General features: G+C 37.6%; 5 protein-coding genes and 1 pseudogene across 8 annotated transcripts in view; 5 read left to right on the top strand and 1 right to left on the bottom strand.

Moving 5' to 3' along the window:
* The window catches only part of LOC114472567 (rac GTPase-activating protein 1 pseudogene), a 1,260-nt pseudogene extending 1,086 nt beyond the window's left edge, over positions 1–174 (top strand).
* Positions 175–9,725: 9,551 nt separating this feature from the next.
* On the top strand, positions 9,726–18,238 carry flot1a (flotillin 1a). The gene is made up of 13 exons (XM_028461113.1): positions 9,726–9,877; positions 10,823–10,883; positions 10,998–11,073; positions 11,135–11,225; positions 11,357–11,500; positions 12,119–12,238; positions 12,314–12,409; positions 13,264–13,416; positions 13,485–13,666; positions 14,459–14,504; positions 14,596–14,733; positions 16,174–16,338; positions 17,132–18,238. Exons 2-13 carry the CDS (start codon positions 10,841–10,843, stop codon positions 17,150–17,152), a joined length of 1,275 nt encoding a protein of 424 aa, XP_028316914.1. The 5' UTR covers positions 9,726–9,877; positions 10,823–10,840; the 3' UTR covers positions 17,153–18,238.
* Positions 18,239–20,160: 1,922 nt separating this feature from the next.
* LOC114472469 (zinc finger protein 384-like) lies at positions 20,161–37,256 on the top strand. 3 transcript variants are annotated; one of them, XM_028461725.1, is made up of 11 exons: positions 20,161–20,294; positions 23,475–23,542; positions 25,077–25,386; positions 27,304–27,426; positions 28,388–28,551; positions 29,537–29,613; positions 29,700–29,924; positions 30,973–31,140; positions 32,546–32,624; positions 32,697–32,855; positions 33,801–37,256. In XM_028461725.1, the coding sequence occupies exons 2-11, from the start codon at positions 23,480–23,482 to the stop codon at positions 34,194–34,196; spliced, it is 1,764 nt and encodes a 587-aa protein (XP_028317526.1). In that variant the 5' UTR covers positions 20,161–20,294; positions 23,475–23,479; the 3' UTR covers positions 34,197–37,256. The 3 variants fall into 3 exon arrangements, with proteins under 3 accessions (XP_028317526.1, XP_028317528.1, XP_028317527.1); XM_028461726.1 differs by having other exon boundaries at positions 20,173–20,266; XM_028461727.1 differs by lacking the exon at positions 30,973–31,140.
* Positions 37,257–38,440: 1,184 nt separating this feature from the next.
* Positions 38,441–45,950, top strand: kifc1 (kinesin family member C1). The gene is made up of 17 exons (XM_028461356.1): positions 38,441–38,540; positions 39,676–39,768; positions 39,957–40,056; positions 40,168–40,221; positions 40,334–40,417; positions 40,529–40,718; positions 40,797–40,962; positions 41,777–41,944; positions 42,014–42,127; positions 42,228–42,314; positions 42,390–42,587; positions 43,252–43,416; positions 43,541–43,679; positions 44,426–44,565; positions 44,654–44,727; positions 44,839–44,914; positions 45,777–45,950. Exons 2-17 carry the CDS (start codon positions 39,679–39,681, stop codon positions 45,819–45,821), a joined length of 1,890 nt encoding a protein of 629 aa, XP_028317157.1. The 5' UTR covers positions 38,441–38,540; positions 39,676–39,678; the 3' UTR covers positions 45,822–45,950.
* Positions 45,951–46,865: 915 nt separating this feature from the next.
* On the top strand, positions 46,866–55,231 carry LOC114472150 (zinc finger and BTB domain-containing protein 22-like). 2 transcript variants are annotated; one of them, XM_028461277.1, is made up of 5 exons: positions 46,866–47,046; positions 50,998–51,210; positions 52,608–53,315; positions 53,612–53,875; positions 54,229–55,231. In XM_028461277.1, the coding sequence occupies exons 2-5, from the start codon at positions 50,998–51,000 to the stop codon at positions 54,922–54,924; spliced, it is 1,881 nt and encodes a 626-aa protein (XP_028317078.1). In that variant the 5' UTR covers positions 46,866–47,046; the 3' UTR covers positions 54,925–55,231. The 2 variants fall into 2 exon arrangements, with proteins under 2 accessions (XP_028317078.1, XP_028317079.1); XM_028461278.1 differs by having other exon boundaries at positions 53,621–53,875.
* A 5,443-nt stretch (positions 55,232–60,674) lies between these two features.
* Positions 60,675–70,653, bottom strand: part of LOC114472624 (death domain-associated protein 6-like) — a 12,923-nt gene continuing 2,944 nt past the window's right edge. The window contains exons 3-11 of the mRNA XM_028461938.1: positions 68,678–69,112; positions 67,740–67,871; positions 67,543–67,659; positions 66,478–66,709; positions 64,970–65,139; positions 64,044–64,173; positions 63,433–63,970; positions 62,103–62,220; positions 60,675–61,007 (exon numbers count right to left, since the gene is read on the bottom strand). Coding sequence (XP_028317739.1) covers positions 60,948–61,007; positions 62,103–62,220; positions 63,433–63,970; positions 64,044–64,173; positions 64,970–65,139; positions 66,478–66,709; positions 67,543–67,659; positions 67,740–67,871; positions 68,678–69,112 — 1,932 coding nt within the window. The 3' untranslated portion in view covers positions 60,675–60,947. The remainder of the gene's footprint in view (positions 61,008–62,102; positions 62,221–63,432; positions 63,971–64,043; positions 64,174–64,969; positions 65,140–66,477; positions 66,710–67,542; positions 67,660–67,739; positions 67,872–68,677; positions 69,113–70,653) is intronic.

A 70,653-nucleotide genomic window follows, 5' to 3' on the forward strand; every position in this document is an offset into this window, starting at 1 on the left:
TTGTTTTTGGTCCGACAATCGTGGGGCCACGCCGTCCCCAACCCAGACCTCATTACCATCATGTGGGACACCAACCGTCAGATCAAGGTGATGGAGCGCCTGCTGACCATGCCCAGTAATTACTGGGACCCAGTTTGTGACGGAGCAGCCGTGACAAAGTACCCCAGACTGTAGTCCGAAATATTTTAATTAATTTTGTTGAAAGGCTTAATTCTTATATGTACATATATAGTTGTTTATAACATATTATATTATAGTTGTTTTATTTTGAAAAACCCCAGCTGTTTGTATCTCCTTGCTTTTTTTTCTATATTGGTTGTGCTTTTATTGTGATGTTCATCAGCTCATGTGTTACTCAGTAGTTGAAGAACAAGAACTTTTGACTATTTTCCTTAATGTTTTGTGCTTTTATTAAATGTTTTGAACGCCCACCACGTGGGACAACTTTGAAATCCTTGTCTGTCTTTAATTGTCATAATTGACGTGTTTTGTACTTTGAGAAGTGTGTGTATTTATAAATATATATTGTTTAAATATGATGAGCACAATTACACTGCAGTGAAAATACAGTAAGGCATGAAAAACATCCACATTTTGAGGTGGAAGGCATACAAATTCAATTATTGATAATCATGAAACCCTTAAAACGAGTTTAAATATGATGAGCACACTTAAACTGGGGTTAAAATGCAGTAAGGCATGAAAAATTAGAAAAAATGTGACAAACTCCGAAAATTTCAAAGAGGCATAAAAATTGTTTGAATTTTTTTTCTAAAATAAGGCTATCATAAGACCTTAAAAAATAATAATAATAATGATAGTAGACTTAAACTGGGGTGAAAATCCAGTAAAGCATGATAAATGTGATAAACTCACATTTCAGAGGTGAGGCTATAGTAACAAAAGAAAATTCAAAAATGTTGGATTTTTTTATTCTGAGATAAGGTAATCATACGTGTCAAGCTTATTTTCTACAATGCTTGTTGTCCAGCTTAAAAGGACATGGATGGAACACAAGTAAGGACATGAGGTCAACTCAGCTTTTAAAAGTTTATTCAGTTTGTTGCAGGTTTTGTAGCAGCTTGAAACCCTTAAGAAAAGGGTGAAAAAGAAGAATGAGCTCTATTCAAAATTTTTTAAACAAATTAACCACCCTGAACTTTTGCCATTTTAAACAATTTATTCATTATATTCATTAATTTTTTGCTATTCAGTGTTTTTTAAGCCAACCTACAATGTTTGACTATTCTATTTGTAAAATTAAATCATGTGATTCGGTGTATGAATTTCACCGTTTTTAATCAAAGTCTAAGTTTTTAACAATGTATTTTACCCATAAACTTATTTATTAATTTTAGTATTTACGTAACTTATTTATCAGAAACTCTACACCAATATTTATTACTCTTAACATGTTAGTGATTTTATTCTTCATTCTTTTAACCTAAATTACACTATGAAATCACAATATATATATATATCAATTGGATCAAATAGTAACTTAATGTATTTTGACTAAAATGTCTCAAGGCAAACAAATTGAAAAGGCCAAACACTTTGGCTGTAGAGTTAACTTAAATTTGGGCTAAAAGTCATAAAAACATGGAATCAGCCTGTGTACTTAACATGACCTACATTCCAACTTAAATACTTGCTTTTAGGAGCTTTTAACTTTAAAATAAACCATAATAAATCTGAAGTCACTCACCAACAACTACCACTGTATTGTCTGAGTGTCCAACACACAGTTGTGATGGATGTTCAAATCAGAGCTTAGACCAATACTTATGTTGGGGCTCCATCTAGTGTCTAATGGTTGAACTACACCTATACCTGACCTAAGGTGTACTGGACAGAACAGGTGAGAAGTGAGAGAAGGTTTGAGTGTGTTGGCAGAGGTGTTTTCTTCGGGAGTATTGGAAGCGTTTGGAGTGCCATTTGTTCTTTTCTTCATTTTGGAAAACCATAAGACCCTTAAAACTAGTTTAAATATGATGAGCACACTTAAACAGGGGTGAAAATCCAGTAAGGCATGAAAAAATGAGTAAAACATTTTTCTGAGATAAGGCTATCATAAGATCCTTAAAACAAGTTACCAACTATGAAAAAAATAAAATAAGAAAAAAAAATTTGTAAGAAATATAAAACCCATTTATTCAAACTCAGACATTTTTAAGATACCAGACATACACATTATAACATTTAAATTGACTCCACAACCATGCACAAATAACAAGTAGGTACGTTCTTGTTCTTCTTTTCACGTTAAAAGTTTCATTGAGTTTTCTTATTCCAAAGAAAATAAACATACACACAAAAAATCTAATTTCACTTCTTACTACAGCTTACTGAACTACAGACATGGGCAACTTGGGTCCCAAATGTAAATGCACAAAATAACCCCAAAAATACATGGAATGGCAGAAAAATATTCAAGAGATTTGAATAAAAAGAAAACAGCAAAAATAAATAAAATTACTGTAATACTAGATTACAAATATATATATATATATATATATATATATATATATATACACATACATAAAATGACTAAACACAGATGACTACAATAAATAACGTAAAAAATATTTAGAAAAAAAAAAAACACAGAAAATACTAAAAAATGACACCAAAACCCCACAAAACAACAAAAAACACACAAAATGATTCATGTAAAACAAAACAACTAAATATACAGGATCACAGAAAAATATTATAAAAAAAAGACAACATGGAATGGCAAACACATACACAAAATATGACAAAAGTATGAAAAGAAAATTGCTTAAATACACAGAAAAAAACAAAAATAAACAAAATGACACCAAAAATACATAAAATTACTCTGAAACCCACAAAATTACTACAATAAATAACTGAAAAAATAAACAAAACTACACTAAATAGGTTAAAAAAAAAAAAAAGACCCCAAAATGACAAACAAAAACACACAAAATGACTCCTAAAACACAAAACAACAAAATTCAGAATGATAAAAATATACAAAATGATAACGAAAACACACAAAATTACTCCAAAAACACACAAAATTACTCCAAAAACACTCAGAAAACAACAACAAAACATCACATTTTTTACACAAAATAAATGTACAAGGAGCTTCCAGCACATGGTGGATGTTTCCTCCATCCAGTGAAAGTTCTCCACTGTACAGAAAGCCCACCACAGCCTTCAGACCAGTGATGGAGACACCGATTAACTCCACCTGCAGACAAACAGCAACAAGTCCGGATGAATTCCCAAAGCCTTTTTAAATCCATGATGATGAAAAACTAAATTTACACTGAGAATAAAAGGAGAACACACCAACATGTCCAGGTCAGAAAAAGTCAGAACATTACGTCAGATTAGGGCTGCACGATTATGGCCAAAATAATTATCACAATTATTTATCATTTCAGGGAAAACGACTATTTTTAACAAACAATATGTGAACAGTTTAGAGTCCAAAAAAAAAGCTTTAAACAAGAATATTGATAAATACTAAAATGTACCCAAGAATTTGCCAAAATGAACTATTGCCTAACTATAATTATACTGTTAGAGTGCAACTCCTTCAAAAACAATCACAGCGTATAAAGAGAAAGTTAAGAACATTAAGCTTAAGCTACAGGTTTTTAGCCAGAAACACTAGCGTGTCAACATTTTCTGGCTTGAGTGTCCGCTGGATTAAAGAATGAATTAATAATACTAATTAATTAGGTACTTATGTCAATCAACTCATGGGGGCGTGTCCACACGTTCAACACGAGCGCCCCACCTAAAAAAAAAAAATCCCTAAAACTAGTTTTATATCCATCCGAGGTCGCATTTTAACCATAAAAATTGCAGACAAACAGGTGAATTTAATCGTGGAGACCAAAATCATAATCATGATTAAAATTTGATTAATTGTGCAGCCTTATGTCAGAAACTGTTATGTTTTTACCACACAGATTTTTTATTTCTGAACATGTCGTCCACCTGCATCTACGACTGAAAACTACTTTTGTTCAGACACAGAATCCTCCTCTCCTGACTACAGACTTCTGTAATAAAAGCGTCTCTTTCTTTTTTCAAACTATTAATGAAGCTACTCATCGTTTAAATCATACTCTTGATCTTGTTCTAACATATGGCCTTGATATTAATGAACTAAAAGTCTACCCTGAAAATCCTCTGCTATCAGATCACTTTTTAATATCTTTTAACATTATCCTAGAGGATCTCGCACTGTGCAATAAAATAGTTAGGAGTAGAAATCTGTCCAATAGTGCTGTGGCTAAATTTAAAGAGGCCATTCCTGCTGCCTTACACTCAGTGCACCATCCAATAAATAACTATGATATTAATTATAACCCCTCTCAACTGGATCTGCTTGTCGATAGCTCTGCTAGTCTACTAAAATCCACCTTGGACTCAATTGCCCCATTGAGGGAAAAAACTATTAAACGTCAGAGGAAAGCTCCGTGGTTTAGCTCTGAAACTCACACACTCAAACAAACAACCCGTAAATTAGAGAGAATGTGGCGCTCCAATAAAACAGAGGAGTCACGAATACTCTGGCAAGAAAGCCATAGTAAATACATGACAGCCTTACGACATAGTCGATCTACATACTATTCCTCACTAATTGAAGAAAATAAAAATAATCCGAGGTACCTTTTCAGCACTGTAGCCAGGCTAACACAAAGTCAGAGCTCTATTGAGCCCATGATTCCTCTAGCCCTCAGCTGTGAGGACATTATGACATTTTTTAACCATAAAATTTATAAGATGAGACATAAAATTAGCCACTCCCTGCCTTCACCTGGGCCTGCTGTACCATTAAATGTAAATAGGCCTAACCTAAACTGTTTCACACATATAGGACTTCAGGAACTAACTCTATTATTTCATCCTCCAAAACCATCGACCTGCCTTTCAGATCCGATCCCAACTAAGCTGTTTAAAGAAGTTGTTCCCCTGGTCTGCCCATCTTTGTTGGAGACAATAAATATATCCCTATCAATAGGCTACGTGCCACAGTCCTTTAAAGTAGCTGTAATCAAACCCCTTCTCAAAAAACCTACTCTTGATTCCAGCACTTTAGCAAACCTCCTGTACTCCTTCTGGCTTTTGTCTTGCAGGTCCGTGGGATCCTCAGTGTGGAGTCTACAGAGTCTCAACAACTCTATCTCCACCCTTTTCCTCTGCACACACCCAACACAGCATAACGTGGATGGCTGTTCATCATAGGAATGGGATCCACACAAGGTTCCTGCTGCTTAACAGAAGGTTTTCCTTGCCACCATGATGAATTCATGTTGGGTGTGGGATACATATGTATGTATGTGTATATACGTATATATGCATATGTGTGTATCCATAAAATGAAGAGTCCGTCCTTAAGACTGCTCTACTGTAAAGTGTCTTGAGATACCATTGGTTATGATTTGGCGCTATACAAATAAAGATTGATTGATGATTGATTGATGTTGTCTGGTCATCTAAGCTCAGGAATTAATGGAACCTTCTCTGGATTAAACAGTCACTGGTGCTGTCAGACACACTAAAGCTCACGCTGAGTATCAACGTGCTAGTGTTTAATGTCTGGAACAAAAGAAAACCTAAAACTATCCAAGAAAACAGGACGACAGATTTAATAGGAAAGAGGACAGAGTTGATCATTCTTTGCTGGTTTTCCTGCTGCTTGAGATACTTTACGAGCTAAATCTGAGTGGGTGTTAGTGGGAGTAAAACGTCCTCTGAGGAGTTGCTCCCTCGCCCTCATTTGTAGCGTCTGAGACTGAAACTGGGTGAGCGAGCGCTGTTTGACCAGCTCAGCCTATTGACCCTAATCTGTGCTGCTGCCTGGAGGGAATAAAGACACTGACACAGGTCACCGGTTCATCACACACACTCACATCTACTTATACAGTTTGCTTTAGTCTTTTCCTATCAGATAAGACTCCCTTTTATTCTTGAAATTGTGAGAAAAACCCATTTTCTAAAAGTAAACATATCCATTTCCAGTGTTTCTGTGAGTACAACACAATAAAACTCATCTGTTATTCCTTCTTTCTTCCAGGTACGCCAACGTATTCATCACTATGAGTTTTTTTTAATACTTTATTATCGCAATATTTAAGAGAAGATTAAGTGAAACAGACAACTGACATGGAAAATACACTATAAAATATTATTTAAATAAGTCAAGGAACAAAAACTAAACACCATCTGCATACTAAGGAAATGCATGATGGGAAATGAGGGATGAATAAAGACGATAAGAGCCTTTTTGTCACACATTGCCACTGATTATTATAGTTAATCAGTTTTTTTCTATTCTGTTTAGTATTTGTTTATGAATTTCTAGAAGTCCAAACTAGCGATGTCCCAATACAACTTTTTCATTTCCGATACGATACCGATATTGCAGCCTTGCGTATCGGCCAATACCGATATTGATATTTTTTTACTCTCTCTTTTCTTTAATAAAAAAATAATAATTAATTATTTTGTAGTGTGAATTGTAAGAAAAGTCTTGATCAAGTGATGTCACTCAAACAGAGAACAATAGTCAACAACAGTAGGTATGAGAAAAACTATTTATTATTAACCAATTGGTTAAATACATTTTAACCTTCAACATAAGATCTACAGTATTCTACAATTGAATTAAACAAATAAATAATGAATTGAAAAATAATGATAAAAATCAGAAAATCCGGAAATTTGAATCCAATGTCTGATATTCGTTTTCAGGCTAATATCGGACCGATATCCAATATCGATATCGGATCAGGACACCCCTAGTCCAAACAGACGGAAGGAATGTGGGGAAAATTATTAAACGAAGAAATGGATGTGGGATTAAATATGTCTGTCTTCTTCCCACTCTTTTTTAGTAATATGTGTACGTGGACCATATATAAATAGTTTGAACATCTTTGATTGTTTTCTCTGTTGGAGTTTCCTTATATACCAAGAGTTTTTTTTGTTTTTCTTCCTTGTCCCTGCTCGAAAGAATAACATAAATGAAATGAAAATAAACGTTTTTGATGCATTATTTTAAGGTAGAGAAAAATGTCACACGACATTAATATATAAATATTTTCACCCACACACAAAGATATACGCATAAAATCACTTTCGTCCCACATTTGGGAAACTTAGCCATTGAAATTTAGTTGAAATTTGAATCTTTTTCATATGGAGATCAGATTTGGAGCCACTGTTTGGTATTTAAAATCCTGCAGAAACATGCTGATAAATACGTTAATGCACGTATAAAGATGAACATGAGAGCGACTGCTGCTTTAGTTCAACATGTGACACTCGGTAAAGAAGCAGCAACACTGAAACACTTGTTATCATCGTCCCTTCCTCCCAAATATCTACTTTCTGTCTTTTCTTTCAGACTTTTCTTGTGTTTCTGCCACAGTAACAAAACCTCCAGACGGTAACTGCTTCCACTCCAGTCTCACCAACTTTATTAATCGCGTCTCAATATTGTGAATCACTGCCCGGCTCCAACTAATGTGTCACCAAACACGTAGCCAGAATAACTAGGCCAGGAGGCCAAAAGGCCACGCCAGAAATAAACTGCACTATATGTGTTAAGCTATCACTATTCAACCTTTATTTAGACTTTACCTACCCACTGAGATCAAACACTCATTCATTCACTCTCGTTCAAAGTTTCAATATTGGTTTAAAAGTGAGAAAACAATTAGTTTAAACTAGCAAATAATGGGCATGGCAAATCATGAATGTGGTTAAATTGGTAAAAAAAAATAAGCATGAAATATGGTTAAAAAGGGTTAAAAGTGACAATAATGGCTCAACACGTGCGACTTTAGATGGAAAAAGTGGTGGAAAGGGTTTATAAGTGCCGAAAATGTATTTAAATTGGAAAAATGTGCAGAAAAGGCAATGAAATTTGATGGAGAAGTGGCAAAAATGGGAGTGATGTAGCAAAAAATGCATTAAAAAGGGCAAAAATATGGCAAGAAAACGTGAAAATAGGTTAAAAAATGGCAAGTTTGGTGTAGTTGCCGAAAAAGGGTAAAAATAAGCAAAAATGAGCTCAAAATGTTCAAAAAATATTCTTAGTGTCTTGAAGGTATCTGGCTACCCTCTCCAAGTGTCTCATGACTTCCAAATGGGGTCCCGACCCCAAGGTTGAGAACAACTGCATTAAGGAGACCTGGGCCAGATGTCAGCTGTACTCACCACAAAAAAAAAAAGATCTGATAAAAAATAATAATTCTGTTACCAAAAATAGTACACGTGAACTGTGCAGTAAAAGAAAAGAAATATAAACTTTAAAAAGGATATTAAAATGAAATTTGATATATTTTTAGTTTACTTGCTGGTATAGAAATAGAATATAGACATTAACCCTGAGAATAAATAAAGAGTGAAAACAAAATCACAAAACACTACATAATAATAATAATAATAATAATAATAATAATAATAGAAACTTTAAAAAGAAGGGGATCATTCATAAATTAGTGACACATACATACACATTATTGTACATAAATAAATGTATAATTTATGTGAATTCATTCAAATCTTTTAAGGAATAAACTTCATATAATATTTGACAGTGATGGGCTTCTTCTTTTGCTTTTATTGGATTGCAAAACTTGAAATAAGTCTAAATGAATGAAAACATGTCTAATAAATGTATTTGAAAAAAATAAAATAAAATAAAAATGTCCAACATAATAAGGCTGAACTTTTAGTAGGTCATAATATCATAATAAAGCTGTCAGGGCGTTTTGAGGACTGAGGAATTACTTGAATTACTTTATAATGTTGTTTTATAACAGAAATGTATCATTTAGGTCTATATTAACAAATGTTTTGAAATCCTGGAAATTAAAAAAATTGTAAAATCTTCCTTTACTTCTTCTTACCTTGGCACCAATCTGGTTTCCGCACTGGCCGGTCTGCATGTGAACTATTTCTCTCATGGTGTCGGAGGTTGGAGCTGACAGCGGGGGACGGTGGATCCACTGACCGAAGACAGAGCCTCTCTGTCGGCTACACCGAGGACAGAGCACCGCTTAGCACCGAGGGGAATAAGACACATGACGTCACTACAATCAGCGCTCATTATTGGCTACTGTGTCAGCTGTTCCCGCCGCTGATTGGTTGAAAAGTAGAAGGTTTTCCAGGACTGGCGGAAGTGTAGTATTCTATCAACAGTGCCTCGTTGGAAGATAATGTTTTTAAATAAATCAAAATAATCTTGCTAAATTATTCTTTGCCTAGAATTTTTTTAATCCATAAAAATATGAAAGTTTAACATAAATATTTTTTTTTCTTCATCACAATAAATAAATTAAAAAAATAAAATTCTCTTTTGTAATGTGTTTTTATTTTTTCTAGTCATTCGGATTTGTTTCTCAGATTAAAAGTTGGTATAATGTAATGCAACGCAACAAATATTCTGCAATTTTTTTTGTGTATAGCAGCTATAGCAGAATATAATATATTGTCAAATGTATCAATGTTTTGAAGTTTGTATTTATTTTTTTAATCTTCAATTAACATTTTGTTCAACATTTTCATTTGTCTTTTGCTATTAATTTTGTGTACTTTATTTAAATATTAGTTTTCCTCATATATCAAATTTTAATTTTCTCTTTTATTCTGGTACTTTTCTTTGTATTATTGCACTTCCTCTCTGAACCACTGGGTGGCAGGCGCATGCTCAGATAGAGTGGGCGTGGCTTAACGGATCCACTGAGCTGCAGTGGATCAGCTGGTTTCTAACGGGAACGAGCGTGACCTGGGATCAATTAATAAATAATAATAGTAATAACCATTTTTCATCTTTTTATTCGCCTGTTTTCATCACATTGGACAGTAATAGGAGGTAAGTGTGAGGTCACGTTGCATTTACACCTGCATTTACGTCTGTTTATCGTCGTAAACAACGTTTACGTTACACAGACCGAGTGATGCAAAGGGAGCTTTAATAAAGGCGTGTCACGGTGTGATGGAAAACGTTTATAAAACACGTTCTGTCGTTGTTCCGGTGTGTTTTACTGCGCAATGTTTGCTTAAATTAGATTGTTTTCCAGCTCCTCCCTTATTCTTCATCTCCCATCATCACCATCCTCCTTTTCTTACAGTAACTGTGACCAAAAATACTAAATAATATAAGTGTGAGATGAGATGAAAACTCGGTGTAAAATCAGTATCATTTATGTAATGTAATATCAGGTATATTACTGGTATAATTTCATGAAAATGTAATATTTTCTTGTGAAAGCAGCCCTAATTTGTGGATTGGTTCATCAATTTCATCCCACTGATACCACAGACTGATACTGGGAAAACTGTGATAAATGGATTATTGATTAATCGATCTTCTTACTGGGCTGTCAAACTCAGTTTATCTATTTTTTCCCCCAAAAAAGACTGATTTCTTGGAGGAAAAAAAAAGTTATTTTTTAAATATCAAAATTCTACTTTAATTAACGGAAACGTATCGCATTCATTTGAATAAAAACAATATAATTTTTATGATTAATTTATTTATTTGGTTGGTTTTTTTGGGCTATGTTTTTCCGTTTTCATGCATCTTTTTTTGTAATTCTGAGTAATTTTTTCCTATTTTTCAGAGTATGTTTTTTTTTCTAATTTCCTTGCATATTTTCGTTCTGAAAAACTCCATAAAAAATGATTTGGCATTTTATTTTTACGAGAAAAGTAAATATCACACATTTCACAAATATTGCTGTAAATCTGGTTTAAGTAACATTCATTCATCCATGTTTTCTAAGATAAATGTGATTTTTTTTTTTTTTTTTTGCAGTTTAAGGGATCGGCAGCCATGTTCTACACCTGTGGACCCAACGAGGCGATGGTGGTGTCAGGTACAACATTTCTACTGGAAATATTCAACACTTGACTCTTTAATCACAGTGTAAATCACTCTGGTGGATCAGTCCTGGATCTGACGCACTGATTGACCTTTGACCCTCTCTCAGGGTTTTGTCGCTCCCCTCCAGTGATGATCGCAGGAGGCCGAGTGTTTGTCATCCCGTGTGTTCAGCAGATACAGAGGTAAGGAAACATTATGAGTTACACCACAAGTGACAGATTATGTTATTCCTCTGCTGTGCAGGATCGCCCTCAACACTCTGACGCTGAATGTGAAGAGTGATAAAGTCTACACTCGCCGCGGCGTTCCCATCTCCGTCACTGGGATCGCTCAGGTCAGTGAGGAAAGGGCGGAGACCTGAGCCTGTAGAATAGCAGAGATTAGACTTCAGTGTCTTCTTCTCCTCCGGTGTAAATAAATACTGACTACCTCCCTATCTCTCACCCTTATGATTACCTCCCGCAGATGAAGATCCAGGGCCAGAACAAGCAGATGTTGGCCGCAGCCTGCCAGATGTTCATGGGGAAGTCTGAGGCGGAGATCGCTCAGATTGCTCTTGAGACACTGGAGGGCCATCAGAGGGCCATCATCGCTCACCTAACTGTGGAGGTGATGAGGAGTCAGGAAACGTCTTATTGCTGTAAAGTGTGATGATGATGATGAGGAAAACATCATTGAAGGAAGCTTCAAATAAATCAGCTTGTTTGTGGGAATTTATAGAGTTTTTTTTTTTTTTGTTTTTCTGTTTTTTTTTCCCTCCTTTTGTCATTTTTGTCCCCCTTTTTTCCTCTTTTTCCCTATTTATTTAATTTGTTTCCCCTTTTCTCTCTTTTTTCATCTTTTTTCTTTTTCACATTTTTTTCCTCTTTTTTTCATTTTTTCTCCTTTACTTTTGTCCTCATTTTCTCTCTTTTTTCTAATTGTTTCCTTTTTCTTATTTTTATTCTTTTTTTCCCTTTCCTCTATTTATCATTTTTTCTTCCTTTTTCTTTTTTGCTCTTTTTGTCCTTTTTTCCTTTTTTTACTTTCCCCCATTTTGTCCCCTTTTTTCTTCTCCTTTATTCCCCCCTTTTTCCTTTTCTTTTCTCTTGTTTTCCATTTTTTTTCCATTATAAAACTCTTTGATGTTCCTCCCTCCATCATTTGATCTGATCTTCTCTGGATGAAGCTCTCCTTCTGGGCCTTCAGCTCTAAGCCACTTTTGTGCTGTTTCATTTTCTCCTACAGGAAATCTACAAAGACCGCAAGAAGTTCTCCGAGCAGGTTTTTAAGGTGGCTTCCTCCGACCTGGTCAACATGGGAATCAGTGTGGTGAGCTACACCCTCAAAGACGTCCACGACGACCAGGTACTCCTAGACGTTGATTAATTGTAAAGTGTTTCTGAGCTCAGAGGGACTCGGCTCTTCTTCTTCTGTTTGAAGGATTATCTGCACTCGCTGGGAAAGGCTCGCACGGCTCAGGTTCAGAAAGACGCTCGCATTGGAGAAGCCCAGAACAAGAGAGATGCTGTCATCAGGGTAAGAAACCTATCTGCGCCATAGGCGGAGTTTGAGATTCTTGCTCGCGGGGGCAAAATTAAAAATAGAATTAAATATATAACCCGTTTTGAGATTTGTGTCAACCACAATGTGTGTAACATACAATAATGCAAAAATGATTTGTAACATAATTGATAATGTTGACAACAAAAATTTGTGTCAATGCGTCATTTAATTTTGTAAATTCATGATAAAAGCAGGTCGGCAGCCACTTTCTGCTTAATTTTTACTGCAGTACCATACATGAACTGCTGGGTGCAGTGTCGCTTTACATTGTGAAGAAGAATTGCGCAACAGAAGAACCAACCTAAAGTTTCAAAAGTTTGGGACCATTTCACTGAAAACTAATGCTACACACCTGAGGTAGAACTAACATCTGTGACATGAAACTAACAGTAATATGTTAGAATCAAAACAGTACATGTGTTGTATCAGAAGTGTAATTTTTGGAATTAATTTGGGAAAACTATAATGACCACTAGAGAGGGGCTATTCTGCAACCATTCCCGCATACTCCGCGTATGGTCTGTGGGTTCTTCCCCGCCGTCGTGTGCAGTGACAAATTGTGAATGTGGTTAAATTGGCCAAAATAAACAGGAAATATGGTGAAAAGAGATTAAAAGTGACAATAATGTGTCAACGTAAGTCAGAAAAGTGGTGGAAATGGTTTTTTAGTGCCAAAAATGTCTTGAAAGGGGGAAAAATGTGCAGAAAATGATTACGTGGAGAAGCGGCAGAAATGGGAGTAATGTAGCAACAATGCATTAAAAGGTGAAAAAATATGGCAAGTTTGGTGTGTGAGGTTTGTTCAATGGTCTGATGGATTTGTGCAGGAAGCCCACGCCATGCAGGAGAAGATATCTGCTCAATACAAGAATGAAATAGACATGGCCAAGGCTCAGAGAGACTACGAGCTGAAGAAAGCTGCCTACGACGTGGAGGTGAACACCAAGAAGGCGGAGTCAGAGATGGCCTATCAGCTGCAGGTACGGAGACGACCGATGCACTGATGGATCGTTGGGAATGACAGTTCCCCTAAAGGTTCCTCTTCCAGGTGGCAAAGACCAAGCAGCGCATCGAGGAGGAGAAGATGCAGGTCCAGGTGGTGGAGAGGACGCAGCAGATCATGCTGCAGGAGCAGGAGATCACACGCAGGGAGAAGGAACTGGAGGCCAAAGTGAAGAAGCCGGCGGACGCTGAACGCTACCGGCTGGAGAAGCTAGCAGAGGCTCAGCGGTGAGTGACGGGTTCTACATGAGCGAGAAGAATCTTCTGACAGGGATCGTCTGTGGCCAAAAACTGACAGAAAAAGTGGTAAAAATGGTTCAAAGTGTCAATATTGGAACAATTAGTTTAAACTGGTAAATAATGGGCATGACAAATCGTGAATGTGGTTAAATAAGCATGAAATATGGTGAAAAGAGGTTAAAAGTGACAACATTGGGTCAACATATGCAACATTAGATGAAAAAGTGTTGGAAAGGGTTTGTAAGTGCTGAAAATGTCTTGAAAGTGGAAAAAAAACTTGTGCAGAAATGGGAGTAATGTAGCAAAAATGCATTAAAATGAGCAAAAATAGGGCAACAAAAAGTGATGAAAATTGGTTAAAATATGGTGTTTGGTGAAGTTGCAGAAAAATTGTAAAAATAAGCAAAAATGGGTTTGAATTGTACAAAAAAAAATTGTTTCTTGAAGGCATCTGGCGACCCGCTCACAGTGTCTCGTGACACCAAATGGCGTTCTGACCCCAAGGTTGAGAACCCCTGCTCTAAGGAACAGCAGGTGTGAGTGAGCAGCGACTCGTAAAACAAGTATTTTTCATACAAAATAAGCTATTCAATTCATTTCAACTTTATTTATATAGCGCAAATTACAAAAAAAGTCATCTTGAAGCGCTATAAAATAAATAAAAATCTCAATATATTGCCCAGGCCTAGAAATGACTGTATATTTGTTATTTGAATCTGTATTGTGCATGTTTAATTATTTCTCATACATTTTGTGTCTGTGTTGATCATTTCCTTCCAGTCTGAAGCTGATCATGGAGGCGGAGGGTGAGGCCGAGTCCATCAGGGTGAGCCGTGGATCCTTCACTACGCCGTCTCCACGTAGGAAGCGTGAAGCCTTTTTGATGTTCCAGAAGGTTCCCCTTGTGTCTCCTGCAGGTCAAAGGTGAGGCGGAGGCATTTGCAGTGGAGGCCAAAGGTCGCGCCGAGGCCGAGCAGATGGCGAAGAAAGCCGAGGCTTTCCAGGAATACAAAGACGGAGCCATGCTGGACATGCTGCTGGAGAAGCTGCCTCTGGTGAGAGACGCTGGGAAATCCCAGCTGTTAGTGAATGCATCATCACTACTGCTACTGTCATACAGTACACTGATGATCTCCATTTGATATTATTGATTTTTAATTGTAGCAAAAATGCACATTTTAGCAATAGGAAGAAAAATAAGACATTAAACACAAATAAGTCAGTGTAATAAGGAATCACAGTAAACAACACATTATAAAACATTTTTTTGGGTTTATTTACATATAACATATAAAAATCTTCAGACAAAATAAATAGACCTGAATTCACATTTACAATAGACATAATGATTATTTAAAGTGAATTTTCAAGAATTTTGAATTATTTTATTGTAGTACTTCTGGTCAATTTGAATATTAGCTAAATATTTAGATTTAACATTTAGATTTAGATTCAATATTTAACATTTAGATGTCGATTTAACATTGAAGACTTACATTTATTGTTTAACAATGAAGATTTACATTAAACATTGAAGATTTACATTAAACATTGAAGATTTACATTTACCATTGAAGATTTACATTTTATTACACTTTATCACACTTTATCACACTCTCTCTGCTGCTATGAAATTTACAATAAACATTTGGATTTCACGTTTAGATTTAGATTCAGATTTAGCATTTAGATTTGACATTTAAGATTTAATTAAACATTTAGATTTAACATTTAGATTTAGATTCAAATTTAACATTTAGATTTTAACATTTAGATTTTAACATTTAGATTTTAACATTTAGATTTTAACATTTAGAGTTTAACATTTAGATTTTAACATTTAGCATTTAGATGTTAACATTTAGCATTTAGATTTAGATTTAACATTTAACATTTAGATTTAACATTGAGATTAATATTTTTAGATTCAAGTTTAACATTTAGATCTATTATTTAGATTTACCATTTAGCATTTAGATTTTAACATTTAGCATTTAGATTTTAACATTTAGATTTTAACATTTAGATTTTAACATTTAGATTTTAACATTTAGATTTTAACATTTAGATTTTAACATTTAGCATTTAGATTTTAACATTTAGCATTTAGATTTAGATTTAACATTTAACATTTAACATTTAGATTTAACATTGAGATTAATATTTTTACGATTTTTTTTTCACAAATATTGCTGTAAATCTGGTCAAAAGTAAAACAAATGCATAATAAATTCCCATATGTTTTTTAAACGTGGTCTGTTGCTAAATGTTGCAAAAAGTTGCTGTTTATTTAAGCATGCGCAACTTTCCAATCGGCGCCCTATAATCATATACATGTGATTTAAACTTTCAAAGAACATGCAAACAAAATTATTGACGACTTTTAAATCAAACTGTCAATTTCTGAAAGAAATATGGTGAAAGGTTTTTATTTTTTTTTATTTTTTAATTAATGATGAAACTAAAAGTTTCTTTCTATGTGTGCTGTTCACTAGATGGCAGAAGAGATCAGTAAGCCTCTGTGCAAAGCCAATAAAGTCACCATGGTGTCCAGTGGAGGAGGAGAGGTGGGAGCGGCCAAACTGTCTGGAGAGGTGCTGGACATCATGACCCGCCTCCCCGACGCCGTGGAGAAGCTGACTGGAGTCAGCATTTCACAGGTGACTCTCACTGAATGATTAGGGGTGTGGCCATTCGTTTTAGCGACGATTCGATTCAATGATAATATTGGTTGATTTAGAACGATTGGATCTAAATTGATTGAGTAACTTTTTGGTCAAAATAATAATTTATTTTCGGTGAGATTTCATAGATTCCTGATGTTTCTTTGTAAGGGAATTGTCTTTAAATTATTTATGGACATAAACTGACAAGTAAACAACATTTAATGGCAAATTTAGTCACATTTAATTTAATAAAATCCAACCAACACTTCAGTTCAAATTTACAGGATGTTAACTTTTCTGCTGTCATTTTCAATATTCAATACGTTTTCAATAAAAATACATATTAGGTTTACCTGACACTTTTGCTTGTTTTTTTTCCATAGGAAAAAAACATACAATAATAACATCAAATATGAAGTTCAACTAATATCTGTTCAGGTTTAATGAGCAGCGGTTGAACCTAATACTTTTACTTTTAACATGATGGTAATCATGAGGCTTCTGCAGAGCTAATGCTAACGAGCTAATGCTACATGTGCTGCTACTTGTTTTTAAACCACATCCATATAAAGTCTGCTGTGCTTAAATCTGTTCTTTCCTTGTATCGATACAATCAATTGATTACCTTTTAAAACAATTCAGATCGATTGGTGTCACCTGGAAGGCCAGCTTGTCGAGCACAGATTGATGTAGTTGCATTGTAGGGATAGAAATTGATTCATTGATCTAATTGATGAAGTGTTACCTCCTACATTATGATATAAAGTCTCTTCTTTCTGATTTAAAGGTGACTTCTCGAACAGGCTGAAGGATATCCGTCACGCCCTGCGTCCGGTCGCTCTCCTGCATCCCTGCCTCCATCCCTGAGTCTTTCAGCTGTGTGATGTGAAAATGGTACTCACTTCCTAGCCGTGTTTTATTTTGAAGTATAGAGACTTGCTATGAACCGGTGTGGATTTGAAATGCACTAAAGCGAGTGTGTCGTGTTATTCTGTGTTTTACCTTCTACGTCTGCTTGCTTACTGCCTGCGTGTGCTGCCAAACCTGAAGTGCATCTTAGCTTCATAAAGTATTATATTACTCACACATGCATCATTTGACACCTGCATCTACTAATGACGCTAATATAACGTAACCATCAACCAAAAACCTTGATTCTGCTGCTTTAGCTCAGCAGCTTTGTCCTCACATTCAGTCATCAAATGTTTCTAAGATTAAAGCGTGTGTAGTGTGTAATTTTGTTTACATATATATATATATACACATTTTTTAATTTACAGTATCTTGTTCCAGGAAGTGCTACTGTAGCTATGATTATTATGGGCACAACTTCCTTTGTTAGTGAGTGTTAATAATAAAACGTTAACATTTCTTTCTGATGTGATTTAGTTTGTGGTTAGGCTCGTTCTTAAAAACAATTGAAAGCTTTTGAATCATGTCTTAACAGTATAAAAGGGAATAAGAGCTCTTATTGTGAAAGGCTAGAAGTAGAAAGCCTTTATTTGATTTGTTAAATGGTCGTTTTTAAACATCTTTATTTACTTATTGATCAAACTGGACTTTGCACAGTGAGTCAGAAAGTTGCAGAGCCAGGAATAATAAGGAAGATACACATCATTATTATCTGTTAGATATAAAGCAGCTCACGACAGTTTGATGTTGTCCTCCATGTCCCACAGAGTAGCTTCACTCAGGTAATCACTTTCATCATAATGTTTTTTTAAATAAACTTCTCACGTCTCCAGTGCAACTGAAGAAGATGCTAGGAATGTTTTTAAAACAGTTTTAGCCCGTTTTTGCCTTTTTTGTTTTTTTTACAATTCATCTGCAACTACACAAAACGTCCCATATTTTAATCTATTTTTATTACTTTTTCTTGCTATATATTTGCTCCTTTTAATGCATTTTTTCTACATTACTCCCATTTCTGCCACTTCTCAATGCTTTTTATGCACATTTTTACACTTTCAATATATTTTCGGCACGTATAAACCCTTTCTACCACTTTTTCCACCTAATGTTGCATATATTGACTATTTATTGTCACTTTTAACCCTTTTCATGCTTATTTTTTGCCAATGTAACCACATTCATGGTTTGTCATGCCCATTTTCTGCCAGTTTAAACTAATTCTTCCTACTTTCAAAATTACATTACCTAATTTCAGCCACTTTTAAGCCAATATTGATACTTTGAACCCTTTTTTACCACTTTTTCTTTCCATTTTTGGCCACTCTAATTTGCAACATTTAACCAATTTCTGTGGTTTTCAATATCCAATTTCACTACCTTTCACTGTCCTTTTGAGTTGTTTGCCACGCCCAGAAATAACTTATTAGGAAACATCAAAGCGATCAGCTGACGCCTCTGAGAAAGACTGACAAAACATGTGAGGAGATCAAAGTAAATTTCAAAGTAAATTTCCTGAAAAAAATTGTCTGAATGAGTGCAACCTTAACATATTATGTGTCAAGAGTACGTTTATGAGAATATTGTCAATAATAATAATAATTGGTTGTACTAACAAGTGGGTAGACGTGCAATTTATTATCTCTTCTGTTGTATTTGATTATGTGCTTGTTTTGTTTTTTATTTTTTGGAATTGAACATTCATACAGACGCTCAGATGAAATCAAGTGAAATCTTTAACATTGATTCCAGTGAAGGTTTGGGATCTGATCTGATCTGGTGCTGGATCCTCTGTAACGACACTAATGCCTTATGATGTCATCACTCATTTATTTAGGATGGCTTTTAACACTCAGTAGCATTGTTTCACGCTCTGTATTTTTTTTATTGTAAGCACTTTGGTCACCTGCGGGCTGATTTTAAAGTGCTATCTATATGAATGGAATTTACATTTTACTACATTAACATGTTCACCCTCTACCTCTGCAGCCGAGTCATCATTACACTATCATCATTAGCATTAGTAAGTGCACCAAAAACTGCTGTTCACATTGACCGTTATCTTTATCATCTAAGAATAATTATCATCATCATCGTCACTGCTGCTGTTCTGCATGGACCATCTCACACTCTCTCTGCTGTAATCAAAGACAGATTATATATGTATTATATATCAAATAAAAATTGTGTTCTTTGTTTTGTGTTAATTTTTAGAGCAGTGATGGACATAGACGTACTTAGAGTAGATGTGATATTTATGGCCGTGTTGTTGTAGCGCTATAATCATTGTCACAGCAGCTTTAATAATCCATGCATAATAAAAATGTATTTATTCTGCACAATCAAAACCCTTTGGAGTTGTATTATTGTGGATGGATGTGTCTGTGTGTGTCTCCTTAACTGCTTTGTTAATATACTGAATAGGATGTTTATATATATATATATATATATATATATATATATATATATATATATATATATACATAGTTTGGATATATATACAAAAAAATTAAATATGTACTGCATATAAAAGTCTGAATATATGTAATAAGAAAATTTTATATAAAAATGAATATTTTCAATTGAAGAAAGTGTTGCAATTATTTGAGCCTCAAATAATTGCAATTGAACACTTTTTTCTTTGATCAAAAACGTTTTTTAGATTGAAGTAAACTTTTTTTGATTGATAATGTTTTCTTTTATTTTTATTTAAGTGATTTTTCTTTTGATTAAAACGTTTTATTTTTATATATATATATACATATATATAATAAAGACGCAAATCTAACCCCATAAAACACAGTTAAAAAAAACAATAAGTAAAATATATATATATATATATTACAGAATTCGGCTTTTATTTTGAAAGCTCCGCCCGTCAGGCGGTATGAAGAAGAGCTCGAGGAGAAAAAAAAAAAAGGAAAAAAAACGCATTGAAAAAAACGGCCCGTCCACGGCTTTGAGGGCGGATTTGGACAAAGTTTCTCAACTGTCCCGACCACAGGAGTCTCCGGTGGGTTAACGGGGAGTCCATTTCACCGGTAATGACCACAGCACTTAACAGTTTGCTCTTAATGTTCAGTTTTTTCCACTGTGTCTGAGAGCGCCGTCGTCCCAGCCGCCGGAAGTCCGCGAAGAGCTGCGGAGGCAGCGGCGTCGAGCGGGTTTTTTTTTTTTCTGTCCTCATGTTTTTTTTTTTTTTTTATCCTCGATTTTTTTCTGTTTTTTTATTTTTCTGTCGAGCAGGCGGTGAGGGATGGAGGCGTCCTTAGCGGGGGTGTTTGTGTTTACACGCCGGTTAGCCACACACATACCACGGGCCTCTGAGTAGCTAAAGCAGCACCGCGAACAAAAGGAGAGAGAATTAATGGTGGCGAGTTAGCTGCTTTTGTTAGCCATGTTTGTCTCCAGTTTCCCCTCATTGTTTTCACCAACAGTATGTCAGCTGAGGGATAACACATGTCTGAGCACTGCACGGCAGGTATTAGCCTGTTTCACACGATGCCTAAGGGTTTTAGCGTTTTTAGCATTAGCCCCTGAGCTAATAATGACAGAGTTATGTTGCCCCACTCGTTAAAAATGGCTATCGTTGCTTTAAAACGAGTGTCAAACTAGTTTTAGTTCAAGGTCCATATTTGGCTCTATTTTTTCATCTGTAAGCAAGCATTGAAAAATCCTATTAACAATATTTTAATCTACTATGCATTGTTGCAATAAACATAATTAAAGTCTACAATTAAAAATAATAAATTAAAAGAACCCCAACATTTTAAAACCTGAATTATAAATTCAATAAAAACAAAAATAATATTTTTAAAGTGCAAAATAACCACTAGTTTAACTTAACCATAGGATAATTTTATACTTAAATTAAATAAATAAAAATAATTTTAAAACCCTGAAAAATAACCTCAATAAAACAAAATTAAAATAATATATTTTAAAGTGCAAAATAGCCACCAGTTTATTTTAAACATAAGCATATTCTACAATTTAATAATGAATTAGAAGACCCTGAAAAATAACCTTCATAAATCCAGTAAAAATTGCGTATATTGGAGATTTTAGATAAGATGCATTCTTTTTTTTTCCTTTTTACTGATATCGTAACAATATTAGATATCAATACTGGATCAGGACACTGTTTATTGATTTTAAACAAGTCAATCTTAAAGATAGTTTTTAAACAAAACGTATTTACTGGTAACAACATGGAGTGCCTCTAGACTTATTTATGTTTTAAGTTTTTTGAAAACAAATAGCTTTTTTTCTTCAGTCTTTCTATTTATTCTTTAAAAAAATACTATGACCTTGTCTTTATTTAAAAAATGCATCAGAAAAAATCAGGTATGTTTGTAGACTTAATGCTCCGCGATAGCTCACTACTTCTTTAATGTTCTTGTCTTTTAAACATTATAATAAATGGAAGTTGAACTTTACTATCCTGTAAATACACAGAGGTTTTTCTTAAACATGAGCTTTATCATCATTTCTCTTGCATATGTTAACCCATTATTGTAACTTTTAACTTCTTTTCATCACATTTCATGCTTATTTTTGCCAATTTAACCACATTCCTGATTTTTCAGGCCTATTATTTGCCAGTTTAACCGAATTGTTCCTACTTTTTAAATAACATTATCCCAATTCCACCACTTTTAAGCCAATATTGACACTTTAAAGCTTTTTTTTTTTTTTTTTTTACAACTTTTTGTTTCCTTTTTTGTCTACTCTAATTTGCAACTTTTAACCATTTTTGGTATCTTTTAACCATTTTATTTCTGAGTATAACAAGGATTTACATTTGTAAGATGACTATACACACATTTCAATGCCTTTTCTGCACATTTTTTCCACTTTCAAGACATTTTCAGCACTTTCAGCACCACTTTTCCACCTAATGTCGCATATGTTGACACATTAATGTAGGGCTGGGCGATATGGCCTTTTATAAATACCGCGATATTTTTAGGCCATGTCACGATACACGATATATATCTCGATATTTTGCATTACCCTTGAATTAACACTTTGATGCACAAAATCACACCAGTATGATGATTCTATATGTCTACATTAAAACATTCTTGATCATACTGCATTAATATATGCCAATTTTAAACTTTCATGCAAAAAAGGGGATATCACAACTAAGTCAAAGTTGACATAACTGTATTTATTAAACAGTGAGTGGCTCAAACATAAAATTGTCAACAGAAAGTGCACGTTCTGTGCAAAATTGTCACAGAGACATTTCAAAACAAGACATTAGTGCAGGATGCAACTCACATGGCATTTCAAAACACAAAATTAAAGTGCACTTTTTGTACATAATGCCACTACAATATTTTAAAACAAATAGTGCCCTTTTGTGCATGTTGTCATTAAGATGACATTTCAAAAAAAAAAAAAAAGTTTAACGGTATGGTCATTTTCAACACCGCACAGACTACAAGCTGCGATATATCGAGTATATTCGATATATCGCCCAGCCCTACATTAATGTCACTGAACCTTTTTTGACCATATTTCATGCTTATTTTGGCCAATTTAACCACATTTTGATTAGTCATGCCCATTATTTGCCACTTTAAACTGATTGTTCCAATATTAACCCTTTGAACCATTTTTACCACTTTTTCTGTTTGTTTTTGGCCACTCTACAACTTTTAACCAATTTCTGTGGTTTTTTAAATCCATTAAAACAAGGATTTACATCTTTAAGATGACTATATACTATACTATATAAACTTCCTGGATAACAGTGGATAATGTTCAGATGAATAAATAAATGTGGTTATCACAGATTCAAAGAACTCTTTATTCCCCCTTATAGATGGCCCTGTCTCCACATGACTGTTCTAGAATGTTCATGTCTGCGTTCAAACACCTTCAGCTACAGTGGGGGTCTCTGGTCTCTGGGGCATTTATTTTAAGGGGTCACGGGCTAAAAAGGTTGAGAACCACTGCTTTAGAAGTTTATCTAACCATTGAAAGTATCTCTCTCACACACATAGAAGCAAATATGACTAGAACTGTGTGTTTTTTAATGGCTGCCTGCCAGTAGAGGAGACGATAAAGAGGAAGCAAACAAACTGAGATGAAGCCTTGCATGTTTTGTTTTTGCTTTTTTTCTTCACGTAACGGTGGTTGAAGCAGAGGTAGGAGGAGGAGGAGGAGGAGGACAGGTGTTGTCTAAGTGTGTTGCTTTTTAATTCCAGAAATAATGGACGATTCCCATTTCAACTCGTCATACTTTTGGTCTCCCGTCCCCACAGTACAAGGACAGGTAGAGACAAACCTTATTGTGTGAAAATGTCATGAAATACACATGTGGTATTATAAGATCTACCCCCGAAAGATGCAGATTACACTGAGAAAAAATAAAAACTCTAGATCTGTAACATTCAAACACCTGACAGTGATTGCATGCAGGGTTGGGGTCAATTACGATTTTTAATTACAGTTACGTCTTCAATTTTCTACGTTCATTACGCTTCTTATGATTGCAGTGACCAGCATCTTTTCCCATTTACAAATAAAATTACAATTATTATTCTTCCCCTGAAAGTCAATTACAATTACATTCTCAATTACTAAAATTCAGAACCTAAAATGTAACATCCCTCTTGTGTTTTCTTTCTGTTAGCATCAATTATGATTGCGGTGATTGGCATTTTTTCCAATTACAATTAAATTGCAATTATTATTTTTCACCTGAAAGTTAATTACACTTATATTCTCAATTATTGAAGTTCGAATCACAATTACTGAGCCTTTAATCAATAACCATATCAAGGTTAACATCCCTCTTGTGTTAGCTTTCTGTTAGCATCGCTTTTAAAAAATGGGGGTTTTGTCGTAAATCAGCTATAAAATACACTAAAAAATATTATGTATCATCTTAATTAGTTTCCCGTCTCTTGGTTACTTTGTTAGGCTTAGTAATCAATGCAAATATTAGTATTAATATTTGTGTGTGGACGTCAGAGCCTTTTGTTTACCTCAATTTACGATTACAACAGAAACAGTTGTAGTTAATTATAGGGATGTCCCGGTACAACTTTTCCACTTCCGATACGATACCGATATTGCAGCCTTGAGTATTGGCCGATATCAATCCGATACGATAACAGCTAAACAGAAATCATACGTACTTTTATTACTTATTTTGTTGTGTGGAAAAGTTAGAAAAGGCTTGATTATTAAAAAAAAAAACAAAAACAACCAGACCCATTTATTATAAACCAATGGATTACATATAATTAACTTTTTAGAAAAAGAATATTCTATGATTGAATAAAAGAAATAAATAAAATGGAAGATATTGAAGAAAAAAAACAATATATATTATATCGAAGATTTTAGATGCAGTCCAATAAAATCTGATATTCGTTTTCTGGCCGATATTGGACCGATATCAATATTGGATTGGGACACCCCTAATTAATTATCAGTTACACAATTATAATTATAATTGACCCCAACCCTGATTGCATGTGACGTTTTTTTCAGTGTGGTTGGTTTGATGAAGTCACATGATCACTCCTGTCCTTTTCCTCTCTGGTCTCTTCCAACTCTCTTTATTTTTTTTTTTTACTTCCTGCATCTGAACATGCGTTCGTTCTTTTTCTTTTTTCTTCCTCTCGCTTCTTCTCGCTATCGTTTTTGACACATTACTGACATTTCTTCATCTGACACCTTTTTTTCTATTTTCATGTCATTATCTTTCTTCTCTGCTGTCTGTTTCACTCTTTTTTTTTTTCTTTTTTTTTTTTTTTTCACTCATTCCTTCCGTCCATCCGTCACTAATTCCCACCCAGATCGAGAACGTCATGTTCCTGAACAAGATGAAGGAGCAGCTCGGCCCAGAGAAACCCGGCGCCCCCTCCTTCTCCCACTCTCCGGCGTCCTCCACCTCCTCCCCTCACTACCCGACGGCCGTGCTCGCCATCCCCGGTGCGTTGGACGCCGGGGCGGGGATGCGGGTGATTCCCAAACAGGAAGGAGGAGGAGGCAGTAACAACAATGGTGGAGTGTCGTTGGGTTCGGTTCCAGGCCATGTTCACCAGTCGCACACATCCCAGAATGTGACCGTTTTGCCTGTTCCCTCCACGGGAATCATGACTGCAGGTGAGGGAATATCTACATCCTCACTTCACTGCTGCTGTGCTACGACTACTACGGATATAATCAGTCATTTAATAATAATAATAATAATTTCTTTTGTTTAGGCCAGTGGTTCCCAACCTTTTTTTTTTTGTCGTGACCCCATTTTTATATCACAAGTTACTGGTGACCCCACAGACTTTTTTCTATAAAATCATGTTTGTTATTCTGTGTTACACAAATACAGAGAAGCCATTATTACAATATTAGAGCACAAAGTGACAATATACACCAGCTCAGATATTTCTATACGGCATTTTATTTTAACTACAATCATATAGGGCTGGGCGGTATGACCAAAAATTTATAGCACGGTATTTTTCAAAATTCTAACGGTTTCACTGTATATGACGATATTTTTTTCATGCATAATCAGGTGTTCACAGCATTTTCTACTGGTTGAGAGATGAATTACTGCAGTAGATTAACTTAGGATGGTCTATTTTACTGTCATGATCAGTGAATATTGTAGAATAATTTCACACTAGTAGTAATAAAAGTTTGCAACAGCAGTCCAATGGCTCTTCTGCGCGCTAGCTTAGCTTTAGCATTAGCTTGATTTCTAGCTTTAAATGCTGCATACTCAGTGGTGTGGTGGTTTGTTATGGTGAATAAGGTAGTGTTTTGTTTGCAGCTCCATCAGGACTTATTTCCGCATTATAAGAATTACAAATAGCGATCCTTTGCTCTTTTTTTTTTTTGTGTATTACTGCCGACATGCTAAGCTAACCGTGCATCCGTGTCCGTGATTGTTGTTCTCCTGTAGCAGAGGCATGCGCACGCAGGCACATGATCACATGCAGCTTCAGAGCTTTTAATTGTGTCTTTCTGACCCATTTACACGTATTATTTACACCATAACTAACACCAGATCGCTACTGTTTACCTTCCTATTTAGAAATGCAACGTTGAAAAAGGTCCAGTCTGAAATGCGGCGCAGCGTAGCGTTAGAGTGTTGTGTAATCAATTACACCGGTGTGGAGGTATATTATAAGTTCATATCATAACGACAATGTATACTGGTATTAGGTATGAACCAGGTATACCGCCCAGCCCTACATTCATATTTGAGAAAGTAAAAGTATAGAAATATGTTTGAGATTGTGTGTGGTGTTTTAATTTGAAAAATAATCATATTTAAGTGCTATCTATTTCTAATATTATCTATTGTTATTTTAATTGTGCAAAATAGATGAATAAAAAAAATCAAATAAACCAACTTTTTTTTATTATCAAAATAATATAATATTAATAGGTAAATTATTTTATTTTATTATTACTAGACATTTCAGGCAACCGCATTTTAATTTTATTCCCAGGCAACCCCACATGAGATCACGACCCCAAGGTTGAAAAACCCTGCTCTAAGGACTCTTCTTCTCATCTTTTTTTAAAATATACATTTAATGAGTAGTTTTTTACATTTTTATTTATTACTAAACATTTCAGGCGAACCCATTTTATTTCCAGGTTAAAAAACCCTGGTTTAGGCCATTCCAGGGTTTGTAATTTTACATTTAAAGGTGACTGCTAATCGCTTCAATGTGTCCTTATGATTTCTTTCTGGGCGTAGCCAAAAATTCACAAGGATACATCAAAGTGATCAGCAGACGCCTCTGAGGAAGACTGACAGTTGTTAGTCAAAAAATGTCAAGAGATCAAAGTAAATAAAGTTGTCTGAGTAAATCAAACCTGAACATATAATCTCATAAAGACGTCAAACTGAACTTGCTGGAATTATTAGGCGGCTGTTTCATGTCTGTAAATACATAGATTAATTCTAAATCTATTGCTGCTAAATTAGAACATAATAGATAAAGTGTAATCTACGAGTGATTAAAGGAACGTATGCTGCTCACAGTTTTCCCGTTCCTCCTGTAGCTGGGTTGGTGATTACCTCTCCTCAGGGAACTCTGGTTCCTACATCCTCCACTCAGTCATTCGTAGCCGGACCTCACAGCGCCACCACCATGATAGTGTCAGCGGTCCACGCCTCACATTCAGGTACCGGCAACACACACACACACACACGCACACACACACACACACACACACACACACACACCTTTGGGCTACAAATTCTGATGTGTTTGAATGAAGATAGTATCAAAGTTGGGGTCAATTATAATTACATCTTCAATTATCCATGTTCATTTACAACTCAATTACAATTACAATTATTTTTTTCCCCCTGAAATCACTTGCAAATACTTTCTGAATTACTAAATTTCAAATTGAATTTATCACAATTGCTGAGCCTTTAATAAATAAGCCCATCAAACATAACCTCCATTATGTGTTAGCTTTCTGTTAGCATCTCTTATGATAACGGGTCAGTTTTGACCTTAAATCAGCTGTAAAATACACTAAAACATAAATATTATCTATCATCTCATTTGTTTCTCATCTATTGGTTGCCTTGTTAGGCTTCATAATCAATGAAAAATATTGGTATTAATATTTTTGGTGTGGACGTCTGAGCCTTTTTTATGTCAGTATACGCCTCCATTTCAATTATTTGTAAATAGTAAAATGATTCTCAACAGAACTGACAGGAAAAGTTTGATATGAAACATATTTTAGTTATATTTACTACATACTCTATGTGTAGAACTGTACATAGAACTGTAACATGGTTCCTCATTTTTGCGTTTAATTAAATTGTAATTGACAGTTTTTATAAAATGTTCATGACAGCTACAATTATAAAGTCAATTATCTGCACTAAAATATAATTAAATTACGATTACAACAGCAATAGATTTTTTTCCAATTATAATTATGTCATAATTGATTGAATGTCCAATTACACGATTACAATTATAATTGATACCAACCCTAGAAGATACAGTGAAGACCTGTAGACGTCTGAATCTATTTCTCACACATTTGACCGTGTTTGATGAGAAATACTCGTCTTTCATTCGCAGACAGACCCGTCTAACTACAGACTATCTGTTTCCAGATAAGAAGGATGACGCTGCGCTCCCGTCTGCCGTCGTCATGCCAACGCCATCAAAGAGAGGCAGGAAGAGCAAACAGGCGATGGGCAGAGGGCCGTCACTGGGCGGCATCCTCCCTCCAGGAAGTGACGCGTTGATACTGGCGCACCTCGCCGCAGGTGGACCGGTGAGGTCAATTACAGTTGTAATCGTGTAATTGATAATTAATCACAACTCTGACGTAATTATAACTGTAATTGTAATTTAGAAAAAATCTGTTGCTGTTGTAATCGTAATTGAATTCAGATCATTGACTTTGTAATTATAATTCTATGAAATCTGTCAATTTAATTAAACGCAAAACTGGGGAACCATGTTACTGTTCTATGTACTACACATACGTAGTTAATAATAATTAAAATATTATTTTATGTTTCCCCACTACCTGTCGCTTCTCTTGAAGATCATTTTACCATTAAAAAAAAAATTATATATATATAAATCTAGGGCTATACTGACTAGGCTCAGACGCCCACCCCAAAAATATTAATACCAATATTTTCATTGAATAGGAAGCCTAACAAGGTAACCAAGAGATGAGAAACATATTAGATCAAGGATTCTCAACTGGTGGGTCGGGACCCAAAAAATGGGTTGCGGACAGCTGGTCAAAAATAAATAAATACATACACAATGTCTCTCACAGGAAAATATATAGATTTATGTTTTAAAAAAGATTACATGTGTTTTCAATAGACATTTTTGAAAAACTAGATTTGATTTGTTGAATTCTAAAAACCAAAATGTTGGTCACGATTTAATGACCGTGGCAAAATGTGGGTCCGAGGGTGAGAACCCCTGAATTAGATGATAGATAATATTTCTTAGTGTATTTTACAGTTGTTTTAACTTAAGACATGGTTAAAAAATTACCCGTTATCATAAGAGATGCTAACACAAGAGGAAGTTTACGTTTTATGGAATTATTTATTTGTTAAAGGCTTAGTAATTGTAATTGACTTTTAGGGTAAAAATAATAATTGTAATTTAATTGTAATTGGGAAAAAATGCCAGTCAGCGTAATCAGAATTGAGTTGTAATTAAACATGGATCATTGAAGACTTAATTCTAGTTGAAAAATGTAATTGACCCCAACCCTCTCCTGTTGCCAGCACCACAACGCAGACCCTTACGATTTATCCAACGATGAAGACGATCACAGCAACAAAGACGGCCCCAAATCCTACAGGTACAGGAAATTCATTATTCCCCTCCCACCACAGGAGGCGTGTCCAAACCTCCTCACGATCTCATCCACTCCCGTGTTTATTTCAGGTGTCGAATGTGCGCCGTGACCTTCTTCAGTAAGTCGGACATGCAGATCCACGCCAAGTCTCACACCGAGGCCAAGCCACACAAGTGTCCCCACTGCTCTAAGTCCTTCGCCAACTCCAGCTACCTGTCCCAGCACATCCGCATCCACAGCGGGGCCAAGCCCTACTCCTGCACCTACTGCCAGAAAACCTTCCGGCAGCTCAGCCACCTCCAGCAGCACACACGGTACTGGGAACACTGGGCTTCCTGTCGCTGTGACTGTGGGATTGTGTGCGTGTGTGTGTGTGTGTGTGATCCTGTAGCTTTTGACGCCTACAGGGAAGAAAAACTTTCTGATTTTCACAAATAGTTATAAAAACAAAGCGTTAAAATTCAGTAAACGTGCAACAATCGACTCCACAAATTCACATTTGTCCTGTTTGGGTGAGCACTACATTACATTTGGGAAAAATATTCTTCTACAATACAAATACAATACAAATCTGATGCGATTTGTTGGGGAAAATGCTTTGAAACACTTCGGCTGTCATTCATCACCCGTTCGTACAACGTGCGTTTGGCCATATTCAGACAAGCTTCGGTATTTTATCAATTGTGACGTAAGCGTAAGTCCCATTTTCTCCCCCCCTCCCGTTCATGGGATTGGCTGGTATTACTCTAAAGAACTTGTTTCTTTGTTTGTGTTCATTATTTTAAAATGTCTGAATGTAAACTAAAACACAAGCCTGTTATTAGAGATATTTCTGAAGTTAGAACTGCTTTTATTTTTCTGAATTTAGCACAGATTTGACTTCATTTTTTGATAATTTTTGTCTACTTTTGTTGTCATTTTCTATTTTTTTCTGTTTGCATTTAAAATAATTTTGTGAAATGATGCTGCCATTTTTTTTGTATTTTTTCTTTATTTGTGTAATTTTCATTTGCGAGTCATTTTGTGTGTTTACTTTGGGGGCAGAAAAAAAACTACACACACGTACAGAAAGCAGGGAATAAACAGGAGAGAGAGAGAGAGAGAGAGAGAGAGAGGCGTGACTGTGCTTGCTGTATGTTTTGTTCTGTGTTTTTATAACTCAGACGCAGCACAAAGCGCACACTGTCCAACCCGTTGACCCACGATCACGACTTTAGCGCAGCATTCACTTTGTCAGTTCATCGTGAAGTCTGGTCATGCTGTAGCTTAAAAACCTCTTTCTCTCTCTCTCTCTCTCTCTCTCTCTCACTCTCTCTCTCTCTCTCCAACCTCTCGACCCTCTCACCCGGCTTCCTGTGTTAGAAACCACACTGAGGCAAAGCCACACAAGTGTCCCCACTGCTCCAAGTCGTTCTCCAACTCCAGCTACCTGTCCCAGCACATCCGCATCCACACGGGGGCCAAGCCCTACACCTGCTCCTTCTGCCAGAAATCATTCAGGCAGCTCAGCCACCTCCAGCAGCACACACGGTACTGCTCCGGGGCTGGGCGGGGGTTTCACTCACACCACGTGTCTTAGTCTTAGCATGTGCTTGTGGCGGAGCAGGCGTGTGGAGAAATGACATCTAGTAAGAGTAACTAAACCTTCAAAAACAATGTATTTGGGTATTAAAGGGATCCTCCACTGTTTGCACCGTATACGTTTTTTAACTTTAAAAATTTTAGAGCTTGTGTTCCTCCATCTTGAAATCACGTGATTGATGATGTCACATGGCCCCACTGCCTGTAAATTTCCCATTGTTTTCTATTGGAGTGAAACGTTCAAACTGATTTTTAGATCATTTAGCAGCTTTTTTTTTAGTTAAAATGACAACATTTGTTGTTTTTGGTTGCTCTAAAACAGGGGTGCCCAAATTTTTTTCATTGAAGGGCCAAAAATGTTTTGCAGTGGAGGGCTGCGGGTGAAAATTAAACATTCATGTTGCAGTGCATGAAATTAAATATGCTAATAACATAACGTAGTTTAAAATTGAAGAACAATTTTCTTAATTGTGTTTCATGGCATAAAATTATGAAACATCTAAATGTCTTCAGAGACATTTAGTGCAATATAAATTCAACCAAATGGGACAAAACATGCCCCGCCTATATGATCAAAACACTACATTTTCCGAAAAATTATGTAATTGGACATCAGCTTTAGATTTTTTTACTTAAGAGAATAAAAACAGTTATGAGCCGAAAATAATCTGTGAACACGGGGCAGTTTTAACTCTGCGGTTTGATAGCAGAGAAGATGAGCTCTCCTAAGGGACCTTTACTCTTCCTTAAACATGGCACAGCTGATGCTCTGGTGGCTGAAGTTAGGGGATAAATCACGGGCTGTTGAAAGACTCCCAACCAAATGGACTTCTATCCTCAGGGTTTGTGTGTTTTCAACAGTCCGTGATTTCTCTAACTAGCGTGTCAGCGCACTGTTCATTGTTACTTTAGATACATTAAATATTTATCTAAAGTAAGTAGATAAATGCGAAGATGCAGAATCATTTGTAACTGTATCATTATCCATCCATTCAGCAACTTGTTTTCTTACCCTTACTTTTCAGTAGGTGGCAGTATTGAGCATCAAAAAGGCGAGAAAAGCTAAGGTTTACCAGAGATCAATAAAGGTTGGAGGAATAAAAAATGACGTGCAATTAAAACCCAAACAAGTTAAATAAAAATTCCTTTATTTAAAATGATGAATAATAAGTGAATTATTAAAAGTAGGAAAGTCAACCAAGATGTGTGCTTAATATATTTGAACAAATGTCTGACTGTTTCCTCTGGAGCACAGATGTAAACGATCAAATGTTTGTGGTTCTACTGAATAGATATTAAACTGAAATAGTCTGTGTATAAAAAGCATCAGCACTAACTGAGGGCCATCTTTCAGGATTCACACCGGAGACCGGCCGTACAAGTGTAGCCACCCTGGCTGTGACAAATCCTTCACCCAGCTGTCAAATCTACAGGTGAGCTAAAAAAAAAACCATGCGTGTGTGTGTGTGTGTGGTAATGCTTTTCCCATGTTTGTTCCCACTCAGTCACACCGTCGGCAGCACAACAAAGACAAACCCTTCAAGTGCCACAACTGTAACCGTGGTTACACCGACGCGGCCAGCCTGGAGGTCCACCTGTCCACACACACGGTCAAACACGCCAAACTCTTCTCCTGTGGCCTCTGCAACCGATCCTACACCTCGGTGAGCGTGAGCGCGTCCTCACACGTAGATTATGCTCTGATCACCAAAGATGGATGACGTAGGTGTAAATCTCACGGGGGCGCGCCCTCGTTTCACCACTGCGAATGGCATGCTAATCTCGGAATGCACTTCTAATGCATCATTGTATATTTATGGAATAGGCCATATCTGTCCAACTGATCCTGGAGAAATGTCTCTATGTCCCGCAAATCTTAATGGGCTTTCCTTCAAAACAACCGCAAAGACCTCAGGTGCCTGCGTAAAGTCTGTAGGCTAATTCTCATGCCATCAATATTATAGCTTAAAGATAAAACTATCTCCCAGTGTCTTAAACCAAGTTGAAAGTACATTTTTTATCAAATTAAACTAGCCAGCCATGTTTGCTCTCAATAAGGGAATAAATGCATCTGTAGTTTCAAATGTCTTCTAAACTCAGAAAAAGATAGTCCAAAAAACAGGAAAAAGAATTAACGCAAAAAACAAGAAAAAATTAGTTCATAAAACAGAAAAAAATTAGTCCAAAACACAGAACAAAAATGGTTTGTCCAAAAAACATGAAAAAAATGGAGAATGCAATACGCTTCCATCATTTTTTTCATGTTTTTTGGAGTCATTTTTTTTCTTCTGAGAGAGTTTAAGTGAACAGCCAGGGGTCGCCATGAGATGAATAATCTTGTAGGATTTCAGAGAAAAAATTAGCACAAAAAAATGAAAAAACGAAAAATTTGTCCATAAAACAGGGAAAAAAATTGTCAGGAAAACATAAAAAAATTTGACCCAAAAACTGAACAAAAAATTTCACTAAATTGCTTAAAAAAATGAATTATTCAGAAAAACTGATTTTTTTTTTTTTAAGTAAATGCAATTTGCTTCAGTAGATATTTGTGTGCAGGTTTTCTCAGTAGAAGTTCTGATTCTCTTCTCCCTCTTGTTTCTTGATGTCAGGAAACGTATCTGATGAAACACATGAGGAAACACAACCCTGATCCGCTAACCGTGGCGGCGTCGGTTGCTGCTCAGCAGGCGCGCGGCCTCGGGGGGGGCCGGGGCCGAGGCCGCGGTCGAGGTAGAGGCCGAGGAGGAGGACCCATGCCGAACCAAAACAACCCCAACGCCACGAGCCTGAACCCAAACTCCGCCCCCCCAGGCAGCTACCAGCCCTCCCAGCAGCAGACGGCGCCCGTGGTTTCTTGCCCGTTCGACTTGCACCAGTACAAGACGGTTGCAGCCGGTGAGATCCAGTACAAACCGGTCAGTGTGGCCGACCTGCCCGTCTCCCACAAAGACCTTTGTCTGACTGTGTCCACGTCAGCCATCCAGGTGGAGCACATGAACTCATAGACGGCGTCGAGCCATGAAAACAACCAGTTCACGCTCACGTTCATCCACAGTGGAGGAACTTCATAGATGATATCTGACGGCGTGCTCCTTCTTTCCTCAGCCTTTGAGCCACGTTTGGTTTCAGAAGTTTATTACTCAGCACTTTCTGTTTCATAAGGAATGATTTCTCGCTTTTTGGATCCAAAAAACGGAATTTCCCCCAAAAAGATTTCTTTGTTTAAAATGTTACATTCAGTTGATCCTGAACTGGCAATACTGCTGCGAGATGGCAGCAGCGAAGAAGAAGGAAATAGATGTAAAATATCTTAAAAAAAAAGGCCAAAAACACATGTTGGTTTGTAACAGAATGGATTTCTGAGAATCATGTGCATCATATTTTAGTTTTAACCAAAACAAGACAGACTAGAGATCAAACTGGCAATTGTTCAGCTGAGGTTTGACTGAGGAAGCAGCTGGGGCGTGAAGGGATGGATGGAGAACGGGTTGCAGCAGTGTTGTCCACCTCGAAGCTCCAAAGAAACAGAGATTTTGAGAACTGCAATGGAAACACGAGGAAAGAAAGCACTTGATGAAGCTCGTACTTCACGCCTATGTTTGTCATTGTCCCTTTTTTATATAAATATATATAATGTATATCATATGTATGTATTTTTCTACCTACAGAGTAACGTGAGGAAATCAAAATGAGTGCATGAATGTGACGGGAACTGAGAGGAAACTTTTGTTACTGTTAAAGGAAAGCGGTTTTCTTCCCTCTTGACGACTGTTTTGTCGAGGGAAACAGTGATTGTGTGACAGGTACTGTTAACCTTCTTCTTTTTATAGAAAAAAAAACAAATTTACATGATACTACTACCTTCATTATACCTGTATTGCAATTATTATCAATCGGAGGCATTATGGTGTTGCAGTATGCTGTACATATGATGATGATAATAATAATAGAGACGACTGTTAAAGGGAAATTACTTCCAGCAAGTTCATTTTGTCTTTTTTTTTTTTAAATATGTTAAGGTTTCATCTATTCAGTTAACTTTTTTCAGGAAATTTCCTTTGATCTCCTGCCATTTTCTCGACTGTCAACTGTCAAAGTCAATTTCCTGGAAAAAAGTCTGAATCAATGAAACTTTAAAACATTATTAAAAAAAGAAGACAAAGAAAACATCAACGTGATCAGCAGACGCCTCTGAAGAAGACTGGCAGTCGGGAGTCGAAACATGTCAAAAGATCAAAGTCAATTTCCTGGAAAAAAGTCTGAATCAAAGAAACTTTAAAACATTACTAAAAAAAGAAGACAAAGAAAACAACGTGATCAGCAGACGCCTCTGAAGAAGACTGGCAGTCGGGAGTCGAAACATGTCAAAAGATCAAAGTAAATTTCCTGGAAAAAAGTTGCCTGAATCAATGAAACCTTAACATATTATTCAAAAAGAATAATAACAATAATAAATTTTATTTGTATTGCACTTTACATAAAGAAATCTCAAAGTGCTACAAAGAAAGCACAAGACCTACAATGAACATAACTAGCAAAACAGTATAAAACCAATAACACTGAAGCATAAAAAAAGGCTACGGAAATGCTTTTGTTAAAAGGTGAGTCTTTAAGCTATGTTTAAAAGTATCCACAGTGTGTGAAGCTCTCAGATGAGCAGATGCAGTCGAGCAGAAGGCTCGATCACCCATGCTGTGCAGCTTGGTTCTGGGGAGATCTTGTATTCAATCCTTTGTTCCAGAGGGAGCCAGTGCAAGAATTTCAGGATGGGGTGATATGATCATATTTACACACCCCCATCAGAATCCTAGCAGCAAGACAATATGAACCTGCTGGAATTACTACACGGAAGTCGAACGCATCAAAATCATCAGCAGGCGAAACATGTTAGTAGATCAGAGTAAAATTCCATAAATAAAGCGGCCCCAGGTCGCCTTCAGACACGCCATCGTGCTCAGCCTCATCTCTAAAGGCATCACAGGAAAATATTTTTAAAGCTTTTACAGTAAAGAAATCCATGGTTTTTCTGTGTTCAACTCACATTTTGTCCCACACCCTCCTAAACTAATCTGAGTGTTCACTTGGAATTATAGGATTAACCCTCCTATTATCCTTGGGGTCAATTTGATTCAATGTTTATCTTTCATAAAATAATTGTTTTACTTAATATTTCATGACTTTTCCTAATTTAATGGGTACAAATGATTAAGCATAAGATTATGACGAGTTTTTTTTTTTCAATGTCCTGAACACATGCATGCATTGATGTTCCTCGAGGAGGTTTTGGAACAGCTCTTTCACAGTAAAAGTGACGTATAGGAGAATGTGTCTGAGACAGGATTTTATAGTGAATAACCCTAATAATGTTACAAAAAAACAAGTAAATATGTTTTCAACAAATAAACAAAGTGCCTGACACAAAAAACTTGTCAACAATGTTCCGGAGACAAATATCCCTGGGGTCAGATTGACCCCAAGAGTAAAATGTGTAATTTTTGAGGATAATAAGAGGGTTAAATAAACGTATTCCCTGAGTCCAGGTTTATTATCGTATGACGGAAAATATTATACATGCCTTTTATTTTTTAATGATATTGGTAATTTTTTGATGATTCTAGAAAAGTTGCACCTAAAACCAAGTCTGTGTTTTCCATTCTTACAACATTGGATCATATCTAATGATATTATTTACAATGTATACACTCTGTCCTGCAGCTGTATTTGTATCCAAAGATGCGCAACCTTTGAAAAAAAACTTTGTTAATGTTTTATTGGCCTGTTTTTTTCATTTTATTTAGATTTTTTTCCTGCATGTGGACTTTATAAGATGTTAAATGTCCTTTGGAGGCTATTTTTCTGAAACAGTTCATGGGATGAATGGTTCACACCTGAAGGAAACCAGGGACGCTCCACAATCCGCCTCTTTTCAAGTATACTCCTTCGTATATTTCATTGTGTCTTTTTAATGAAGAATAACCCATTGTCAATATTCTCTTGTCAATGTTATTATTGCCAATGCTCCTGATGATACAGTTAACAGCCTTCGTGATGCACAGTAGCTACGTGGCACCTCATGCTCTTCTGAACAGACTGTTTCTTCCCATTAGGAGAATAAAGTTTGAAAACTTTGATCTGTTTCATTAAAACTCTTTGGCCTGAAAATTGGGGAATTTTTAAAGTGATTTGAAAGAGGAAATAATTTGATTCTTAACTATGTTTTTACAGTATTTCCTGCACATGAATTAGAATGAGACTAAATAGTTTTTTTATTTGAATTTTTAAATCTTGTGGAGGGAAAATTGCATGTATTGGGTTTCAAATGGATTTTTCAGTTTTTGGCTAAATATAGAGGTTGACTTGTGTCTTTAATATTCAATAATTAAAAAAAAAAAAAAATCACTTCAATCAAGAATAAATATTTTCAATCAAAGAAAAAAAGTGATTAAACGCAAATAAATTATTTGAAACCCAAATAATTGCATTCGAACACTTTTTATGTTTTTTTTTTTTAATTTATTGAATAATAGACACATTTATTACCCATAATATGGCCCAAATACATAAAAGATGACCAATAAAAAAACAATGCTTTTCAATCAAAAAAGGTTTACTTCACTCAGAAATGAATATTTCCTATCAAAGAAAAAAAGTTTTCTAATGCAATTATTTGGGTGCCAAATATTTTTTTTGTATTGGAAACACTGTTTTTCTTTTAAAAAGTTTTCTTCTGATTGAAACATTACTTTTCTACAAGTATTTTATTATTATTTATTTCTGCACTATGCATATGAACAGAGCATTGGTGTATTTTGTTGTCATTTGCTATGTTTTTCTGTCACTTATGTATTTTTGTGTGGTTTTAGAGGAATTTTGTGTAATCTCCAATTTTATGTCTTTTTTTGAGTCATTTTGAGTTTTTATTGTTTTTTGTGCTGCTGGAGGCGTTTTTGTGTATTTTTAAATATAAAATTTTTATCAAGCGGGTGCTATAAAAACAATTAAAATATGCATATATTGGTTATCAAACTATAACTGCTGTTTTTTTAACCAGTTTATTTGAGAGTAATATATAATTTATAGTAAATACAAAACCTGTCGAATAGAATGAGTTTGTATATACAAGGCGACGCTTCTGTGGGCGGTAATGCACAAAATGTATCTTACCCGCCCAAGCGGAGCACTTTGTAGTACCAAACGAGCACACTTTGTAAGAGAGGCGGTACAAACATGATCCCAGCCAATCAGAGCTGCTCTTTGGAGGCGTGCACTGAAACATTGGGATTTGAAATTCAAACGGCTGCTGACGGTAAACCGAAGGACTTCTTCCTGCTGGCTCTGCTCTGTACCCGGTAAGTGTTTACTTTATTGAACACAATCAATAAAAAAATAATAAACAATTTCACACTTTAAACGACTGTAGTTCTACTTTTCACCTGCGTAGTTTTATTTGAAAAGCTCGAGCTAACACTAGAAGTTTAGCTGTGAAGCTGACGTGAGGTTTTCCGCTTATGTTGAACAATAAAACCCGGTTTTTGGACCTTTATTTCATACCTTGGCATAAAACTGGAAAAATAAGTGCTAATTTTAGAGAGAGTTAAGTTTAATACAGGCGTAAAGAAGTAAAGTTGTAAACAAATATCAGCACACAAGCAGGATGTGACGTAATCAGTTTAAAAATTCCTGTTTACTTTTTTAAATTCTTTTTTTTTTTGGTCATGAATAAAACATCTAAGGTACAACTATATATATATATTTATTTATTTTTCTGAATTGACGTTCTGTTTAATCTTTAATACTGCATGTGGAATATTTAATTGACTGCATTTTAAATTGGTATTAAAAATGAGTAGAAGTTTAGGATTATTCAAAAAAATAGTAGTTTTGACGTGTTAATAAATAAATTCAGTCACTCAGTAGGACATGATTTGTACACATATTTATCAGCCATAACATTATGAACACAGAAAGGTGAAAAGGCAACAATTTTCTTGCAATTATCAGATTTAATCCATTGTATTGAAGACATAATGTTGTCGTCTTTACATAAACTTTTAAGAAGAACTCTAGCTACGTAATTTCAATCATATGGTCTCAATTTAGTATTCCATGAGGGTTATTATTCATGTTTGTGTAAATACAGTTGCACATTCTGCTTTGTACACTTGCTATATATATATTTTTGAAACATGATTGTCCTTGTGTAATGATTTATGATTAATTTGGTTGAATCAGGATATTATATGTCCACCTAAAATAAATTACACGATTGTTTAATTACAAACATTTTGCCTTTGATTTATAGGAAAATCTTGATTTTAGAGTCTTCTAAAGGCACTTTTTGTATTTTGTAACTTATTTTGATATTTTATTCACTTTTCAGATGCATAATTAAATTAATAAGTGTCCACAAGGGAAATTAATTTATTGTTCTATTTTTCTCTTTGATTTGTCCGTCCTGACACTGAATCTCATCTTTGTCCACAGCGTATGATGTCCCGTTTGCCAGTTATGTCAAACAAAAGAGTTCTGACGAACAGCAGCAGCTCGGAGAACATCCAAGATGTTGGACCTGCTCAGGTATGTATTATGAACAAATAACGCTTTGTTTCATATTTTACATGACATTAAAAAAAGCAAACAGCCTCTGTTGCAGCTTTGTTGACGATACAAACACTAGACAGTTGGGTTGGTGCTGCTAAAACAATGTTTTGGTTTTTTTTTAACCCAAAGCCCTGATTTTGTAACTTTTCTTTGTGTGTGTGCAGAAGAAGAGTCGAAAGGAGCTGGTCCCAGTGAAACCACAGGCTGCAGCCACAGTCATTGGTGGTAGACGACCTCCAGCTGCGGCGCCCAGGCCACCTCTGTGTAAGTGATATGCACTAATGTTAAACATTTGTTTTTATTAAAAGTGTTTCATAGTGAGAGGCATTACCTCAGGTGTAATATCTTCTCGTGTATGGTTATTTTGTTTAAAAGCCAAAACAGTGCGAGCAGCGGGAGCGGCCACTGTGGCGGTCGGTCCCTCCAGAGGTAAGACGTTCTTATTCATTTATTCAGCTTCATAAAAGCATTTTAAACTTGCACGGATGACTTTTTAAAGCAGCATTTAATGGCTGTAAACACAACCCGCTACCTCCATCAGGTGTGGTGAAACCGCCCATAGCGTCGACAGCGGCAAAGGGAACCAGCATGAAGCAACCCGTGGCAACCAACGGCACAAAGCCAGGTTCAAACCTTTCTCATAGTTTTATTCATCACTGAATTACTAATGGATAATGCAATAAGATGCAACATTTGTGTGGAGCTCAACCATCATCTTTTTCCACTTGTGGGTCAGGAGGTTCCCGGCGGCTGCCCTGGGATCTGAAAGGCAAAGTCTCCGACATGGAGGACAGGGTTCGTAATTACCAGACTAGGGTCAAATCTGTCGGCCAAGAGAACGAAGACCTGAAGAGCGCGTTGGCCCAAAACCAGGTGAAAGTCGGGGAAATGGAAGATAAGCTGAACAAGCAGAAGATCCAGATCAGGTGAGAGGAAGAGGAGCAGCTCGTCTGGGGAAAAGCTCCCTACACCGAGTGTGGAGCGTTAACGTCCGCTCGTTTCAGCTCGTACGAGGTGGAGCTGAGGAAGCTGTCAGGAGTCAGAGAAGAACTAGACAAAGTGTCCAGCGACAGGAGCTTCCTGCAGAGAGAACTTACCAACCTGGAGAGCAAACACCGCGTCATGGAGACGCTGCGGGACAGTCAGGAGACGGAGCTGCAGATGCTCAAGGTACGTCATGTGACGCAGTTGTAACGGTTAGACGTGTGGGACGTAAGAATGTGCGATATATTATCAAAAACACTCCTGCTGGTAAGAATATATCATCCCATGATAGAAACTATAAATTCCCATTGATGACATGAGTAAGTAGGGCGCACGGTGGATTAGTGGTTAGCACGTCCGCCTCACAGCAAGAAGGTCCTGGGGTGGACACTTGGGTCCTTTCTGTGTGGAGTTTGCATGTTCTCCCCGTGCTGCGTGGGTTTCCTCCGGGTACTCCGGCTTCCTCCCACAATCCAAAAAACATGACTGTAAGGTTGGTTGGAGTCTCTAAATTGCCCATAGGAGTGAATGAGAGAGTGAGTGGTTGTCTGTGTCTCTGTTGCCCTGTGATGGACTGGCGCCCTGTCCAGGGTGTACCCCCGCCAAGCGCCCTATGAGAGCCGGAGATTGGCACCGGCAGACCCCCGCGACCCTGTTAAATGGGAATAAGCGGGTATGAAAATGGATGGATGGATGGACATGAGTAAATGCGCGACACACTCGAATGACGTAGTTACAGTAAGTGCACGCGGTGTCAGAAATTATCGAGGGCCACGGGCCATTTCGCCCCCAATTTAGCCAAGAATGCCCCCAAAGACCTTATTCCACGGGCCAGAATCACCCCCAATTTTTTTGTCACTTTATTGGGAATTGTTTTTATTTATTTATTTTATTACCGTGATAAATACCAGAAATTGTCGGGATGCATTTTTCTGCCTATGTCGCCCATCCCTAGTGAGACGTTAATCATAACTCTGCCTTCATTCATCACATCAAACAGATGAAGCTGTCGGTGCAGGAGTCGACTCTGGCTCGTCTACAGACGACCCTCAGAGACACGGAGGAGCAGGTTCGATACCTGAAGGTCACTGTCAGCGAGCAGAAGGACGAGCTTCACGCCGGAGAAATGGAACGCCGGCGCCTCCACAACAGCATCCAAGAGCTGAAGGTCAGTGTGTGTGTGTGTGATGGAGTCTCTGACTTTTTAAATTACTGAATGTTAACATCATGTCCACAGGGCAACATCAGGGTGTTCTGTAGAGTGCGCCCCCTGGTGGACGGAGGCAACCTTAAACACATCCAGCTGCCTGCCAACGATAATAAGACTATAACGTTGGCCAAAACCGAGGAGGTGAGAACGGAAAAACGCTTGTACGACCAATGATTGTGTCAAAATAAAAGCCCAAGGTGATCAGAAACACAAAACTAATAATAAGCGCTCTGCGTCTCAGTCGCACACAGGCAAAGCTGCGGACACCCACAAGAATTACAACTTCAGTTTCGACCGTGTGTTCAGCCCGAGCGCATCACAGCAGGAGGTGAATATAAACGCTGAGGGATAATAAAGGTTCCAGCTGTGCCGGAGGAAACTGATTTATTTTTCACGTCTTCAGGTTTTTGAGGAGATCTCTCTGCTGGTGCAGTCAGCTCTGGATGGATACAATGTGTGCTGCTTCGCCTACGGCCAGACCGGGAGCGGGAAGACATACACGATGGAGGGCGACGAGTTCGACCAGAGCAGAGGCGTCATTCCGAGAGCTGTGCAGCAGATATTTAAAGCCTCTGAGAAGCTGGGAGCACAGGGCTGGCAGGTGAGAGAAGACCCCATGTGGTCTTGCTTTAAGGTTTTACCTTCAACTCAATCATCACATGATAGCTTATTCAACAAGTCGCACGTTTACCCCCAAATTTACCCACTTAAACATCATGGGACCCATCCGTGGGTTGAAATATTATTTATTTCAAGCCAAAAATTACTGGAATCACTTTGAGTGACATGTTACAGTTGCACACGTGCCATATTTGGCCCAGTGGACTTCCCCATGAACTTTTTTTTTATTTTTTTTTTTTTTTTTTTTTTTTTTTTTTTTTTTACAAAAACGTGTATCTTTGGCCTGTTGTTCATTATTATCACCAAACTTGCTGCAGTTGGTGACCATACATTAGTCAATAATTCCTGGCTTTGTAGCCTTCCCTGCTGACAACTGGCTTCATATTTGATGAAAATCTCTACAGATTTATATTTAAAACATCATTTATTGTCACTCAGTATCATATATTTCCAAAATGTAACCAATTGTAACCACTAAGGGTCCTACTTCAATCTGAAAAAAAAAATTAGCCATATATAAGTCATGTAGAAACTTTGAAAAACTTCATTGTTATGGGTATGTGATTTTTCTGATTTACCTTCATGGTTTGTTAAAGTTGACATAAAATCTCATATTTCGCTTTTTTTTTCCTCCCTTGTTTCAGTTCACTTTCACTGCGAGCTTCGTTGAGATTTACAACGAGACTCTGCGTGACCTGCTGTACACGGGAAAAGCCAACAAGAGGCCCGAGCACGAGATCCGCAAGTCGACCGCCAACGAGGTGACGATTACCAACCTCACCTACAAGAGTGTGTCCAACGAGGACCAGGTAGGAGACCATCAACATCATTTATCAAACATAAAACGTACACAAAAACGACCAAAAACAGATTTTTTTTTTTTATTGCATAATGTGCTCTCATTGAATCATTATGGTCCTCACTTCCTGCAAGGTTCTTGGTCTGATTGAGTTGGCCAATCAGAATCGAGCCACAGCCCAGACGGCCCAGAACGATCGCTCGTCTCGCTCCCATTCAGTCTTCCAGCTGGACATCGAGGGGATGAATGCAGGCAGGGACATCAAGTGCAAGTGTGAGTCAATGCTGTGCGATATAAAGACGTCTGCCGTACGATATAACCATGTATCGTTTAGGTGTGTTTGAACATGAGCGTTAAGTGTTTAGTTTAACGATGCAGAAAATAGATACTCTAGTGTGTGGAGGTGAAACGCTTCCTTTTTCGGCCAGATTAGGTCCCACGGAGCGACCGGAATCATCGATGAGTCTGGTTACAAACTGTGTCACTACAGCCAATATGACTTCCAAGCAAAATAGCTGCAAACGTGTCTCACAAATGGAAGTGTTAATTTAAATAATATAACCTTGTGAAACCTCTATCATATACTGTATAATCTTTGAAGTCAAATTCACTACAGGTACAGTTTAAAACGATAGCAGTGGCCATTATTGTTGGTTTTTGCACCCGCTGGTGGCATTTTTGCATACTAATTTACAAATCAGAAATGTGAGAACAGTATATGTAGCTAAAGTCACAAATATTCCTTCATGGAGAAGTTTCTTAAAGGAGAAGTACCATTTATTTTGGGATTCTTTTTCTGGTTTATTTTCATTTGTAATAAAATATATAAGGAAGAAGTACTTGGGGTATATATCGTTATCAGGATATAAATCTACCTATATTGTGATATAGCATTTTCTCCATATCGCACAGCACTGGTAAAGGTGCCTTCCTCTGATTGGCCCACTGCGGGGTCATGTGACATCAGGTTGGATTTAATTTGTGAAGAGTAGAATCAATGACGTGTGTGTGTGTTGCAGCCACTCTGTGCTTGGTGGATCTGGCTGGCAGTGAGCGGATGGTGAAGAGTCAGTCTCAGGGCGAGCGTTTCAAGGAGATGACGGCCATCAACGGCTCTCTGTCCAACCTGGGGATCGTCATCGCTGCTCTGGCCAACAAGGTGCAGCCAAGACTATCTGAAGCTAAACATCACACGTTAAACATTGTCATTTGTGGTTGTTTTAATCACCTTTTGTGTGTTTTTTCAGGAGAGCTACGTTCCCTACAGGAACTCCAAGCTGACATACTTGCTGCAGGGCTGCCTCGGAGGAAACAGCAAGACGTGGGTTCCTCGTTGCGTCTTTCTTCTTTAGCGTTTCCATTGGAGTCACTGTGTGAACTTATTTAACCGTGAGAAAATCCTTCTGTGATTTGTGCTGCGTTCTTTCTTCAGACTGATGTTTGTGAACATCGCCCCTGAGCTCGACAGCTTTGGAGAAACCCTGAACTCATTAAGGTTTGCCAGTAAGGTGAGGTCATAAACAAGTTGCTATGTTGGTCAGAGTTGGGGTCAATTATGATTTTAATCGTGCAATTTATAATTAATTACAATTTTGGCACAAATTGTGATTTAAAAAATCTGTTGCTGTCCTAATCGTAATGAAATTATAATTGAGTTTAGATCATTTACTTTATAATTGTCATGAAAATTCTATAATTATAATAATTTAATGCAAAACTGTGGAACCATGTTACAGTTCTATACATATGTAGTTAACGATTATTAAAATGTGTTTCATATCAAGCTTTCCCACATTTTACCATAAAATAAAAAAGAAATTGGAATTGAGCGATATACTGATTAAAAAAAAAAAAAAAGGCTCAGACACCCACACCAAAAAAATTAAAACTATATTTTCATTGATTACCAAGCCTAACAAGGTGTCCAAAAGATGGGAAAGAAATTAGATGATAGATATTGGTTTTTAGTGTATTTTACAGCTGATTTAGAACCCGTTATCTTAAGAGATGCTAACAGAAAGCTAACACAAGAGGAAGGTTAACTTTTATTTTAAGTTATTTATTAAAGGCTCAGTAATTTTGATTAATTGTAATTTAACTTTTGTAATTGAGAATGCAATAATGTAATTGACTTTGTGAGGATAAAATGCTGGTCATTGTCATCATAATTGAATTGTAATTTAACATGGATAATTAGACATAATTGTAACTAAAAAAAAATGTAATTAACCCCAACTCTGATGTTTGGAGACAGAGTGAGCCTCCAGTTGGTGGTATTTGAAGTTAAAAGAAAACAACCGATCAAATAAAAACAAATGTTTGTTCTCATCGTCAGTTTTTTTTTTTTTTTTTTGTCCCTCTCATTCGCAGGTGAACGATTGTGTGATCGGGACGGCGAGCGCTAACAGGAAGTAGCTCCCCAAGTGAAGAGTGGAAAACTTTTTTTTTTAATTATTATTATTATTTGTGTTTTTACCAGTAATCTCATCAAATGCTCTGTTTGTTTGTTTCTCTCAGTGTCAATCAGACAAAGTCCAATTATTTTACTCTGAAAACCAAAGCTTCCTGTTTGTGCTCTCAAGTCGTTTCAATAATGGCTTTTTTCTAATAAAAACCAACTTGTATCTGTGCATGTTTGACAGCATGATCACCTTGATGAATCTTTATAGATTCATCTTTTATGTAGTTTTAAATCCTGTCACATTTAGTATTTTCACTCTTACACACACTGCTGTAATAAAGGCATTGAGTGAACGAGCCTTTTTCTCCTCTTGTGTCGGCATTAATGATCACACATCAAAGCCTGGAACTTTAATGTTCACACTGTACACTTAAAGGATGATAATTTGCAGGGATGTTACAAAAAAGAAATACATTTAGGGACACAAGACCATGGGGGGGGGGGGGGGAATGATCTGTGTCAAAAAGAAAACATGTCTTAAAATACTGTCAAGAATAATTAAAATGACAATCATTAATTCTTCAGGACCAGGTTTGACTACCTTTTAAAATAACATTTTATATTTACTGTTTATTTGTCTTAATCTGGAATGAGTGAAAATTAGGAATCAAGCATGCATTCTGTGAACTGGACCCTAGGGGGCGACAAAACTGAAAATGTACATTTTACAATAATACAATCTTAGTTTATATGTTAAAGTACGTTAGAGCATTAGGGCCAATTTTGATGGATAATTTTTTTTTTCCCCTTTACTTTGCAAATAAAGTTAAAATATAAAAATTAAATTTGAAATTTCAACAATAAAGTTGAAATCTAATGTTGAGAATAAAGGCGAAATTAAAAATAAAGCCGGCCCTGCCCATCAAATTAGATAAAGTCATTGAAATGTGAAGCAAAAAGAAAAAAGTCAGCTATTAATTCTTGATTTATGAACATATAATAGGGTCAAAATGACCCCTAAAGACAGCGGGAGGATTAAAGTTGTTCTTCAGCATGAGTGATTTTCTGTCGGCCGAGCTCTGCTCCTCAGTGTCTGGACGCGTTAAAGGCGCACTTCTCTGTCTGATCACATCCACAGGCTCGCGGTGAAAATGCTGCTCAGCCTCTGGCACGCGGACACCGCGGCTGCCCGCCCCGCCTTCAGCTCGAGCTCCGGATCCTCCGGGACCGACTGAACCGGTGAGTCCCGAACCGTGGAGCGGCTCTGGAGGCTCTACGTTAGCCGACGGACGGAGCTAGCAGCTAGCTCGGCGGCTAACGTCACGTGTGCAGCGGTGGGGGCTGGGAGCGTGCGTGTACGGGTGCGTGTTCGATTCGCGGTGCGTGTTCTCTGATCATCGTGCACGTTCATAACACGCACTGTCATCACAGAGCATGGACTGTAGCTGTGAGTGTGTGAGCTGTAGGCCACAGAACAGCTGCTGCATCTCAATCAGCTGCACTGTGTGTGTGTGTGTGTCACACACTGCCACGCACCTGTGCACACATGATGTCTCCATCCCATAATGACACCCAGTCATTCCTAACCAGAGCAAAACAAGCTTCACCTCCAGACAAAAAATCTTAATTTATGAGAATAAAGTCCTACAGTCACAATAAATGTTAACGCTTGACTTGAAGTTTTTATGCATAAATGCTGACATTAGGATGTGATTATTATGACATGAACACCTGTCATTAGCATGAATGAGGTGTCATTAAGTGTTGTTCATTACCTTAAATCGGGGGTCTACAACCTGCGGCTCTGGAGCCTCATGTGGCTCTTTGACTCTCTTGCAATGGCTCCCTATAGCATAAATCAGAGCCGTATAGAATAGAGGGTTTTCACCGGGCGTCATCAACCCGGAAGTCGCAGTTTTGGAGGTAAGCAGCCAGTTTAGGTCAACACTACAAGAAGTGCAATCATTGTGAGACAACAATGCATGTTTTATTATTGCAATAAAATAAATTGCTTTATTTTATTGCTTAATTGTGACCATCACCAGCCCTCCCGAAGGAAGGGTAAGAAATCTTTTATTAGAGGGAGGATATAAAAAGGGAGAGCAGTGTTACACCTAAGTGGAGAGGGAGCAGGGAGGAGAGGCTCAAGGTAGGAAATAGAAAGGGTGGGGAAGAATAGATTGTTTTCCAGTGAGGGTGAGATGTGAAGTTGTAGAATATATTGTGCTTATTATGTTGTGTAATCAAGCCAGTATGGTGACAAGTGTGAAGCTGAGCTATAATGGTGGTGGCTGTGGACAGGGGGAATGAGTGAATGAGACGCAGCCTGTTTACAAACCACACATACACGAGCAAATCCCGAGTTTTGAGAGGAAATGGTGAACTATTGTCGTGTTTTTGGCTGTAATAATCGGTCAGAACGTGAAAAACGTGGAGTTTTATAGACTGTCAAAAGTTATAACAGATCAGGGAAGAACAATGTCTGCATTTTATAGTGAGTAGTTCTACATCAGGAGAGCAGTGACATGAGACTAGCTCACCTTTGTTGTTATTGGTGTATATACTGTACAAACACCACCGCCCTCATCTCCTGTCTTACATTGAAATCCAGCTTCAGCTCATCCAGTTTGTTCTCCAGGGAGCAGACATTAGAACGCAGGATGGAAGGAAGCGGCGTTCTCTCAGGATTAGCTTTTAGCTTTGTTGCTAGCCCTGCTCCTGCGTATGACTCCTCTGCTGGCACGAGGCTCCGCTGCTTCCTAGGTCGCTAGGTGTAGTCGGTTACAAAAGAAAGGTGCATTTCAGTTCAGGGTGTCGGAATATGGAACAATCTAAATGATGACATCAATATTACTTAACTTAAATATTTAGGAGTGTTGTTCGACTCTACACTCTGCTTCAAGAGTCATGTCAACAAGAATAATTAAATACATTGTTTAACTTTAGCCAAATAAGACGGTCAATGACTGATAAAGCTGCTATGATGTTTTTGTACTGTATGATCCTTTTCCATGTAAGCTACTGTATAACCAGCTGGTCTCTGACATCCTGTCCTACAAAGGCAGCGTTCAGTGGAACAGTTTATCAACCACAGCTTTAACACTTTTAAAAGTCATTTAAAGGAGTGGCTCAGATTAACACCGACTTGTGACCACAATTGATTTAAACTACGGTAACATTTTTATAATGCACATGAGGGCTATGTGTAATGCACTACAGCACTTTACATTTTTTTTCTTAAGGCCGCATGCAGTGCACTATAGCACTTTAAATACACCTGTCAGCGTTTAATAAAAGATGATACTGTAACTCTCAATGATAATAGAATGTTATTTATGAGACTTGGGAGTGTTTTAATGAACAGTTTCTTGGAATTTGGCATTAAACATGAAATTCAAATGAACGGAGGGAGCAGCTCAGCTGTGTGCGGCGCTGGATGTCACATCGGGGAGCCTTAAGTGATCTGCCCTGTGACTGTCCATGAAGCCCCTCCCTCTCTGTATATTTAGAGCTTTCTCTTTATTAATCTCTGGATCCTCAATGAATGTGGACATTTATACCGTGCGGTAAACGGAGGAGATGGATACATAGATACGCACATGTCCCTATAGGCATCAAAGTGGCTAATTTGGGCCATGAAACGCACAAAATGCGGGCACTTTCAAACTTATAGGTACTGTAGGCTATTGGAAATGCAAAAATAAAAATAATTTATAATTATGTTATAATTAAAACAAATAATCAAAATATCAGTTCACCCTTGGGTAGGCACTGCCTACCTTGCCTACCCTGACGACACGTCACTGGTATGGAGACTATATAAATAATTCAGAGATGGCAAACTCCAGTCCTCGTGGGCCGGATTCCTGAGACTTTTAGATGTGTCCCTGCTCCAACACACCTGAATCAAATAGCTTCAGCAGAGCTTGATGACAACACATTGGTTTCAACCAGGTTGTTTATTAAAGAAACATAATTATTTATGTTTCTTTAATGGTGTTTTACGCCGTTGATTTTGTTAGATGGCTAAATGCTTGTTCATGTGGATCATGTTGGGGTTTTTTTTTCTTATGATGAATTTTCTTTCTTTGTTGTAAATTGCACGATACAAATAAAGTTGAATTGAATTAACACTTGCCAGCAGAAACATATGAAATTGTCATTGGTGTTGACATTGGTGGTCCCGATTTGGAACGCCCTGCCTACCCTACCCTAGTGCTCACGGCACGTCACTGCCATTTCGTACATTCAAATCAGAAAAAAAATGGCTGAACAAGCGATACACGTACGAATTCACGGTGGCAAGAAATTCAAATCCACTCCAGAAGGTTAGGGTTACTGTTAGTAAAGTAACGTAGTTTATGATACTACGTATTAATAGCAAACAGAAATACTGGCCAATGAGGGGCGCTACGCATGAATATCACAACAATTCATAAATACGTAGCATGTCCGTAACGTAGTTTAGGAATATACATATTAATGGCAAACAGAAGCACAAGTACGTAGCGTCTTAATCACGTGACCTGTCACGTCACCTAAACTGGCCAATGAGGGGCGCTATGTACGGATAGAATGTCGGTATATTTATACGGCTACGTACGGGTAGCCACTGCCTATTATTATTACTGATGGTTTAAACACATGAAGACTGATTAAAATTAAACTCGTTAAAAATACGGTACACATTAAACACGTAATAAGATAATGATGCTATCGTCATTTGTATCAATTTAAAATCTTAATGAAACATTTACCATGATATTCTGTTTATTTTCCTTTAAAAATACTGCACTAAAGTGGTATTTTAAAGTACAACAGAAGTCTTTTTTACTTCTTTATTGAGTGTTTTAAAGCATCACTAAATGACTTCTTTAATAATGATGACATGGTTTCATGAGAGTGTGCGTCTGCAGCTTAAGCCAAGTCTGCTGCTTAAACCTGGTCAGGACCAGGTTTGACCGCAGACTGTTACTATGGTAACTAAAGTGTCTTCTTGCTGATGAAATGGTCGTTCCAGTTAGAACCCGGCTTAATGGAGCCAAAGTATCAGGTTAAACCTGGACCTAAACCTGATGATATACCCCCAGAGGTCTGACAGTGTTTGAATAGCAGAATGAGTGTTTAAATGTTGACGCTCAGAGGAAGCTGCTCTGGTTCCTCTGCTGAGCTTTGAGCCTCTGTGTTTAGATGGAGCCTCAGCCTGTGGAGGTGGGAATCAGCAGCAGCACTAGCTCCGTGGTGCACGTGAGCTTCCCCAGCGCTCAGACGTCAGTGCTGGACAGCCTGAACCAACAGAGGGAGAACGGACGTCTCTGTGACCTCTCCATCCACGTCCAGGACCGGGTGTTCAAGGCCCACCGCTGCGTCCTGGCCGCCTCCTCGCCCTACTTCCATGACCAGGTACGAGCAGTGTTCTGCACCAGTGGGTCTCAAACCTTTTTAGACTCAAGTATCTCTTATTTCTGAATCAGTAAAACTTTATTTATCCCAGGGGGAAATTACTTGTGTTACAAAGGCTTAAGAAATATTACAAATAAAAAGAATAAACACTAATGAAAGAAAGAAAAACTTACATATTTAAGTAAAAGACTGTTTATTAAATAAAAGTGCACACATTACAGTAGAAAAAATAAGATAAATAATAATACAACAATATAAATGTGTCCAAGTACCCCTTTATGTCTGACTACATTTTTCCCAGAATTCCTTGAAAAAACCACTATAGAGCACAATGATGGAATTAATGAGTGATAATGCACATGTTAAAGAATCTCATTTAGTAAATAAGTGGAAAGAAAGAGTATTTAGTGAGTCCTGAATAGATTTATTTTTATAGTTTTTATCATTTCCTGTCACTGCAACCTGATGTAGGACCTTTATATTTTCAGTTCATGTTCTAATCAAGATTATTTTGTGTATTTTTGTGTCATTTGGGGTGTTTTTTGTGTATTTTGTTGTAGTTTGTCTGCTATTTGTATTATTCAGTATATTTTTCTCTTATTTTTAGTTCTTTTGTTGTTGTTTTTGTCTGTTGTTGGTATTATTTACATTATTTTATCTTAGTGTGTGCATTTTTTGCTGTTGTTTTGTATTTTTCTCTATTATTTTTGTATATGTAATGTAGTGATCTTTTGTATTTTTCTCTCATTTAGTGTGTATTTGTTGTTGTTTTGTGAGTTGCTAGTAATAGTATTTTTTTCTCTTAGTGTGCGTGTTTTTTTATGTCATTTTGTTGTTGTTTGTATGTTCTTTTAATTATTCAGTGTATTTATCTCTTTTTTCATGTGTTTTTGTTGTCATTTTATGAGTTGCTGGTAATATTTGGGATTTTTATCATTTTTTAACTAAAAATAAACATTATAAAACCCCACATTTTTAATACTTTAATAGTAAATGTACCCCCATTTCGGGAAGCACTGCTCTACACAGCCCTAGTAGCCAACTTTTGTCATTAAATATTTACTCGTTATTCCTGTATTTAACCTTGTTCTATTTATTCTGCGTTGTGTGTCTCTCATTCACATTTTTTTTCCTTCTTTACCTAATATGGCGTGAAAGCCTGAGGGATTAAATATAATCTGTGATGTATCTCGTGATGTTTTCTAGGGACAGCCGTGGGCAACAGGCGGCCGATGGACTGACTTTATACTGCAAAAAAACAACTAAAAACACACAAAATGACAGGAAAATAACACAAAATTACTGCACATAACTATAGCAATAATACACAAAATGATGATAAATGACTCCAAAAACACATATAAAAATAACGGTGCTTTACGTTGCGTGTCCTTCAGGTTCTGCTGAAGAACATGTCGACCGTGTCCATCCCGGCACTGATGGATCCTCTGGCCTTTGAGGGCGTTCTGAGCTGTGCCTACACGGGACAGCTCAGCATGCTGCGTGACGACATCGTTAACTACCTGACGGTGGGCAGCGTCCTGCAGATGTGGCACATCGTGGATAAGTGCACGGAGCTGCTGAAGGAGGGCCGAGCGGCGGCGGCGGGAGGAGGAGGAGGAGTAAGAGGAGGAGGGGCTGATGGAGGATCAACCAACCCCAGCAGCAGTAACGCAGACGTCCCTGCAGGTGGCGACGGAGGTGCAGCTCCACCTGTGGACCCCCGGGTGGCCCCGCCTCCCCCCGGTAGGTTAGTGAGCGAGAGCCAGTCACCGAGCAGCACCAACTACTTCAGCCCTCGCCATGGCAACGGCTTCAGCGGCTCCGCCTCTACCGCCGCGTCAGCCGACGGAGGAGGCGGCAACGGAAACACCCCTAGCTACTGCACGCCGTCAGGAGGAGAGGAGGCCTTCCTCATCGAGGAAGAGGAGGAGGAAGGAGAGGATGAGGAGGAGGAGGAAGAGGAGGAGGGGCTGTACCGGCAGAGGAAGCGAGGAGGAGGAGGAGGAGGAGGAGGGGGAGGGAGCTGGAAGAGGAAGAAAAGGAGCTCAGCGTCGGAGCAGGAGGTCGGAGTCAGCGACAGCTTCGGCGTGTCGTCGTACCAGGTGAGCAGAGACCAGGTTTAGAGTCAATTATGACAGTAATCATGAAATTGATAATTATTGATTAATTGTAATTGAAATTCAGTCATTGAGAATGGAATTGTATTTGACTTTCTGGGGATAAAAAACAATTGTAATTTCATTGTAATTGGAAAAAATGCTGGTGACTGTAATCATAATTGAACATGGATAATTTAAAAACGTAATTGTAACTGAAAAATGTAATTAACCCCAGCCCTGCCTGGAGGACTTTGTCCCGCACGTCAAACTTATCCTTCGTCTTTTCCCTGCTGTGAAAGGACGGCCAGGATTTAGCCCCGCCCCCACAGAAACGCCCCACCTATAGCCAGCCGAGCATCATGCCCCGCAAGCAGTGGGTGGTAGTGAAAACGGAACACAGTCAGGACGACGACCTCATCGTGGTGTCGGGGGAGGAGGGAGAGGATGAGGAGGAGGAGGAGGATGAAGATGGAGAGATGGAGCGGGTCAGAACGAGGGAGGAGAGAGACGGCTTCAACATCTCCAACGTCAGGAGTCTGTCCGACGCTGACGTGGACTCACAGGTGATCCGCTCGTTGGGACCGCAGCGGCCTGGTTTGGTCCACTGGCCAACGTTGGGGGTCATTTACATTGTTAAATTACAATTACGTTTTCAATTATCCATATTCAATTACAATTATTTACCCGTTATCAGAAGAGATGCTAACAGGAAGCTAACAAGAGGAAGGTTTCCTTTTATGGGCTTATTTATTTCAGGCTCAGTAATTGTGATTAATTGTAATTGAATTTTAGTAATTGCATGTAACTTTCAGGAGAAAAATAATAATTTTAATTGTTACATTTAAACATGGATAATTGAAGACGTAATTGTAATTTAAGAATGTAATTGACTCCCACCCTGTGTGTGTGTCTGTAGGACTTCTGTCAGTCGTCGGAGGACTACCTGAAGTACGAGGGCAGCCTGATGGAGCAGACGATGACTCAGCACTTTCAGGAGAACCCCGGTGGTACCCGGGCCGTGTCGTCTCTGCTGGGCCAGGTCCAGGTCCAGCCCCGGGCTCAGCTCCTCCCCCTGGACATGCAGGGGAACCAGATCCTCCTCTACAGCCAGGGGGCCGGCCTCTCTCTGGAAGCCCCCCCGCCCCCTCTGGGCATGATGGGGGGCGCGTCCTTCAAAGGGCCTGGTCTGGACCACGGCTCGGTCCACCTGTCTGGATCGGAGGGCGGCGACGGGGTGGGCGGGGCTTCAGGGAAGGTGTTCATGTGCCACTGCGGTAAGACGTTCACTCACAAGAGCATGAGGGACCGCCACATCAACATGCACCTGGACCTCCGGCCGTTCCACTGCCCCGTCTGCGCCAAGAAGTTCAAGATGAAGCATCACCTGACGGAGCACATGAAGACGCACACGGGACTCAAACCCTACGACTGCCTCAGCTGCGGAAAGAAGTTCATGTGGAGGGACAGCTTCATGAGGCACCGGTCCAACTGCGAGAGGCGCGAGGGCGGCGGAGGAGGAGAGGAACCAGGCTCAGCCATGTTTGGGAGTGCAGGGCTCGGCCGGAGCACGGGCGACCACGACGGCAGAGGAGACGAAAGCAGCGTCACTTAAAAGAAAAACAGTTTGGAGCTTCTCCGAACGGTCACCATGGAAACTCCAAACGCGACCTACCTGGACCTGGACCTGCTTCTTCTTACGTGTTTGTGGTTGTTGTTGCACAAATGTAGCTCAGAGTGTGTGTGTGGAAAACAAGCGCTAATCTAACCTCATCGCGATGTAGTCGTTTGTGTCCGAGTGAGTTATCGCACAAACATGCCACGTGTTGTCAAAAGTTTATTTTTATTTGTGGAAGAATGTGTGCAGAGCAAACCAAAAAAAAAAAGAATGGACCTAAAAGAGGTTAAAACCACCAACATATGCAGAACAATATATAAATGACTCCAAAAACAAACAAGATGACCAGAAAAATTACAGACAAATATACTAAATAGCAACAGAAATTAACAAAATGACAGAAATACACAAAATTACTCAAAAATTCTCAGAACATGAAAGTATACAGAACTATAGCCAAAATACACAAAATGACAACAAAATACTGCAAGAACACACAAGATGACCAGAAAAATACACAACAAAAATCACATCCTTGGTGGAAGTAATAACAGAAAAATATACAAAACAACAGAAATACACAAACATAAATCATACATAAAAATTACTAATATCAGCCTAAATATCAACAAAAAACACAAATGGCCTATATATGTGTGTGTGTGTGTGTGTGCAAAATGATAATACGCTAAATGACTCCAAAAACGCACAAAACAGCAACACAAAATTACTCCAAAAATTCCCAAAACAGAAAAGTACACAAAACTACAGCAATAATACAAAATAATTACCATAAAAAAAACATAAATCTATAATAACAAAAAATATACACAAAAAATTACACTCTTGACAGAAAAATACACACAACAAAATGGATCTAAAGGAGGTTAAAACCACAAAACGTTAGCGTAGCATCAGCAGCAGGAGGTCCTTTAATGTCCTGTGAAGAGTTATTAATTCATTAAAAAAGATAAATAAATTAAAACGCTATGTTTTAAGTTTTGGTGTCTAAAGAAATGTCCAATCTGGCAACATCACCTACAAAATTATAAAAACATAAATACAGAAGGAAAATTGTTGTTTTAAATTAAAGTTTGTGGGACTGTTTTAGATTCTGGAACGAGACAAAAAGTTACGTTTTATGTCGTTTCCTCAGTCGAACGTGTTTGGTTTTCATGGTTTAAATCTGTAAAAACAAATCTACCTGTGAGATCATCAGCTCTGAGTGTTTGTGCTTCACTGTAAATATTTAACATCACGTGACAAAGTTTAGAAAATATATTTAAATCAGTGTTGTGGACCAAAACCCAGTTGTTCTGTGAATGTGTACAATGGATGGATGAATGGATGGATGGATGGATGGATGGATGGATGGATAACAGGGACACACACTTATTCTCTGGTCATTTCCAGCACAGCAAAGATCTCATTTCCTGGACTGATGAACCACCTCCGGCAGGAGGAGGAGCTGCTCTACTTTAAGCTCCACCCACTGGGATCACATTGGTTGCTTGTGCGGGATCGTCGTCTATTCAGTGCTGACCTCTGATTGGCTCATTTAACATCATGTCCCGCCCCTTCACCCTGATTTAAAATACCTCAACTCGTCACTGATTGGACGACGTTAGTTTATGTTATTTTCAGCTTTTGTGAGCGTTTTTGTCGCAGTTTTAGTAAAAATGTGAAAATAATACAAACATTTCTTCTTTTGATCTCTTTTTTTCCCGTAGTTGTTCTATGCGTCCATCTTTTTTTGTTTTTCTCACAGAAGCATCCATGTGGTGGTTCTACTACTTGATTTTAAATATAGATTTAACATTCCGATTTATAGTTAGATTCAACTTTTAGATTTACATTTAACATTTAGATTTCATATTTTTATTTACATTTAAAATTTAGATTTACATGTAACATTTAATTTAGATTTCACATTTATATTTAGATTTCACATTTTTATTTACATTTAACATTAATTAAGTTTTAACATTGGTATTTTACATTTAACATTTATATTTACAGATTTTATTTGCATTTAACATTTAGATTTGCATTTACATTTAAATTTAGATTTGCATTTACATTTAAATTTAGATGTATTCCTGTACACATCTTTAAATATAGAACTTGCTGTTTTACATCAATTTCTGTGTCTGAAATGAAAGATGAGCTAAATGTGAGGAAAGTGCAGCTAAATATTATAAATATGTCGGCTATGAAACAGTTTTTTTTTTTTACATTGAGCACAGAATAAATACTGTTTGTTTGAAGCTGATTCACTAAGATCTGTAATAAAGGTGAAGCACGTGCGTCCCTAAATGACGCACTTTCATCACCTGCTGAGAGGAATTCACGCAGATTGCAGCAATGATTTGTGCACGTGCAGAAGTGGTGGAGACCGCCCTGTTTAAAGGAGTTTTTAGTGCGTCTTATTTTGAAAGTGGGGGGTGAAGGAAAGCTGGATTAGAATGATCTCAGTGTTAGCAGGAGGAAATGTGTGAGAGTTTATATAAACTGTAGGAGAAAAACAGCAGCTGGAGTAAAGAGAAGATGTCAGGATTGCAAATAAATCCGGTGGTGGAGAACACATCATGGAAGGAGATATGGCACAGAAGAAGGTATGTTCACCTAATACTCGTTTATTTTAGTGAATTTAAGGTTTATAATACCTAAAAAAAACCTTTAGTTAATTCTCCCCTCATTTTAGGTTCTTAGTAAATCAGTTTTATTCAGGAGAAAAAGTTGTTGAGAAAATAATCTGTGATGGATTCTTGTTTCATATTCAGTGTCTGTCCTTTGAGTCATTTGAACATCATTTTATGGTGCAATAAAAACAGAAGCTCGTTTTAGATTAATTTAAAAACAAAAAACACTCAAAACCGCGTCATTAGGAAAATATTTAACACTGTGTCACAAGCTGGTGTTTGAATCCTGTGTAGTAGATAAATACAATAGACTGTGCTGTGCCTTGATGTAAAAACAGAAATGTTAAAATCCAACCCTATGGATTTACCACTGAATGTGTCTTTAAGACCTGGAAGTTCTAATTCTATAAACAACTCATAATTCCAGCAAATTAATTTTGTCTTCAGGTTTTCAGACAACTTTTTCAGGAAATTGACTTTGATCTGTTGACATGTCTCAACTGCCAGTCTTCCTCAGAGGCATCTGCTGAATACTTTGATGTGTCCTTGTGAGTTCTCTGGAGACCACTGGGTGTGGCCAGTCTGACAGAATTCTCAAGATGGCCACGCCCATTAATAACTCGACACATCAAAGCAATCAGCAGACGACTCTGAGGAAGTCTGACAGTTGGCAGTGGAAAAATGTCAGGAGATCAAAGTCAAATTTCCTGAATAAATGAAACCTTAACAGATAATCATTTCAAAGTGTTTGTTGTGTTCCTGCAGCCTTCTGTTTGTGTATTTAAAGTGAAATCTACTAAACGTTATCTGGCGATAAGTGTGTTGTGGCCAATCAGTGTAAATTAGTAAATTAAAAAATTATTTGTGATTTCAAAAAGTTCTTCACAAACTTGAACTTTTGGAAACAATAAAAAAAAAACGACATCAGTGGTTTATAAAGCAGGTGTTAACGGCCACGTTCTGTTTGCTCTGTTGAAACATCCTGTGGTGACCGTCTGTTGACTTTATTTTAAAACCTTTGAAAATGAAAGGATTTAGTGTTGATTCTCCTCTGTGTGGAGTCAACGCTGGAGGAAACACGACGGTGTCACGTCACCTGTGAGCACTTTTAGTTCATGTCAACAACCGTCACTTCAAAGAGCGTTTACACAAATGTAGAAACTCCAGTAAGTTAATTTAGTCTTTTTGTTTTTTTAAATAATATTTGAAGTTTTCATTTATTCAGGTCACTTCTTTGATCTCCTGACCATCATTTTTTTTCAATTACAATAATTTTTTTATCCTCAGAAATTAAATGACAAGTACAATCTCAATTACTAAACTTCAATTGCAATGAGTCACAGTTACTAAAAATGAAATAAATAATCTAATAAATGTTAACCTTCCTCTTGTGTTAGCTTCCTGTTAGCATCTCTTATAATACCGGTTCATAAATCAGCTGTAAAATACACTAAAAACAAATATCTATCATCAAATGTATTTCCTATCTATGGTTACCTTGTTATGCTTCCTAATCAATGAAAATATAGGTTTTAATTTTTTCTTAAATGGTAAAATTTGTGTAATCTTTATGAAACATATTTCAGTTTCCCCAGTTTTGCGTTAAATTATAATTACCGAATTGAATTATAGAAGCTGACCATTTTCAAAGGTTGTATCACAAACTTTCCTGCGATGTTCTGTTCAAATATAATGTCTATGATTTCCTTTTACCAATAGGTGGCTAAACACTGCACTCCATAGCCAATCACTGGAGAGCCCACCTCCACGCCCCACCCATATTAGAACATTGGTCCTTCTACAGTGATGTCATCAGTCCTACCTCCACAGTAGGACCAATGTTCCAATGTTCTAATCCAATCACTGGAGAGCCCAGCCCCACGTCCCGCCCATTTTGGAACATTGGAATATTAGATGATATTGTTTATATTGGAGAATCACAAAGCTTGAAGCTACAAATGAGTTAAATTTCATGTTTCTAGAGCAAAAGGTGTTCCCAGGAGGAAAAACATGGATTTTTTTTTTTACATTTTAAGGCGTGGCCTGACGATTGTCCAATACAAACACGCCTGTACATTTGTGGGATAAGGTTTGGACTGCAATGATACCGTTAATACATTATTTCTAACTGATGACATCATTACTGTATGTTCCAAAATGGGTGGAGCGTGAAGGTGGGCTCTCCAGTGATTGGGTTAGAACATAGGGATGACATCATCACTGTGAGGTGCATCACAATAGGGACCTATGCATCGTTGTGCTCGGCCCCTATTTATGATTGTAATTCATTATCAATTATATAATTAGAATTGACCCTGACTTTAGCAATAATTACATTAATTTGTTCCAATAGACCCTTTGCTTGTTTGTAAACAATGACGTGTTTTGTTGGGCGGGGCTTAGCCTGGAGACAAAACCACAGTTGTCTTTGTTTTTCTGAGCATGTGTGTACGCGAGAATCCTATAAAAGTTTAGTTTATGTCCACTAACATTATTCCTCCTATTCTGGCACACAAACACAACAAAGCTGTAACATTACCAGCCTCCGCAGTCGTTTACCTCCAGGCCATTAAGGGTCTATAACTGTCAGGTTCATGTGACGCATTTCAGCCTCACTGGGATGACTTTGTTGTGTGTGTAGTTTGCACTGGTGTGTGCTTCCTACTGCATTCTGAAAACATGTGCATTAATATCTCAATGAATGCGAACGTAATTGATAAAAGTAGATTTAATTATAGGTTAAAAAAAAAAAAAAAGTCTTGCTTATGGGCGGGGCTATTGGAGCAGTTAAGACCTGCCCACTTTTTACTATTAAAATCTCCAAAGAACACACGTAGAAAATGAATGTATTTAAATACCATCAAGTGACCAAATGTGAGGATAGATTGACATTAAAAAAAAAAGACTCTGAAGTCACAGGTTGAGTTTATATCAAAATAATATTTTTTAATTATTCTATCAAAACAAGATGAATTTCACAGTAGCTGATGCACCGGCCTCCTGCACGAATGACCAATAATTTCCCTGTTTTTAGGTTCAAATAAGAATTTATCCCAAAGTAATATTTCATACAAAGGCAAAAGATACAAAAATAAACAGATTGTAAAGAGTGTAAAACACCAGTGTGTGTTTATTATGAGACACAGTCAGAATGAGGCTAAACAACTTCTACTGCGTCACAGTTACGAGCATCAATTGCACCTGAAATAAAATAAAAAACCAATTTGTCTCAAGACGTTTCAAAGACTCGTGAATTGACCTTTGGTTCTGAGGAACAGTTCGGTTGTTTTAATCTCCACAATGAGGAAAAATAGTCTTTGTATCAAAGGTTAGCAGTAGCACATCCCGCAGCTGATCATGTGAGTCACAGAAAAGACGTTACTCTGAGTCAGAGAGGACGATGACTTCCTCTGGGTCGCACTGAGTCGCCACGCTCACCTGCCACACAAACAAAACAAATCCATCGTTATTACGACTTAAAAACGTTCCCTGGTGATAAACAGGATGCGTCTATGTAGAAAGTAGAACTAATCTAAAAAAATACATGTTAAGAAAAACAGACAAAAAGCCAAAATCATTCCAAAGTCATGTTTACATCATTAGTGTTTTATGTTTTCCAAACACGTGCACATTCATAGATTTTTTTTATTTATATAAAAAAACACCTTTAAAGTATTTTTTGAGCAATTGTATTCCTTAAAATTCAACCGCTCTGCACAACGGCAGAGATGTTCTACTGATTCTGAGGAGGAAAATCCACCAAAAGACGTGCACAAGAGCAAACTCCACAGCAGATCCAATCAGGGTTGGGGTCAATTATAATTGTAATCATGTAATTGATAGTCAATTACAATTATGACGTAATTATAACTGTAATCATAATTGGAAAAAATATGTTGCTGTTGTAATCACAATTTAATTGTAAATGAGTTCAGATAATTAAAATTCTATAAAAACTCTAATTTACAATGTAATTAAACTTAAAATAATAATCAAAGATTATACTGATAGAAAAAGCCCACACCAATATATATAAAATATTATCATGGACTAGGAAGCTAAACAAAGTAACCAAGATATTAAAAACCAATTAAATGTTAAATAACATTTTTTTAGTCTATTTTACAGATGATTTAAGACGTGGGTCAAACTGAGCCGTTATCATTAGAGATGCTAACAGAAAGCTAACAGAAGATAAACAATACATTTTATGGGCTTATTTATTAAAGGCTCAGTAATAGTGATTAATTGAATTTCAACTTTAGTAATTGAGAACAATTGTAATTGACTTTCAAGGGGAATATCACAATTGTAATTGAAAAATTGCTGGTCAAAGTAATCGTAATTTAGTTGTACTAAACAATTTGAGATGTAATTAACCCCAACACTGGATCTTAATGCACTGCTGCGGCGTGAAGGAGGTCACGTGGCGCCGAGCGTTTTCTTCCTGAGGAGCGACTCTGTAATATACGCACATGATCCGTTTAAAATTAAAGTGCACGATGAACCCGTTCACCTCTCGTGTACGCTCACCTTCAGTCTTTTTGCCGGTGGTGACCTGCTCAGGTGTTTGGTGGGCGTGTCCGTGTGGTTGGACTGCTGCATGAAGTCGTAGCTAAACACGGACATTTCCAGAGAAATGTCTTCGTTACTGAGACACAAAAAAAAACAACCAGTTAGAAAGTGACCAGGATGTAATCAATACACTGGCTGTTATAAATATCATACTAACATATATTACTCATACTATGTCTGATGTCAAAATCATATATAGGGCCCACATTAGATAGTATGAAAAGATTGAGTACAGGATAAATAACCAGATGTATACTATATGTTTTAAGTCTGCACGGTGGGCACACCAGTCATACTCAACCGTCCCATGATGCATTGCGAGCAGAATGTAAAATCGTCCTGGGAACAACTTCAATCTAAAAATCAAACAATCAAAAATAAAAGCATCTCTTCTTGTCTTCCATTAGTTTTTAACACTTATGTAAACAGGGCTTTTGTTTTGAAACTAACAGGAAGTTTTGTCATTAACACAATAAAGGGTCTCCAAAAATCTCTGAAATGTGGGAATAAAATGAGTTTCTGTGAGTTTTATGGATCAAATGACAACATATTGATATTCTGCTTCACATGTGTCAAACACGTGGCCCGGGGGTCAAATCCTGCCCTTTGGAGCATCCAATTTGCCCCGCAGGAGAAAGTAATAATGACAGAGAAAACATGAATCATTGTTTTTTACCGGTGTTTATGTCGCATGATTGCATCAATTTTAATGTTAACTGTTGGAAAAAAACTAAATTCTTCCAAAATCCTGACATTTTCCTCAAATTATTACTATTTAGAAATTGGTCCCAAAATCTGGGAAATTTCAAGTGAAGATCCTGTTGGGACTGATATCTGTCACTTATTGTCGGTTTCTTACATATTTAGTATTTTATGTAATGTAGAAGCATAAACTAGGACAAAAATGCTGTAATGACTTGTTTTCCAGCAAAAAAATCTGTGGCCCTCTTGAGGTCAACCTGCTCCGTATTTGGCCCCTGAACTAAACTGATTGTGACACCCCTGCTCTACTTTGTCACTTTCTCACTTAAAGGTTTTCAGAACTTTCAACGGTGGAGAAATATATAAATATTTAGCCTCAGTGTGATTCAGCTTTTTGTCGTAGGTTCCAAATGCATCTTGGGAAACTTGGATGTCTACTTCAATGAGAACAGTCCCCAGACTAATCACACTAATAGTATATAGTAGACAGGATATACTCATTGAGTGTGTAGTACATTAGTGTGCAATTCTAAACACAGACTGTCTTCTCCAGCAGCTGTTAGCGCTGCTAGCTAGCCTAGCTTACCTCTCTGGGATGACTATATGATTAGAGTTCCCGTAGGTGGGGGTCTCCTCCCGGCTCCTCTTCTGGCTCCTGGTCATCCTGGGGCTGGGGGGCGGCGACGTGCCGTTGGTGGTCTGCGTGCCGAACTCCTCTATGATGATCTTGGGCGACAGCGGGAACGGATCCCCGTTAGCCGCTAACAGAATGCCTCCTGTGGCTTCCTGAGGGACCGCGCTCACGTCCACACCTGTATCCTGATTGGACGGTTCCTGCACCTCTAAGGTGTTGCCATTGCACACCGTCGCCTGCTCGTCGGTCAGCTCGGGCTCTGGTGGGCTCGGGTTTTCTTTGGGGGACGGGATGTTGGACTCTGGCGAGACGGGAGACATAGTCACGTCTGAGACGGGGCTGATGCCGCATGCGGCGGGCTCTCCGTCGTCTTTCGTGCTCTCCTCTTCAGCTGCAAAGGCGCCCGTCTGATCATCCGTCTGGTCGCCCCCGTCCGTGCCGCTGGGCACCGACTCCGCCTCGTTACCGCCGTCTTCGTCGTTTTCATCTCCTGTGGAAAACCCACGTGCAGAATGTTTAGTGTGAGAAGAAACCAAACGGATGTTTCCGTCCCAGCTGCCGACCTGCTCCAGCCTCAGTGCTGGCTTTGATCTCTTCATCGATGTCTGGGTCTGAAGACTCATCCTCCTCATCATCATCCTCTTCATCTTCCTCCTCCCCCTCCTCAGCATCTCCGTTCACTGCTTTCTCACTCTGTGAAGGTGAAAAGTCCTGCGTTAGAAAACTAGGGCTGTCACTTTAATTGCGATTAATTAATTACAGGTAAAAAATAACGCCGTTAATCACTTTTTCTTTGCTTTCCAATCTGAACAGCGCGGAACCTCATTTCAAGAGTTCACGGTATAAACATAATACTGATGCACAGACAACAATACAAGACGGGAAACTCTGTTTATGTCGTCATTAATTTTGGCTTAAATAAAAACATGGGATGGAAAACAAAAGCCCAGTTGTGCAAATTGGGCAAGAACATTTTCCGACCATGTGCTAACTTATAGTTCTGATGTTTTATTTCATTTGTATTTTCTATTATTTGGAGATTGGCAAAAGTACACATCAATATTTCCCTTGATGGTCTAAACCATGGCTGTCCAATTTGTGGCCTACGGGCCGAAGTTGCCTCAAGCGATTAGTTTTGGCCCACTGCCCGAAATAGTTTATTTTTTGTTTTTTAAAATAAAATAAAAATAAGTAGTACAGTGATTCCTGTAAAATGTCTGCGTTTTCTTTGAAAAACGCTATATAAAAATGTCTTTGGAGACATTTAGATGTTTCATAATTTTATGCTATGAAACACAAATAAGTGTTCTTTAATTTCAAAACTACTAAGTGTTTGTTTAGCACAGTTAGGTTATTGGCATATTTAATTTTATGCACCGGAACATGAATGTTTTGGAGCGCGGCCCTCCACTGACATTAATTTTTGGCCCTTCAATGAAAAAAATGGTCTAAACTCTCTTGACAGCACTAATAAAATCCTCCGTTTTACCGCTTTGCTCTTGTCGTCTTTGCCTCGCCGCTTGCGCTTCTCCTGCTCCTTGGTGTCTTCCTGCTTGTCGGCGTACTTGGAGATGACCTCGTCCAGACGGGACAGCGCCACCTCCCTGTTGTTCCTCAGCCGTCTCTGCAGCGTGGGGTTGGACAGCGCTGGGTCCATGGCTGCAGGAGGAATCGAGGAAGTCATTAGATTAGGGTGACCATACGTTGAGCTCCAAAAAAAGAACTCAACTTGGACCAAACCCGACGGTACACTGGGTTTTCTTGAATCTACCTTGCAACGGCAAAATACAATAGAGTAGATAAATATGTCGTTATCCATAAAAATACATTTCTGTCTTTAAAACAAAGACTTAAAACAATCTGATATCGGTGGTGACTCAAGTCAACCCCCTTTATTAGGAATTACAACAATCTGTCCTTGGATAATCTCATAAACCTTAAAATCTCTGTCATTGAAACATCTAGAACCTATAACAAAACCTCAAGAACATTAACTAATCATTAAATATACACATCAATAAATAACTAACCTTAACTTCCTATAGGAGAAGTTTCTCTTTTAGTCTCTCTTCTTTTTGCTCCGTGTGAAGATTTTGTCAAAACAAAGCGTAACCTCCAATTATTCCATCACGTATGATTAAATTACTGTATTGTAATTACTGTCAAACTAATTTTAGTTTAGGGGCCAAATACGGACCAGTTTGAGCTTTAGTGGGCCAAAGGTTTCAGGACAAATTCTACTTTAATGTGCCCTGGTTTGTACTTCCACGTATAAATGATAAATGAATGATGAGTATATCAGTCCCTGCAGGATCGTCACTTTCATTTCCCTGATTTTGGGAAATTTTAAGGAATACATTGAGGAAAATGACAGATTTTCCAAAAAATTGAGAGTTCTTTCAACAATTAGAGATTAAAAATGACTGTCATCATGTGATATAAGAGTTGAAAAACTGAGCTCTGCAAATATTGTGGATTTTAATTAAATGTTTTTATTTTGAGGGGCTGAGATATCTACAACTTAATTAGTTGGATCATTTACAAAATGCTTTTTTTCCCCCCGATCGTTTTTACTTTCTCGTGGTGGAATTTCTCCAATAGAGCAATTATTAGCGGAGTTATGGTCATTTGCGTTCAAGGTCCCTGGTAAAACCTGATATTTTCATCTATTTATAAAATCCTGCTGGACGGTCCGGTGTCGCGTACTGTTTGCATCGTACTGAGATTTTTGCTAAAAAAAAAATGTATTTTTGTTTTGAAAGTGAACGGACGTGTTTGATTTTGTTTATTGGATCGGGTTAGGGTTAATCTCAGTACATGACACCAGATAAGACGTGAAGGAACATGTCCGGACAAATCCTGATGTATGGTCTCCCTAGATTAGACTAAACACCCATGAAGGACTAAGAACAGGTCACACAGAACTCCAATTCAGAAGCAACAAACTCAACCTTTTTCTCAAACTTGGCGGTCTGCCCCCTCCAGTGTGAGTCTTACCCGGCGTGTAGTCGTCGGTGAGGGTGGAGCCAAAGTTGTAGACCAGGTCGAGGTGCCGTCGCTCCTGCATGCGGCTCCCGGTCTCACTGAAAACATCCCGCGCGATGGTTTCCAGCTCCCTGTCGCTCAACTTCAGGCTGTGGCGCTTGTTGGCGTGCGACACTTGATTGAGGATGTCGGCGTAATCCGGGGGGTTGCTCCGCGCCTCGGGGCTGTTGATGAAACGCCTGATCTGACAGGAGGAGGGAAGGAGGACGCATTATTTAGCACCATATTCCTCTTTGTTTACCAAAAGGACTTCTATTCTCAGGATTTGTTTGATTTTCTCCATTTACAACTGTTTTTCTCCTCTTTCTGTCAACAATAGGTTTACTTTGGCATCTTTAACTTTTCCTGATTGTTTAGAGCAACCAAGAGCAGCACAAGTTGTTATTTTGACTAAAAAAGCTGTTAAAATGATCTAAAAATCAGGCTGAATGTTTCACTCCAATAGAAAACAAAGGGATGTTTACAGGCAGTGGGGCCGTGTGACATCATCAATCACGTGATTTCAAGATGGAGGAACACAGGCTCTAAACTGTTAAGTAGTCCCATTTTTAATTAAATAAAAAGAATAAATAAGTTGCAACATAATGCATTTTGTTAGGCATAAATCTTCTAATAAGTACAGTTTAAAGATTTTAGGCCACATTTGTAAAAACAGTGGAGGATCCCTTTAAGATCTGTTCTGTTTACATGCTGTAGTTTTTTATATTATGATGTATATCGTCTCTTTAAGATGAGATTTTTGACTCAAATCACAACAATCTTTTTTTAATCTCAAGCACGAGCTCCAACAACAGTGGGTGAAACACATAAAAAATAAGGTCATAATGTTTCTAAATGAGTTCCTGAGTTTCTCTGTGTGAAGGAAGATGATTTTCCAGGAAAAACAAATAAAAGTTTTAATGATAATGTTGGTTAAATATGAGATAATGATGTTTGCATTAAATAAATGTAAAAGTTTGGACTTCTTGTGACCTTGGAGCTCGGGGGTTTTTAACCGACACACAAACCACATCTTACTCGTCTGTTGATCTCTGGGTAACGGGTGCCACGGTAAGGGATCTCCTGCTCCATGACTCGGCCCGTTAGGACTCTGCAGCCTTTCAGCTCACACAGCTTTTCATAAATCTTCATCATCTGGAAAATAAGACCACATTGATCACATTCATGTGTTTGAATATATATTAAACGAGCAGATAAAAGCTCCCGACCGCTACCTTGCGTTTCAACTTGTGCTCCTGGATGTACGTGGAGTCGTCCGCCCCCATGTCTTCTAGACTCATCTCAGACTGCTGCAGGCGGGAGATCTCCTCGTTGTAAACCTTCAGCAGGTTCTCCAGATACGCAATCTGAGATCACAGATCACATTTCTTTTGAGATTCTGATATTTAAAATAACTAAATGCCAAACCCACTTTTTTCTGCTGAATACATATGTATTTGGATATTAAGTAGTGCTGTTGATTGATCCTGGTCCAACTTTTAACATTTTAGTAAAAGTATTTGACTTTAGCATATTAAGTTGTAAAACGTCATTTACTGGCCTCTAAGGATTGAACTATTACAATTGATTTTTGCTATTGGCTGAGATGGATTATTTTCGTGCGTCAACTGTCACTGTTGGCCCCGCCCCTCCTATAAAAGCTGAGGAGGGTTTCCTCCAATCATAGCCCTCAGTGAGCATTGATTGCAGCGGTGTTTTTGATTTTGTGCTTCTATAAAGAGCAGATTCTGGTCTAATCAGAGCTATGTGTGTATTTACAGATGCATTGTGTGTGTTTCACTGTCTGTCTCTGCGTGTGCGTGAACATGCATGTACTTATTGCTGCGGTGTGTGTCTTTATATGCGTGTTTGTGTTCTGAGGCTCATGGTGGGAGTAGTTCAAGGACTGTTTGTGAGTAATACATAATCTGTGGGGCTGTGTGTACTTATGCTCGTGGGCTGTGTATTGTGTGTAGTAGTTGAGAAGACGGCGCTCTGTCACTGCCAGCACTGACTGGCTGCCTGAGTGGGCGTGTCTTACTGCATCATTACTAATGCCCAAACTCTGGGCATTTTTTGAATGTCCCTCCTAGTGACAGCTCAGCAGAAAGCAGGGGTTTAGTTACTATTTAAGCTTTGGTAAAGACAGGAAGTAGAATCATTGAGGACTCACCTGCTTCCTGGAGGCTTTCTTCTCTTTCTTCTCGGCCTGTTCTTGTCCCTCTTGATCGTCGTCTGCGTGCGTCCGCTGTTTCGAGGTGGAAGCCCGTCCGTCCTCTGCTGGTGACGCTGCGGCTCCTTCCTCCTCCTCCGTCTTCCTGTTGGTCTTGTCTTTGCTTTTGAGCGTGACAGAGGTAGTTGGGACAGGGGACAGCTTGGTCAGGGACTGCCTCCGCTTGGCCGAGTGCTGCTGGAGCACGGTGCACAGTTCATGGATGTAAACAAAGGTTTTGGAGAGTTTGGCCTGGGCCCGAGTCAGGCATCGGCCCAGCGTGTTTCTGAACCCCACTGAGGACAAATAGTCCGGACAGGCCTTGTCGTGCTTGTTCTGGAGGAAGGTCAGAACATTGGGGCAGTCCTTGGTTAAGGGTGTGCAATGCTCCACAAACTGTTGGAGCGGACAGGAGAGGAAAGAAAGGACAAAACAGCATTAACGCCATAGGACAGACATGGAGGAAACGTGAACGTCAGCTATTTTTCTTTTCCTCATTTTTTGGTAAGGCAGCACATTTAATCGAATTTTAATCGTGATTTTGGTTGCCACGATTAATTTAACCTGACCATCAGCAATATTTACAATTAAAATATGGGATCTACTGCAAATCAAATCAGACACTTTCTCAAGCATTAGTCAGCGGCAGCTTTGAGTCATTTGGTGGATTGATGTGAGCTGTAATTGTTTCCAATGAGTTGCATTCTGTAATAGTGCATTTATTCAATTAACCCTTGGTACATTTTAAATTCTTGGGTTCATTTCTTTTTTTAATGGTATAATTTTGTTTTAAAGCTTAATTTTGCACTGTAAACTGTTCATATATTGTGTTTTTTTTAAAGTAGTGCAAAAGAAATACGGATTTTTTCCCAACATGATAAATAATCGTGATTACAATATTGATCAAAAACAATCGTGATTATCATTTTGGTCATAATCGTGGAGCCCTACCTTGTGGCTACGTCATACTTTTAAACAAAGTATACGTGTTGGTATCAATTAATTAAAGTAGAGGTCGACCGATAGATGTTGGATTTTCAAAGGCTGATGCAGATACCGATTTAAAAAAAAAAAAATAAATAAAAAAAATAAAAAATCGGCCAATATACTTTTTTTTTTTTTTTTAAAGCACATGGATTATGAAAGACAATTTAAACACAAGATATAAATGTATATATTACAAATTAAATACACCAATAGAACTCTTAACATTTATTGAACTTTAAATATACCTGTACACAACATAGTAAAACAAAAAGTACAGGACAGGTAAGTAACAGTAAAGCACAACAACAATATACAATGTGCAAGTAGTCGGTTTAAACTATTTCAAGCTTCTTTCTTAACTTAAATCTAGTAATTAAGTTCACAAAATATTTCAAAATATACAATCAAACAGAAACCTGAAAAGTGGTTAGGATAATGATATTTGATCAGGCACTATTATATTATATTCTTATCCTTTTATATCGGCTTTTTATTTGTAAACCTATTGGCTTCTACCTCTCCCATACACATGCTATTATTATTTCTTTTTTTGTTGTTGTATATTCATACATCAGATTGGATGTTTTAATGTTCTTTCCTTTAATGGCTAATCTAAAGTGCTAAATAAATTTAAATAATCCAACAGTAATCATATTACAAAATAAATAAATATAACAATATAAAAATAACTAAAATATCAGCTCATTCAGATAATTCTAGGGCTGCCAACTTTGGACGTTTAAGCAACTAATAGGTCGATGCCGTCGTGGTCGACCAGCAATGGTATCAGTTTCAATACCATTTAAAAAAAAAAAAAAATGCAATGCACTTATATAGGCAATAAGGATTAAATATCAAATAGAATCATGTTTAGGAATTAAATAAATTCAACGTCAGCAACAGCTGTGAGTGCGTGCTGCGCTGCAAAAAAAGTGTTGCGCATCAGCTGT

The sequence above is a fragment of the Gouania willdenowi genome, chromosome 11, assembly GCF_900634775.1.
Source record: "Gouania willdenowi chromosome 11, fGouWil2.1, whole genome shotgun sequence".
NCBI classification, from domain to species: domain Eukaryota; kingdom Metazoa; phylum Chordata; class Actinopteri; order Blenniiformes; family Gobiesocidae; genus Gouania; species Gouania willdenowi.

What these genes read in the sequence shown, in the direction of transcription:
- flot1a (XM_028461113.1), top strand. Translation starts at nt 10,841, where the DNA reads ATGTTCTACACCTGTGGACCCAACGAGGCGATGGTGGTGTCAG. An exon ending in CCGTCACTGGGATCGCTCAG is followed by an intron (nt 11,226 to 11,356) that starts GTCAGTGAGGAA and finishes TACCTCCCGCAG; the next exon opens with ATGAAGATCCAGGGCCAGAA. An exon ending in AAGCTAGCAGAGGCTCAGCG is followed by an intron (nt 13,667 to 14,458) that starts GTGAGTGACGGG and finishes ATTTCCTTCCAG; the next exon opens with TCTGAAGCTGATCATGGAGG.
- LOC114472469 (XM_028461725.1), top strand. Translation starts at nt 23,480, where the DNA reads ATGGACGATTCCCATTTCAACTCGTCATACTTTTGGTCTCCCGTCCCC. An exon ending in GACGGCCCCAAATCCTACAG is followed by an intron (nt 29,614 to 29,699) that starts GTACAGGAAATT and finishes TGTTTATTTCAG; the next exon opens with GTGTCGAATGTGCGCCGTGA. An exon ending in CACCTCCAGCAGCACACACG is followed by an intron (nt 29,925 to 30,972) that starts GTACTGGGAACA and finishes TTCCTGTGTTAG; the next exon opens with AAACCACACTGAGGCAAAGC.
- kifc1 (XM_028461356.1), top strand. Translation starts at nt 39,679, where the DNA reads ATGATGTCCCGTTTGCCAGTTATGTCAAACAAAAGAGTTCTGACGAAC. An exon ending in AAGATGTTGGACCTGCTCAG is followed by an intron (nt 39,769 to 39,956) that starts GTATGTATTATG and finishes GTGTGTGTGCAG; the next exon opens with AAGAAGAGTCGAAAGGAGCT. An exon ending in CTCGGAGGAAACAGCAAGAC is followed by an intron (nt 44,728 to 44,838) that starts GTGGGTTCCTCG and finishes TTCTTTCTTCAG; the next exon opens with ACTGATGTTTGTGAACATCG.
- LOC114472150 (XM_028461277.1), top strand. Translation starts at nt 50,998, where the DNA reads ATGGAGCCTCAGCCTGTGGAGGTGGGAATCAGCAGCAGCACTAGCTCC. An exon ending in CGCCCTACTTCCATGACCAG is followed by an intron (nt 51,211 to 52,607) that starts GTACGAGCAGTG and finishes CGTGTCCTTCAG; the next exon opens with GTTCTGCTGAAGAACATGTC. An exon ending in TCGGCGTGTCGTCGTACCAG is followed by an intron (nt 53,316 to 53,611) that starts GTGAGCAGAGAC and finishes CTGCTGTGAAAG; the next exon opens with GACGGCCAGGATTTAGCCCC.